Genomic DNA, 72,089 nt, shown 5'->3' with positions numbered 1-72,089 from the left:
TGTTCGAGATGTCTTCTTTTCTTATGCCCACCTCCTGCAGGTAAGGAACTTAAGCTATATCTTGCTTTCAATGATAGAACAAGGAAAAAGATTATCTAGACGGGTGAATCGATTAAACTTAAAACAGGTTCATTACGGCAGTTGTTAGTTTTGTCTCTTTATCACGGTCCCGAGTGACCAGAGGAGCTCCACCAGAATAATACCCCATCCTGGCTTGGGGTCGTGATACACACGCACCCGAAAATCCACTTACGCCAAAAAACAGGATTTTCTCAATTTAAATAAAACGCACGTGCATGCACCATGTAAATGCGATATCAATGCACAAAAGATCAACCAACCATAAATCAATAAAACAAGCAACTCCGTCCTCCATCCATCCGACCCCCGAACTCCTCGGACTCAGTCCGGAATCAGCCAACCAACAACAAATAATTATTGAATGAGAAAAATATATTTAAATCTGAAAGTAGGGTTTGGAAAATACTTACAGCGCTATATGGTATTTTTAGAAAACACGCGGCGGAAGGAAAGTAACGTAACAGTGAAATTTCACTATGGCCGTGGGTTGTAAAATACCCACTTTTGAACGGGGACAAACCAAGATTCGGGATTGATGGGGAAGGGTTTAAGGATGTTTATGAAGCTAATGGAAGTGAAGTTTGGCCGTGGGTGGTGGCGGAAACGACTGTTGAAGGCCGGATTTCCCAAAACGGAAACTAGCTCGTGGAAGCTGTTCCGGTGACTATTAGAGGCCAGAAATGGGTGGGTTAGGACGACAAGGAGTCGGTGATGAAGTGGTGAAGAGGTGGTGGCCGGAGGTGGAGCGATGGCGACAGATCGGAGCAAAAATCCTTGTGGCTTAAAGGGCTATTTCCGGCTAAACGGTGGCACGGCTGGGGCTAGGATTAGGTGGGGTGGTGCGCCGACGGGAGGGGAGTCGACCGGCAGGGGTGGTGTCGACCATGGTGGCCGGACGGTAGTGGGTCAGGGCAGATGGGTCAAACGGTGTGAAGGAGAGGAGAGAGAGAGAGTCGACGCACGGGGGGCTTGGGGGAGAAAGAAAGAAGGGAGAAAAAGAAAGAAGAAAAAAAAAAGAAAAAGAAAGAAAAGAGAAAAAGAGAAAAAAGGAAAAAGGGAAAACAAAAGATGTAGGAAAGAAATGAGGTCCAATCCTCACTCCGGAAAACAAAACAAATCCGCCGAAAACGAGATTAAAAACTGTAAAACGACTAAATAAATAAAACACAACATCAAATAAATAAAAACCAATATAAAATGCAATAATTTAAAATAAATAAACCAATATATTAATTAAATTAAAAACAACCCTTCAGTGAAAAAAAAAACATAAAAGCGGGTCATCACATCCTCCTCCCCTTAAAACAAATTTCGTCCTCGAAATTTGCAAGATCAACCACCAACTTAAAACAAGTCACATAAAATCACATAAATCATCTGTGACCAAGATTAAGAAACGTACCGTCTTTACTCAAACAAGTATAGGTATTGTTCCCTCATGTCCGCTACTCGCTCCCAAGAGAAGTCTTGAGCTAATGGATCTCCCATGCCACCTTAACCAAAGGTATCGTCTTGGACCTCAACTGTTGCTCCTTCCAATCCATGATCTGCGACGGAACAACCTCATAAGTGAGATCCGGTTGCAACTGAATACTCTCTGAGTCGACAAAGCGTGGCTCTTGTTGTCCAAAGCTCTTCTTCAAGGATGATACGTGGAAGACATCATGAATATCTCCAAAATACTCTGGCATAGCAACTCTATAGGCGACAGACCCTACCTTCTCCAGAATCTGAACAGGGCCGACATACCTCGGATCCAGTTTCCTCTTCTTACCAAAACGCTTAACTCCTCTCATGGGAGAGACTTTGAGATAAACCCAATCACCTTCTTCACAAGATAACTCTCTCCTCCTGGTATTAGCGTAGCTTTTCTAGTGACTCTGAGCTGCCGCCATTTTATTCCTGATGATCCAAACTTGGCTTTGCATCTCTTGAATTATTTCGGGTCCAATTATCCTATTCTCCCCGACTTTATCCCAACACAAGGGCTATCTGCACTTCCTCCCGTAAAGAGCTTCATAGGGAGCCATCTGAATGGTCGCATGGAAGCTATTATTATATGCAAACTCTATGAGTGGCAAATGGTTTTCCTAACTCCCTTGAAATTCCATGACACATGCTCGCAACATGTCTTCAAGGGTTTAAATGGTGTGCTCTGATTGGCCGTCTGTCTGCGAGTGATATGCAATACTGAACTTCAACTCAGTACCTAAAGCTGCCTGCAAACTCTTCCAGAACTGCGACGTGAACCTTGGGTCTCGATCCGACACTATACTCTTTGGTATGCCATGCAGCCGCACTATTTCTTTCACATACAAGCGTGTCAACTTACCCAAGGAATCGATGTTATTAACAGGCAAGAAATGATCACTCTTCGTTAACCGGTCAACAATCACCCAAACAGAATTTTTCCCACTAGGCGTTTTCAGCAAACCCACTACAAAATCCATCGTGATGTCATCCCATTTCCACTCAGGAATAGGGAGGGGTTGAAGCATACCAGCGGGTCTTTGATGCTCGGCCTTCACTTGACGACATGTGTGGCATTTTTCAACATACAAGGCAATATCCCTATTCATTCCATCCCACCAATAATTTTTCTTCAAGTCCCGGTACATCTTCGTACTGCCGGGATGAACTGAATAAGGGGCTGCATGAGCTTCTGCCATGATCTGCTCCTTGAATTCTGAATCTTTGGGGACCACTCTGCGATCTCAGAATCGAAGTATTCCATCTTTATCCATACTATAGTGCAACGGCCCTCAAGATTTTTTGACTCTTTTCCTGATATTTAGGAGCTTCGGATCCTTCCTTTGAAGAGTCTTCAATTTCTCAAAATCAGTTACCCGAATGTCAAGAACTGAAGATAGAATCTCTTCTTGCTGTGAACTTTCAATAAGGAGCCTTCTCATCCCACAAAGCAAAGAATCCAATTCTGACGACTCGGCTTCATCTTTCAAGTGCGATTTTCGGCTCAAAGCATCAGCAACTATATTAGCCTTCCCCGGATGATACTTGATCTCACATTGGTAGTCACTGATTAGCTCTAGCCATCGCCTCTGCCTCATGTTCAAATTTTTCTGGGAAAACAAGTGCTTCAAGCTCTTATGATCGGTGTATACCTCACATGCTTCCCCATACAAAAAGTGCCGCCAGATCTTGAGAGTAAGAACAATCGCAGCCAATTCCAAATCGTGCGTCAGATAATTCTTCTCATGGTCCTTTAGCTGACGAGAGGCATAGGCAACAACCCATCCTTCCTGCATAAGGACACAACCCAATCCACATTTAGACGCATCACTGAAGACTACGAATGGCTTGTGCGATTCTGGAAGCGCTAACACTGGTGCCGTCGTCAACCTGCGCTTCAATTCTTGGAAGCTTCTCTCACACTTATCTGACCAAACAAATTCTGCATTCTTCCGAGTCAAAGCTGTGAGAGGTCTGGATAGGCGAGCAAATCCCTCCACAAATCTTCGGTAATATCCGGCAAGTCCCAAGAAACTCCGGATCTCATGCACTGTAGTCGGACACGGCCATGACAAAATGGCTTCCACCTTATTAGGATCAACAACCACTTCGTCTCGGGAAATCACATGCCCAAGAAATCTGACTTTCTCCAACCAGAATTCACACTTGCTGAGCTTGGCGTACAACTGGTGGTCTCTCAATTTCCCAAGTACCAGATGAAGATGATACACATGCTCTTCGACATCTCGGGAATAAATCAGAATATCGTCAATGAATACTACCACAAAGGAATCCAGATAAGGTCGAAATACTCGATTCATTAAATCCATAAAAGCAGCAGGGGCATTAGCTAACCCAAACGGCATCACCTTAAATTCATAATGCCCATATTTCGACCTGAAAGCAGTTTTAGGCACATCCTTGTCTCTGATCCTCAGCTGGTAGTATCCCGACCTCAAATCAATCTTCGAGAACACAGCTGCTCCTTGAAGCTGATCAAATAAATCATCTATCCGCGGGAGAGGATATTTATTTTTGATGGTCACCTTATTTAATTCCTGATAATCGATGCACATACAGAGGGTTCCATCTTTCTTTTTAACGAACAGCACTGGCGCACCCCACGACGAAGTACTAGGTTGAATAAATCCCTTATCTACCAGCTCTTGCAACTGAGTCTTCAACTCTTTTAATTCAGCCATTGCCATGCGATAAGGAGCTTTATGTACAGGAGCCGCTCCAGGTTCCAAGTCTATAACAAACTCCATTTCTCGGATAGGGGGTAGTCCAGGCAAGTCATCCACAAACACATCGGGAAATTCTTCCACAACTGGAATGTCTACCAAAAACTTCTTCTTAGACGACGTAGACACCATCTGAACTAAGAATGCATCTGCTCTCCATGCAATCTCTCTTCTTGCTTGAATTGCCGATATAATTACCGGCTTTTCTTTTAACTTACTCCCCTCAAATTCCAGACAATCACCATCTGGAAGCTGAAAGGTAATTACCCAACTTCTGCAATTAATACTCGCAGAATATCGATATAGCCAATCCATCCCGAGAATGATATCAAAACCCAACAGCTTAAACACCACCAAATTAGCATCCAAGAACCTTTCATCAAAATTTAACGGGCATCCCAAAGCAACTTTGGAACACCACACCATTTCACCATCGGGTAGAGCCACTATCAATGACTTTGGCAAAGGTTTCGTGACCAAATTACACATCCGCGCAAACGTGGAAGATACAAATGACTGTGAAGCACCCGAATCAAACAAAGTGCAAGTATAAAACTCATACAAATGGACTCTCCCTGAACCAAACACATTAACCCATGAAATCCAAAAACAAAGGAGAAATCAAATACACCAAAAATTAAATCCAACATAAAATTAAATTAAATCCATACCTGTAATTACTCCAGCATCATGGGTCGCTGGCGCCTCATCATCCACATCTCCGGGTGTGACAACATAAACCCGAGCTTACACTGCTTGTCTTGGATTTGTTCTTCCTCCGTGTCTACCTCCACGGCTTCCTTGAACTCTGACGGGGCACTCACGAGCAATATGGCCCATTTGGCCCCATCGGTAACACTGGAGTCTGCCACTCAGCCGACACTCGCCCTCATGAGCTCTATTACATGCTCCACAAATTGGCACCCGTCCTCCCATATGAACACCTGAGGACGCTTGAGGTCGAGTTCCAGTTCGCTGAATAAATTTCTGGGGCGAACCTGAGCTGCTTCCTTCACCAGAGAAACTCCGCCTCTTATGACCCGGATGGGAGCCCATATTCAGATTATTCTCTCGCTCCACAAGGGTGGCCACATCCACTAAGTCCTAAAAAGTGGATATCCGGTGACTGACCACCATACGGCGTATATCAGGGCGTAGTCCCTCCTGGAAACGCTCAGCTCGCATCTCCTTTGTGGTGATGAGGTGGGGAGCAAACTGCCCAAGTTCTATAAATCTTTGGGAGTACTGTTCCACTGTCGTGCTCCCTTGAACCAAATTTGAGAACTCTCTTGCCTTCTGCTTCCTTATAGAAGCGGAAAAGAAGCGGTCGTTAAATTCTTTCTTGAAGCGCTGCCAGGTCATAGCGGCGAAAGATCTCAATTCTGCTTCCAGCATCACCCTCTTGGTATCGCACCAATCAGAAGCGGTGCCTTGCAACAAATAGCTGGCGTAGAGTACCTGTTGCGCCTCGGTGCAACCACACACCTTAAAAGTTCTTTCCAAGACCTTAATCCACTTTCCAGCCTGAAGTGGATCCTCTTCTCCAGTGAAGTGTGGAGTCCTATGCGCCAGAAAGTGCTCATAGGTGCATCCGGCTTGCACCATGCTACTAAATCCTCCCGGGTATACCCAAGACCCTTCCTGATGTGGCCAAGGACCTCCTGGTTGCGGCCAAAGTCCTCATTGTTGCGGACAAGGCCCTCCTTGTGGCGGCCAGAGACCCCCTTGTTGTGGCCAAGGTCCTCCTGGTTGTGGCCAAGGCCTTGTCTGCTGTGGCCTAAAATTCTGCTGCATAAACTCCATCATCTGCCGTATTGCTTGGGCTATGGAGTCATCTCTTGATGTATTGTCCCGTGGCTCCTGAGTAGATTTCCTTGGTCTCACCATTCTTTTCTGCCACCACAACCTTTGACCCCCTTTAAGAAAACAAAACAAATAAAACCAACAACAAACAAAAATAAAAACCAAAGACCAACACCACATAACAAGAAACAAAAAGAACCCAGCTTGCAAAAACATAACTAAATAAATAAAAACAAGCAAACAAGTTCAAATAAATAAAACAAATAAAACAAATCAAATAACAACTTTACTTAACATAATTTTTAAAACACAACCTTAAAAACATTCTGGTACTACCTACGGGACATGTGGTTTTACCTAGAGCCAAACTGCTCTGATACCACCTGTGATGCCCCCAAATCCCCATGCACGGACACGGGAAAATCGAGACGTCCGGATGATGACATCACGGGTCATTATCCTATCGACGTGTGCCAAGTGTGTGTATAAGCGACGAATGTGCTCGAGAAATACGTAGCGAAAACCAAGTCAATAACTAAGTACCAGAAATTTTCTTGTTTAATACAAAGTTGTTCAACACATACATAAATAAATATTACAAAACGCAAATATAGTTTTAAACCAAATACGAAACATAACATCAGCATCCTGGCGGAGCCGCATCCTCGGGCTCAGCCTCCTCCTCCTCATCCTCGGTCTCTGCACCAAAATCTACGGTACCAAAAATGGTGCCGCAGGTAAGTAAAAATCCAAACACCACCAGATAAAAAGATATAGAACTCAAACAATATGCATGAAGTGATGTCAATGCGCAAAACCCATAAAATCATATTTTTCCACACACGCCAAAAGTCTCATTTGGCCCAAAAACAAATCCTTTCCAGATATCACGCCAAAAGTCACATTTGGCCCATATCAAACTCAAAACGTTTACCAATTAAACCGTATGCACCATGACCTCCCCTAGGGGTCATTCGCACACCCTGGCTCCAGTGTCACATCGCAGGTAATGACCACGCATATGACACCTAAACGAGCGATGCCCAGTTCCGCGCCCCGCGCGTTCGTAGCCAAGCATCCTCTAGCCCTCGCCAGCAAAGGGCCACGGAGTTGGTGCATAGAGCGATGCCCGGTTTCGCGCCTGGCACATTCGTAGCCAAGCATCCTCTAGCCCCCTCTCCCGTCGTCGTCCAACGACAACTCAGGGGACGTCACTCAGTTTATCACGGTCCCGAGTGACCAGTGGAGCTCCACCGGAATAATACCCCATCCCGGCTTGGGGTCGTGATACACATGCACCCGAAAATCCACTTACGCCGAAAAACAGGATTTTCTCAATTTAAATAAAACGCACGTGCATGCACCATGTAAATGCGATATCAATGCACAAAAGATCAACCAACCATAAATCAATAAAACAAGCAACTCCGTCCTCCATCCATCCGACCCCGGAACTCCTCGAACTCAGTCTGGAATCAGCCAACCAACAACAAATAATTATTGAATGAGAAAAATATATTTAAATCTGAAAGTAGGGTTTGGCAAATACTTACAGCACTTTATGGTATTTTTAGAAAACACGCGGTGTTGCAAATTGCGGAAGGAAAGCAACGTAATAGTGAAATTTCATTGTGGCCGTGGGTTGTAAAATATCCACTTTTGAACGGGGACAAACCAAGGCTCGGGATTGATGGGGAAGGGTCTAAGGATGTTTATGAAGCTAATGGAAGTGAAGTTTGGCCGTGGGTGGTGGCGGAAACGGTTGAAGGCCGGATTTTCCAAAACGGAAACTAGCTCGTGGGAGCTGTTTCAGTGACTATTAGAGGCCAGAAATGGGTGGGTTAGGACGGCAAGGAGTCGGTGATGAAGTGGTGAAGAGGTGGTGGCCGGAGGTGTAGTGACGGCGGCAGATCGGAGTAAAAATCCGTGTGGCTTAAAGGGCTATTTCCGGCTAAACGGCGGCACGGCTGGGGTTGGATTCGGTGGAGTGGTGCACCGGCTGGAGGGGAGTAGACCGGCGGGGGTGGTGTCGACCACGGTGGCCGGACGACAGTGGGTCAGGGCAGATGGGTCGAACGGCGTGAAGGAGAGGAGAGAGAGAGAGTCGACGCACGGGGTGCTCGGGGGAGAAAGAAAGAAGGGAGAAAAAGAAAGAAGGAAAAAAAAAAGAAAAAGAAAGAAAAGAGAAAAAGAGAAAAAAGGGTAAAGGGAAAAGAAAAGATGCAGGAAAGAAATGAGGTCCAATCCTCACTCCAGAAAACAAAACAAATCCGTCGAAAACGAGATTAAAAATCGTAAAACGACTAAATAAATAAAACACAACATCAAATAAATAAAAACCAATTTAAAACGCAATAATTTAAAATAAATAAACCAATATATTAATTAAATTAAAAACAACCCTTCAGTGAAAAAAAAACGTAAAAGCGGGTCATCACAGTTCAATTCTCCAAGTCCAATAAAAAGAATATTTCTACAGGACTAACAAAGAAGGATTTAATTCACCTACTCCAACAATCGCTGAAGGAAGACAGTTCTGACCCAGAATCAGAAGCCTCCTTTGAAGCCTCCTACAGTAACACATTTGGACATGATTCAGAAGACACTCCAAGACTATCTGATGACTGATCCATCATTATTCAGCTGACAGCCAGCTGCCTTGATTCACGGGATTGAAGATACTGTTTAATCACGGGTGACATATTTACTGTACCTCTACTCATGATTGTGTACAATACCATTTACTTTTACGTTCACTGTATCTCTACTTTAATGATTGTATACAGTGCTTCCTTGCTCTATAAAAGGAATGCCTGGCCTCAGCATTAGGCACAACTTCTTTTAGAGCTTCTCCCTCGACTCTAGGTACTAAGCCCAGAGCCTCTCTTCTCCCTCACCTTCCTTCTCTTCTTCTTCATCCCTAACCTATCCAGATATTCTTCTGTAATCTTGTTAAAACTTGTTTATTTTAATAAACTTGTTTATATTCAGTATTTGCTTATTTTTTTTATATTTTTCATTATTTATTTTCTGCAATCATATTCATATTTATTTCCTGCAATCATATTTATATTTTGCAATCATATTTATATTTCAGTACTGCATACATGGATAGGTCGGCTGAGCCGCAACATATTCTTGCTCACGTTTAATTCTTGCCATTTATCTTTGTGCTTATCTTCCTACTCTTTTCTTGATTCTTCTTCTCCTCTTTACTTCCGCTATCTTTGGTATCTGAGCCATCTTTTAGGCTCCTGGTAATTGATAGTTCGTAATTACTTCTTATCATTTCACTTATTTTGTTGTTCTACAAACCAAAGACCGAGCTCCTACTCTGTCTAGTTATTCCCAGACCTGTCAAGAGACCTACTGTCCTGTAAGACCCGTTGCTAGGTGAGCGTAGGGCATTTGGACGCCAGGGTGAGATTAGTTTTGAGATTACCTGAGACTTCTGAGGTGTGAGGCACTGTTTTGTTTAAGAACAAAGTAAGTAAAATGTATAGATCTAATTCAACTATTAGTTCCAGTTCTAGAATTGAACCCCCTGATATCATTAATGAGGAAGATTTCTCAGTTGAAGAAACTGATCCTTCTGTTAATTGGAATCAATGGACGATTCCACGTATTCAACCCAGTTCTATTTACCAAACAAGTTGGTTTAAGTCTAATCTTAGTTTTAATTCAGAATTCAAAGTTAAAACTGTTGAACAAACTTGTGAAGTCTCCAATGTTCAAGAAAAATATCATCTTTTCACTAAGAAATCCATACAGGAATTCTTGTCAAAAGGTTCTAAGTTTCTTCATATTGGATTTGTCCAGATCGCTGTTAAACCATTAACAAGATTAGGAATTAATGCTTCCATTCTTCTATGCTTAAGAGATGCTAGACATAATCAGTTTGAAACTAGCATTCTTGGTATGATTCAATCTTCTTTGTTCAATGGTCCTGTTTACTTTGATTGCTTTCCTGACTTACCACTTGCTTTGAATGATCCAAATATTCTAAAAGCTTTAACTTTAAACATTGCTACCTCTGGTTATGATATGATCAAAGGAAGCAAACCCCTTGGTGTTATTTACCAAATCTATTACAGGGTTTTAAAATCAATTTTAAATCCCAAAACTGTTCTGAAATCTACAGGAGGAAAAACTTTGTTAATCCAAAGTTCTACCCCTGATGCCAACGTAAAGGTTCCAACAATAATTCACTGGAAAGATATTTCTCTTCCTAATGAATGGATCCTAAACCAAGAAGTTCCATCTGCTCCCATCTTAACTGCCAAACCTGATCTTGATTATATTCAACAATATTTAGATGGTACTGTCAAAATTAGCTTTGATCCAACTCTGGCTACAAGTTTTAGAAGAAACTCTTTTGCTGGATCTAGATCTTCTTTTAATCCTGCAGCAGAAGACTGTGAAAGAAGAGATCAAAATCTCAATATCTTTCTTAAGGATTCTACAAAAGCTGCTCAACCTGTTTTAAATAATTCTGATTTAAAAATGAAAGGGGTTTCTACGTCCTCTTAAATTACCTCTGCCTTTTATTAAGCCAAAGATGTTGAAACATCTAAAGGCAAATCCATAAAGGAAGAAGCTAACAAGGATCATGAAGATACTTCAACTTTGTCTCCTACAGCTTCAGATATGGCTGCTTCCATTGCTCCTTTACCTAGTCAGCTTAACGTCATTAACAGAAATTATTTTGAGATAGATTTAATTTCTCTGTTCAAAGATTACAATTCAAAAGAAAACCATGATAAGAGAAAAACTTATCATGCGACTTTTTCTAATCTTGAAAAATCACGTGTTAAACGCAAATGGAAAGAAAAGATGAACACCGAACAAAAACATATTCTTTTCTTTGATTTCCTTGAAAATTACTATGTTTCAAAAAATAGTTTTAATGTTTTAAAAACTGATTTTGTCAAGGAAGAAGGAAGGACTACTGTTAAGTCCAGTCATCCTCCTTCAGAGGCAATTGTTATTTCTCATTTAGGTGTTGATTTAACCGCTTCACCTTTTAAAGCACCAAATACTGAGTCCAATAATCAAGAAATTAACACAGTTTTGTCTGAAACAAAGAAAATTATCCAATAGAATAATTTTTCTAATACTTATCTCCAAACCATAGGACAACAACTGGATAGGATCGAAGAAAAGATGGAAAATCCAATTTTCATCCAATCTTCAACACCTGTTTCCCAGTCTACCAACAAACCTTTGCTTATTTTACCAGAAAAAAGGCCAATCTTGGATCTCAAAACCAAACAAGCCCGAACCCTTGATCAAATTAATCAAATGCTTAAAAATATTAAGATTGAAAAACCCTCCTCTAGTAAACCAGAAAAATCCTCTAATGCTTTGACCAACAAAGAGGAAGAAGATGGTTTTGTTCAAACTACTGATGCAGACTCATCTGAAAGTGAGTCCTCAACTGTTCGAAACATTGATTTACTCGAAAAGAATTTTCACCAAGATGACTTCAAACTTGCTGGTCTTGAATCCAAACCCAATCCAATGAGTTTTATAAGAAACTGGTATTCAAAACTACACCCCCTGATTTACAATTCGAAAAAAAAATCTTTCAATCTCAATTCTCTTATTCAGCTGATAAAACTTACGAATGGAATATTGATGGTATGTCTGAACAAGAAATACTAAATACCATGAGTAAAATGTCTTTAGTTGCAAATGCTTACATTAATAATAATATTAGAGAACTTGATATTGTTGTTATCTTAACCACTGGTTGTACTGGAATGATCCGTAACTAGTGGGATAAACACCTTTTTTTCGGAGACCAGAGAAGCAATCCAATATGCTGTCAAAAAAGATGACAATGGACTCCCTGTTTTTGATCCTGCTATTAACTCTACTCCTTTCGATGGTGTTAATACCTTAATCTATACTATTATTAAGCACTTTATTGGTACTCCTTCTAATATTACAAATCGTGTTCTTGATTATTTAAATAATCTGCGATGTCGTCAAATGTCTGATTACAGATGGTATCAAGATGTTTTTACCTCCAGAGTAATGCTTCGGGACAATAGTCAGAAGCCTTACTGGAAGGAAAAATTCATCGATGGTTTACCTCATCCTTTTGCTCTCAAAGTCAAGGATGAACTCACTGATACCTCGGGGTTTTTTAATTATGATAATTTCACTTATGGTGATATTTTCAGCGTAATTAAGAAGCTGGGTATTAGTATGTGCAATGATCAACGTATGCTTCGTCAACAGTTGAAAAGTAGTAAGAAAGCCAAGTACGAAATGGGAACATTTTGTGAACAGTATGGCCTTCCTCCTATTGCTTCTTCTAGACGAAAGCCCAAGCAGTTTAAACAGTTTTCCAAACCTCGTGGTGGTTACAGGAGAAAACCCCGTGATGATTTTTACAAAAAATCACCTAACAAGAAATCCTTACCTAAAAAGAAGAATTTCCAAAATGCTTCAAAAGGAAAATGTTTTAATTGTGGGAAGAAGGGACATTTTGCTGATAAATGTACCCAAAAACCTAACAAATTCAAAAATAAGATTAATGCGTTGAATATTAGTGTCATTGATCAAGAAGAATTATTCCAACTCATGGAAATGAAAGCAGCTTCTTCCTCTGACATGAGTGAATTCAGTTCTAGTGATTCAGAATATCACTCAGAAACTGAATCTTCTAATTCTCCCATTATTAAGCTTGATTGTAATTGCACTGACCCTTGTTGCAAACCTACAGGAAAAACAATTAATGTTTTATCCAAATGTGAAGAACAAGAAAATCTTTTATTAACTATGATTTCACAAATTCAGAATCCAGAGCTTAAACAAGAATACCTTCTTAAGCTCAAGAAGACACTGACTCATCTTGAGTCAGAGCCTCCTAAACAAAGGATCAATTTTCAAGAAACTTTAAAAAGGTTTCAGAAGAAAAAACCTAAAGAAGTTTCCACCCAAGATTTACAAAATGAAGTAAATCTAATAAAAAAAGAGATTATTGAACTCAAGACTGAGGTCAATAAACTCAAAGATTCAAACTCTGCTTTACAGCAAGAGCTTTTATGTGTTAAAATTGATAAACATTTTGATCATAGCATCCCTTCTGATGATGAGCAGCCTTCTAGTTCTGAGAAAACTGAAGAGAAATCTTCAGAAAATCAGATTGCTTTAATTCACCATTCCATTCCCCCCAAATGGTTTTCACGCGTTAACATTATCATTGCTCATGATTTCAAATTCTCTGTTATTGCTATAATTGATTCCAGATCGGATATGAATTGTATCCAAGAAGGATTAGTTCCTAGTAGATATTATGAAAAATCTACTGAAAAGCTATCTGCGGCAAATGGATCTAAGATGAAGATCAATTATGAGTTAAGCAATGCTCATGTTTGCCAAGATAATGTTTGCTTCAAAATTCCTTCTGTTTTAGTCTGAAATATGTCTGATAAAGTCATATTAGGAATCCCTTTTATCTCTGCTTTATATCCTTTTATTTCTGACAAAGATGGTATCACTACTGATCCTTTTGGACAAAAAGTGAAATTTACTTTCGCTACAAAATTCGAAATCGACATTGACAAAAGCTTGAAATCCTTGCTTTTGGCAAAAACCCAGCATTTGAATTCCCTTCAACAGGAAATCAAATACAAAAAGATCTCTAAACATTTGTCTAATCCTTTGCTCTAATCAAAAATTGCTGATTTTAATCAAAGATTAATCTCTGATGTTTGTTCTGATCTCCCCAATGCTTTTTGGCATAGGAAAAAACATGTTGTTTCCCTTCCTTATGTTAAGGATTTCTCTGAGAAAAACCTTCCCACTAAAGCTCGCCCTATTCAGATGAATAGTAAAACTTTAGAATTCTGTAAACAAGAAATCAAATATTTACTTGCTAAAAACATTATTAGACCTAGTAAGTCTCCATGGTCTTGTGCTGCTTTCTATGTCCAAAAAAATGCAGAAATAGAAATAGGTACTCCTCGTCTAGTTATTAATTACAAACCTTTAAACAAAATCTTAGAGTGGATCAGGTATCCCATCCCCAACAAAAATAACTTAATACGGAGATTAAGTGATGCAGTAGTCTTTTCCAAATTTGACCTTAAGTCAGGATTTTGACAAATCCAGATCTGTGAGTCAGATAGATACAAAACTGCATTCACTACTCCCCTTGGTCACTGTGAGTGGAACGTGATGCCCTTTGGCCTAAAAAATGCCCCTAGTGAATTCCAAAATATCATGAATGACATTTTCAATGCCTTCACCCATTTTACCATTGTTTACATTGATGATGTCCTCATATTCTCCAAATCCATTGATGAACACTGGAAACATTTACAAACGTTTCTTGATATCATCAGAATAAATGGTCTTGTTGTTTCTGCAAAGAAAATCAATTTGTTCCAGACCAAGATTCGTTTCCTTGGTTATGATATTTCAGAAAGCAAAATTAGACCCATCAATCGGGCTATAGAATTTGCTGACAAATTTTCTGATGTCATCACTTATAAAAATCAATTACAAAGATTCCTTGGTTCCCTCAATTATGTTGCTGAATTCTATCAAAACATGAGAAAACAGTGTAAACCATTGTTTGATCGTCTGCATACTAATCCTCCTGTTTGGACAGATATCCATACCAATCTTATTAAGCAGATCAAGGCATATGTCAAAACTCTTCCATGCCTTGGTATTCATACTCCTGATTCCTTCAAAATTGTGGAAACAGATGCCTCAGACATAGGTTATGGCGGCGTTCTGAAACAAAAAGTTTCACCAGACTCTTCTGAGCAAATTGTTCGTTTCCATTCTGGAGTCTGGAACCCTGCACAGCATAATTATAGCACTATTAAGAAAGAAATACTTGCTATAGTATTATGCATATCAAAATTCCAAAGTGATTTATTAAACAAAAAATTCCTATTACGCATTGATTGCATGAGTGCTAAATATGTATTAGAACAAGATGTTCAAAACATTGCATCTAAACATATTTTCGCCAGATGGCAAGCTATTCTAAGTGTTTTTGACTTTGATGTTGAGTATATTAAAGTTTTTGATAATTCTATTCCTGATTTCCTTACTCGTAAATTCTTGCAGTAACCATGAGCAAAAAACAAGATAAAGGAAAACAAATTGTCCCCGCCCCACCACCACCTGTTTCAACCAAACCGGCACCTCCTGTGGAAATTGCCAACCGATTTACTACCTTGGGTAGTATATATCAACCTGCCTCTTTTGCTTCAACTGTTTCAACTCCATATGATCCATATGCCAAACCTATTGCTTCAGCAACAGCAAGGCCTACTCAATTATTCCTCCTTGCTTCAAAAACCCAATACATCAAAAAAATGTATTCTTGGAACCTATTCTACATTGAATCCAATCGATCTATAGATACAGATCCCTATAAGATAGCTACCTGCTATTTTCCCCCCAATTTCCATTGGATCCCAGATAATCCAGCCAAAAGTCTCCAGTTTTATTCCAGTATTCTGATCCACACTGATTCCTTAACCATTAAACCCATTTATGATAAAACAGATGATTCCAAACTGATTTATCATAGTGCTTATATTCTCAGATTCATTACTGAAGAAGATTGGGGTACACACCCCTCTACTTCTAAAAAACTCCGTGATTCAGAAATTACTTACAATTATTATGACTACATTGATGCCTGGTTCAGGTTCATACTTTTCCAGACACCAGATATGTCACATTCGTGGTTTTTTAACTTTGATAAGAATTTCAGAGGAAAAATTTCACTGTGGTTCAATAAATGGTGGCACCAGTTTGGACTCATTCCTGACACTTTCCCCAGAGCAACTCCAACAGGCCTACAAATCCTTTATTCAATCAATCTCTTCAAAGTTGGATGCATATGAGTCTAAATTTCCATACTGCATTCATTTCAGTAAAAGATTCAAACCTCCATGGATCCTAAAATGGTCCTACGAGAAAAATGGTGATATTCTACACAGGTTTGCCTTTGTTAAATGGTGGGACAGATTCCCTCACATGGCAAACATGATCAATACTATTTCTAAAGAGTTTGGTCAGACTACTCTTAATCTGAAAAACTCTGAAGATTTCCCTGCTATTGACCGATCAGCGCCTGAATATCCATTAATCCAGGCACCGACCAGTTCAACCACTTCAAAGAAGAAAGCAACTATTTCCTCCTCCCAGAAGTCTGTTCAATCCTCCAAGTCTAAGAAAAAGAATATTTCTACGGGGACTAACAAAGAAGGATTTAATTCACCTACTCCAACAATCACTGAAGGAAGACAGTTCTGATGCAGAATCAGAAGCCTCATCTGAAGCCTCCTACAGTAACACATTTGGATATGATTCAGAAGACACTCCTAGACTATCTGATGACTGATCCATCATTATTCTGCTGACAGCCAGCTGCCTTGATTCACGGGATTGAATACACTGTTCAATCACGGGTGACATATTTACTGTACCTCTACTCATGATTGTGTACAATACCATTTACTTTTACTTTCACTGTATCTCTACTCTAATGATTATATACAGTGCTTCCTTACTCTATAAAAGGAATGCCTGGCCTCAACATTAGGCACAACTTCTTTTAGAGCTTCTCCCTCGACTCTAGTTACTAAGACCAGAGCCTCTCTTCTCCCTCACCTTCCTTCTCTTCTTCTTCATCCCTAACCTTTCCAGATATTCTTCTGTAATCTTGTTAAAACTTGTTTATTTTAATAAACTTGTTTATATTCAGTATTTGCTTATTTTTTTATATTTTCCATTATTTATTTTCTGCAATCATATTCATATTTATTTCCTGCAATCATATTTATATTCTACAATCATATTTATATTATATATATATATATATATATATATATATTTATTGAAGTGTTATTAGGGACAATATTGAAGAGAACTATTCTGCCTTAAATTAAAAGATCACAAAACGCAGCAGTGCTGAATACATTAAATTAAAAAAGCTTGAGACTATAACTTTAGATCAGTACTCATATGGGGATGGTAGGAGAATATGGGAATTTACAAAGCATGTCTGAAACAACCAGATCATCAGCTTAAAGCTTACAAAAAACAAAATGCATGCGCGCAGTTTGCAAAGGGGTCCTGCCTTTGCTTAATTATTTTGTGGATAATATTGCCAATAAGAGACAACATGACTAAAAACTTAGAGATCACTCAGATAGCTGGGATGGGAGGTGAAAAGTGATCAGTACCCTCGAACAGCACAACCTCTAATTTTCCATCAACAAAATCATAGTATACACCCATCAACTTGAGTGCATTGTTTGCAATCGCCTCTCGGACATATGGATATGTCATTAAGTTCGTAAGGGACAACTTCACTGCCTCCTGCATTAATTATACACATATATAATTGAAACGTACGTGCATGGATTAGGAAAGATCATGAGTTTTTTAGCTGTATAATTGAAATGGAAAAAGATATTTGTAGTCTTAGGGTACTATACAAGTCTCACGTATTTTCTTCAAAAAAAGTAGATAATCTTGAACTCATATAAAAAAATTATTTTTTATTAGTGGACCAAACTTTTTTTTATTCCAAATGAGCATACGGAATTTATACATTCTAAAATTATATATAGCATTACTCAATTGTAATCAACATTTCTTTCATGCTGACGTTGTTGATAAAATTGATTGATTTTTTGAGTAATGATTAGATATAAATAATTAAGCATGATGAAGATAAGCCAACCTTTTCACACTGTTTACATTGTTCGTAAAATGAACAATTGCCCCAATTTGCCTTGACCTTCTTCTTGGCAGGTAAAGCAATTTTGACCCACTCGTCGATGAAATCACTGCACATATTAATCGATCGGATGGATGTATTCAGTAAGTTGGTTATAATTTTATCCACATTCATTAGATTGATTTTCTCGAGAAAGTACTTCAAATATGATTAATAATCCGGGGGGGAATCGAAAGCCTTACAAAGGAGCAGAATTATCCTCGGGATAGGACATAAGCCTTTCTATCCCACCGCATCGACTATGCCCAATCACAAGGATATTTGGTACCTATATTGGAATTTATTTTCTTGTAAGACAATATTGAAATATTCCTAGAAAAAGAAGGTGAAAAGAAAAAGGGAAAATCTGCAGAAACACAGGAGAAAACTCGGATAAATGGACGATATTTCACCTTAAGAACCGATACCGCATATTCAATGGCAGCGCCAGTTCCGGAGTGTTTTAGCTGTGCAAAAACAAAGGATATAAATGAGAGAGAGAGAGAGAGAGAGAGAGAGAGAGAGAGAGAGAGAGAGAGAGAGAGAGAGAGAGAGAGAGAGAGAGAGAGAGAGAGAGAGAGAGAGATGATTGGAGATATTGATAGTGAAGCTAGGGATATAAATTAATGAGAAACCTGATCAAACACAGGAACCAAGTTAGCAATGTTGCGGACCACGAAGGCTTCCCCAGGCTTGAAGTTCAAGATAATAGAGGGGGACACTCGGGAGTCTGAACATGCGAATACCAGAAACTACACCAGAAAATTAATTCAGATAGATCCTTCATGAGTTTGCTGCGTAAATGGTAAATACTATATTCATATATATGCTGGTTTAATTATGAGAATATATAGTAGGAATTAAGTAACCTAGCTAATAGATCGAACAAGCCTATATAAAATTATATATATATGTTTAGTACCTTGGGTTCCTGGCCTTTGGCAAGTTCGTCGTAAAACGGTCTGTTCGGGCTGCAAATTAAAATCCAGCCAAAGAAAACCATAAGGATGAAAATATATACTTGAAATGGTAGGTTTCCAAGTTGGAGTTAGTGGACCAATAGAATTCATGATATATATACAAGAAATATGGCAGATAGCCAGTATGACAAGAAAAACACTTCTGATGTCAAGTTATTTGTTACCAAAACGATTATTTTTAATTAGAATGAGTATATTCTCGTCGTACATAACTCATCACAAATAATCGGGTCTTTTGTAGTGGCGCGTATGCATGCGTGAAGCATGAGCTAGCTCCATGCAAACTGCTTTTCTAATTTTGTACAGGAAAATGTAAGCCAAGTTTGGTTTTAGAAGAAAGAAATAAAAGCACTTTATAAATTAATGACTGGTATATGTTGGCATCCATGGTCATGTCATGCATACTCGAATTCATTCTGCTTGAAGTATTTAAACCCTTTTATAATGGCTTGAACTGGGTCAAAGCATTCCAAGTGATCTTCCGTCTCACTGCATGCAGCAAAGAAATATATAAGCCAGATTTAATCATCCAATGCAAAAACAATGGCACTGCCTCTCTCTTTCTCTCTCGTGAAAAAGGTTGAATTATGCCCGATATGGGATTTAAGGAAGTAGCATAATTAATCAAACCTCTTCACTTCTTCAAGTACTGTTTCCTCCAAAGAAAGACTAGCCATATTTGATGATTCTTCTGCAAGTTGATCAGAAAATATTGAAACGTAAACATAAACTACTGAAACGTCTAAAAAAAGGGCAATTTATATTTGAAATAAAAAGCTCCATTTTTACGACTCAAAATGGATAGCTAGCTTCAAGGAACCAGTAGATAGTGTGTGATGCAAAGGCGTTTAACTAGCAGTGCTACTCTTTTCACAAATATAAAGCTTGCCATGCATGGGACTGAGCATCAAATAATTATTTCCAAGAAAAAATCCACCCGTCGAAGATTATAAAAGAAAAAAAGAGAACCATATATCAAAGACATGGACTTCAAACTTAAGGAAAATGAAGAAATTAACTTGCCTAAATATGGCAATCAAAGCTAAAATTTTACCCAAAATATATACACAGATCAGAAGCTAGCTGGCTAAGACAAAAGTTAAAGGATTCTTACTTCAAACTTTTGGTAGAAGTAGTAGTACGAGTAGATCAGTTGCCGATCGAAGTATATATGTAAAACACGAGAGTACTACTGTGAAATATCTGTGATATTATGCATTTTTTTGCAGTGACTGAATGCCTCTTTTTATAAGCAAATTAGCCTATGCAGCTTCTAGTTTCTTAGCAGCTTCCTCAGAAATATTTCTCAAGAGAAAAAGTTGGTATCTTAATAAACACGTTTGATTTGTCGTGCCGCGTGTCTAGAAAAAATTAATAAATAAAACAAACTAGTCTTTCTCGCGTTAATTATCTTGATGTTACTGCCAGAAAGGGTCAAGTACTATATGATCATATATCTATGAACAAACTCATACGTCTCTCTATATATAGTAATTAATTCAATAAAACGTTCAAGACATGTAATTCTCAGCTAACCTACCGCCCCCACAAAGAAGTTCCCGTTTGGTTATCCAAAATATCTCATTTTATTTCATCATTACAATATTTTATAATAATTACATCTCATCTCATCATTACAATTTTTTAAAAAAATCTCATCTTATCTGTATAACCAAACAGAGTTCTCTTATGAACGTTTTGTTAGTAAAGGTTAAGTCATTTCCTCCTATGGAGGGAGAGGTATGAGTCTCTAACTCTGTTTTAGGCATAGTGTTGTTTCTTAAATGGTTTGTTTGTAGAGAGCTACAACAGCATAGTTAAGACCATACAAATCACAAAAGAATTTGTTTACCGATAGAGCTCCAAACGCAGTAGTTGGCTTGTGATTTGAAAAATTTCATGTATGTATCTAGTCATGGATGTAACTTTTATTTGATGAATGAATGGAGTCAATTTCCTATATAAAAAAGACCTCTTTGTAGAGAGAATCTCTAGCTAGCTACTTCTGTTTCACGTCAACAGATGAAAACAAAAACAAATTATTAGAAAAATAATATCAATTTCTTGGATATGGGTTAATTTTAATTTGTATAGATCGATATCCTATTAATATTCCTAGATAATGATCACTAACTTCATCAAGTCTTCATGATATTAGTGATCATATATAGCTAGGGTTTGCTCCTTCGTTTTTATCTCTCATTTGCAATATCAAATATAATAAAGAAGATTAGATGGAGGAGTAATTACCGAAAGTAATATCCAAGATTCTAGCATCAACACAAAATGTAGAAGATATGAAAAATAGATGGTTAAGCTTATTTTTCTTCATGTCTTTTGTATATGTTTTTATGTTGGAATATCGGACATTGCTTTCAGTTATGACAATGCATGTGTTAGGTGGGTTTGGACCTCTCTTAACTTCAAAAGTTAGTTCAAGAGGTGAGATTTTCTCGCATACTTATAAACTGATTACCAATCCCTTCTACAACTAATGTGGAACAACCTCAACAGTATTTGATATAATGTTCGTTGAAGATGTCAATTAACAACCATGCATGCATACAAGTTAAAATATGGGTGATTTTATATATACTGCAATCATATTGTGGAACAAGCTAGCTAGTATAAATGGATACATCCAGCAAGTATTGATTTACTTTTGATTTTAAAACCCCACCTATTTCTATATATTACATTCTTCATTAATCAATTTTTTTTTTAAAGTCATATTATTTTTATAAATAACTTATTTAACTTAATTAGACAAACTTATTTTACACATTCTCCTTACCTTATATATATAACAGTATTCATCATCATGATGTACGTCTGATGAATGCAAAACGTTTTCTGGGGAACGACTTTGTACATTTTCTCTTGCTCTATTTTTCAACGCTCGTCGTTTTGGCATTGGCCGGGGTCATTTCATAAAGTTGGTTGCGCTGTCACGTCTTCACCTATAACTGTAGAGAATTTTATTTTTATTTTTTTAGAATGACTTTTTACCCCAAATATCACATTTGCTTTTTTCCTTTTTCCACCATAAGATTTATAATTGACTTGTGTAAATGTCAGTCCCTACAAAGATGAAAACTACATCGATCGGTACGTTTAATTATTTGAAAATATAAATGTGGACCACAATATTTGAAAAAAAAAAATCTATTCTTAAATCAGTATATAAAATATTATACGTAATAAAGAATTTATATAATAAAATTTGATTTAAAAAATAAATTTTAAAATTAAAATTTTATAAATAAAATATTATTATTTAAATAATATAAATAATATATTTTATATATCAATTTTGAGAATAGAATAATTCATATTACAAAATGCAATTTTCCATATTTGCAACTCGTGGATGATTACTTGTTGACGTATTCAACGAGCATTCCTGATCCTCTTCACAGTTCACAACTAGTCACCCATTTATGTTAAAAGTATATGAAATTATCTATGAATAATATTATTAAAATAGTAGTGAATAATAATTGATTATTTATAAATAATAATATCTGTTTGTGAATAATAATAAAATAATTCAAAATAATCTCAAAAGCCGAATAGAGGTTTAGGTAGAAGAAGTGTTTCATATCATCTCATCATTATAATTTTTTTAAATTTTTATATAAAATATAATAAATAATTTAACTTTTTCAAATTTTTAAAAAAAATAATATTATAATAATATTTTATTCAATTTTTATCTTTTATCTTAATTTATCTTATTTCAATTTCCTATTCAAACGACAAATGATGTTTCTTAAGTTCGGGAGCACTAACAAAACTAAACGACAGAGATATGCATGTTAGTCTACAAGAGGTTATACAAAAACCCATATATATGACAATTTTTGAATATTGGAAAATACTAGTTTTACAAAATTTTCTATCGAAAATCTCTACCTTTTTTTATTTTTTATTTTCATTTATTTTTACTTAACTATTAAGTAAGTGTTTTTAAATGAATATATGATTTTTTTTACTTTTTAAAAATATTTAAATTGTTTAAAAATATGGTGAAAGAAAAAATGAAAAAAAAAATAAGGCTTTGATTTTTCTCTTGCTCTATTTTTCAACGCTCGTCGTTTTCGCATTGGCCGGGGTCATTTCATAAAGTTGGCTGCGCTGTCACGTCTTGACATTAAATGTAGAGAATTTTATTTGTTTTTTTGTTTTTGTTTTTTTGTTTTATCATTAGATTTCTAATTGACTTGTGAAAATGTCCCTACAAAGTTGAAAACTACATCGATCGGTACGTTTAATAATTTGCAAAAAATAAATGTGGAACACAAACTTTAAAAAAAAAATCTATTATTAAACCGGTATGTAAAGTATTATATCTAGTGAAGAGTTTATATAACATGATAATTTGATTTAAAAGATAGATTTTAAAATTAAAATTTTATAAATAAAATATTATTATTTAAATTATATAAATGATATATTTTAAATACCGATTCGAGAATAGAATAATTTATATTTTAAAATACAATTTTTTATATTTTGTAGCTCGTGGATGATTAATTGGTGACATATTCAACAAGCATTCCTGATCCTCTTCACAGGTAGTCACGCAGTTAGGGTACATTTAGATTTAAAAACTTAAAAATATTTCAAATTATCTGTAAATAATATTATTGAGATAATAGTGAATAATAATATATTATTTATAAATAATAATATCTATCTGTGAATAATAATAAAATAATCTAAAATAATTTCAGAAGCCGAATAGAGATTTAGGTAGAATAAGTGTTTCATATCATCTCATCATTACAATTTTTTTAAATTTTTACACAAAATATAATAAATAATATTTCAACTTTTTCAAATTTTAAAAAAAATAATAATATTAAAAAAAATATTATAATAATATTTTATTCAACTTTTATATTTTATCTTAATTTATCTCATTTTAATTCACTATTCAAACAACAAATGATCTTTCTTAAGTTCGATGCAAAAGATAGATCATGTAATCTATGAGCGCTAACAAAACTAAACGATAGAGATATGCATGTTAGTCTAGAAGAGGCTACACAGAAACCCATATATATGACAATTTTTGTACTTTTTTTATTTTTTATGAAATTGATTCGATAGATGTGTTCAAATCTTATCAAGAATACAAACTTTTGTATTTCATTCACTTGAATTTTACATTGAGACATTGTTTGAATAAATAGATACAAGAATAAGTCTATCTAAGGTAACTAATTGAATATGGTAATTACAAAGTAAATGCTAATTTCCTAAAATCATGTTGTTACAAAAATAGAGAAAATTGTTGCTTGATTTGGAAAGTGATCTGTCAATAAATCTTTTGGCGTTAATTATCATAATATTATTGGAGGATATAAATAAGAGATTTACATCCATTTTAAAAAGAAAAATGGGGTCTACATTACAAGTTGACCGGACCCCACTGCTTGGAAATCCAATTATTTTGTTATTAATTATATTTTTATATTTTCTTAGTAAATTTTATTAAATTTCAGCAATAAAATTTTTGGAAATGTAGGGTGCATGTAATTAAATTGAAGACTTTTGAAACTTGGGGTACTGTAATAATTGGTTTTTTTTTTAATATTTATTTTAAAGATGTGGAAATTTAGATGAAATTTTCCATGTTTTCCAAAGATAGATCTCATGCTTGAAATTACCTAGGACTAACAAAGCTAAAGGACAAGAGATCACATGCATTAATGCATATATATAATAGGGAATTGCTTCTCACAGAAGGTGGTTGCCGGCTGTGGATTTTATTTTAGTTAGTCCTAGGTAAAGAAAAAGAAAATAAACGTTAAAAAACTCATTTGTACTTATATGTATATTTGGTGGGCATATTTAATAGTCACTTTAATATTATCATGTAATAAATAAATCGTATTCGAGTAATTCAAAGACGATGATCTATTAGTAACCCATCTTGTTTATTTAATGAGAAGAAGTATGTTCTTGATCTAACCCAAATGCTTGATATAAATAGATCATAATTTCAAATTTTCAAACTACCGATTGGTTATAATCTATAGCTAGCTAGCTCTTCATGTGGATGTACATAAAGTTAAATTTTAGAGATGAAATTGTTGGAAATATAGGGCAGTAAATTGTGGATTTTTTTTATAGTTTAGGGGGTGTAGTTTGAAAAGAAAAACAAGATGTGACCGGAATTCAATATTTCAAAATGAACTTAATTCTCATTATTACAAAGAAAAACAGCATTCTCGATCGTTCTATGCCTTTGATGATGATTTCTATTATTTTTTCCTTTTCTATCTCCGTTATGATCTATTGACGTTAGACAATAGACATCATGGCTCTCAGCCTCTCATGCACAAACCAAGTTAGTTAATGATCGGACAATTATAATAAATGTAAACGTTTTAAACGCTTTTTTGTTCTCGATTCGATACGTAGGATACATAAATGATAATATTTAGTTTATAATACTTAAATTTTAAAATTTATCTTCAAAATCTTAACACTCATTAAGTTGAGAGTGAGATAAAATGAAAATTTTGTAAATAATAGTAAGATAGTTTGTGAATAATAATGAAATAGTTTGAGTTGAGTAATTTGTTAGTTTTGAGAAAGGAGAGAGAAAATGTTGAATAAGAAATATTATAAAATTAAAATATTGTTATAATATAATTTTTATTTGCTGATTTGAAAATTTTAAATTATTTTTTATTTTTTGTTTGAAAATTTGAGAAAGTTATAATGATTAGTTTGAAAATTTTATATTTGAATTATGTTTAGAAAATAGATGTGATAAGATAAAATCTTATATTTTGAACTAAAATCTATTTCCAAAGAAGTCCTAAGGATATTTTTATCCTTAGGAGGAAGCAAAACTGGTTAGTACCATAGACTAATTGACTTGTAAATAGAGGCACATTGATCATGCAGTGACTGAAGGATATGAACGATATAAGCTATCTAGTACTTTTATAAGACACGGTTTGGTTAGTCAAAACAGATGAAAACATCTTATATAAAGTTGTATGTACAATAATTTTGACTATCCAAACGTAATATTTCAGTTCCTAAATTTTGAAAATATTTACTTAAATAAACAGTAAATAAATAGCAAAAATTGACATGATAAGTATGTAAATAGTATATGAACAATGTTAAATTGACATGAACAGTGTACAATTCAGATACTCTATAAAACAGTATGACCCACCCATTTTTCAAATCTCAAAAATTAAAAATTATTTCATCTCATTTTACTATCTAAAAATATATTTTTTTCATAAATTATTTCATTTTATCTTAACTAAAAAAATTTATTACTATTTAAAATATTTAATCACATCCCATTTCATGGTAATTTTAATTGAATATTCAAACGAGGCCTTACATATTATTTTAGGCAGCTAGCTACATCTTCCATAAGAGTACGGAACTGAGAATCCTTACAAATGGTCTTTTCACATCATTCCTAATAAGTGACACGAAGTTCAAACATCTCTGATCAAACCTGGCTCCTATCTTTTTATCATCTATTAGAGCACTCGCATTCGGTTCTCCATCCCTTCCGCATCCTCATATTTTGGAGATATTTTTAAGGTTTGATCTAAAACCTTCCTCCATCCGGTTCCCCAAAATTGGGATAAAGTTTACGGTTGCTACAGTAGGTCCCCATATATGGGGACCTACTATACATCCCAAAATGTGATTTCGGTTCCCTCTCTCCTTTGACATCCCGCGTCTTCTTCCTTGCGACAGTTAGCTTCTCTTCATTTTTCAGTCCCTTCGGCCTTGAATCTCGCATTCATTGGTATGCCCATTCCAGATTTTAGATTTTACTTTCTACAATCATAGACATAACTTCTTGTTTGTTGCTGTCTTCTTCATCGGTATGCCTATTCCAAATTTTACTGTCTTCTTCTTTCATCCTATATCAAATTTGTGAGAATGAAAGGTTGTTATTTTCCTTGTTTTTGGATAAATTATAGGGATTTCTCAAAGGGTTTTGGGTTAATGGAAAAAAAAAAAAAAAAACCCACAAATGAAGGTCCCTTGGGGTTTTGAATTTGGGGATTCTCTAGAAAATTAGGGGTTGCATTTATTTGGGGCATTTTGAAGTCTTTAACTGTGATTTGATCTATTTACTGAGAACAGAATTGGTGTTTCAATTCGGGTGGGGTTGTGATTATGCTTGGCTATCTTATTTTTCCATTGATTTCGTTTATATTTCTTGTCTCCGTGATTATGCTTGGCTATCTTATTTTTCCATTGATTTCATTTATAATTCTTGTCTCATTTAATATCTTGACTTGTGTATATATTTTGATCATTGTTGAAGATGTTGGCAATTTGCAGATCTTGTAATGAACTGTTAGTTTATGAAATTTAGCCATTTTGAAGTTGGAATCCGAAATTTGCCAGTGTTGTGCATCCTGTTTTGTCATTTCTGTGCATTATATTTTGACAGTATTGTGGTATGTATTGTTTTGATAGTTTTGTGAATTATGTTGGCCATTATGCTTTCCAATTTTTGTGAATTATATATTGTTGAGTTTTGTGGCATGTATTGTTTTGATTTGTGTTGGCTTGGCAAGTTTATGAGCTACAATGTTTCCCTCGCTGTAAGTGAAACTGAGACTCCAGCTTGGTCTTTCCCAAAGCATTCTTCTTGCATCTTCAATCAAAACACTATACTCTATGCAGATTTCTTCTCAACTAGCAGCAACTTTAACTATAACTTGTAATTCTCCTTCTAGAACTAGGTGAGGCAATCCCAATTCTATGCATAGGATCATAGCTCTTCTAAGAGCACATGCTTCAGCAATAATTGGCTATTAAAGCTTGAACATAAAGAAGCTAGAATATCACCTTCTGAATTTCTGATTATTAGTCATATTCCTACCTTATTTTCCTTGTTATCTACAACAGCATCCCAATTGACTTTTAAACATGTTCCACATGGCTTCTTCCATTTTATCTGTTGTCTTACCGCAATACTTGGTTGATGATCAAGCTGCATATAGTTCTTGGCTGATTTGAAGTCTTGTAAATTTTTATAGCAGCCTAGAATAATTGTCTACCTCTGCACTTGACCATTTATTCACTAGACTATTAGTTTTAGACCATACATCTGTTGCTTTAATAGAATTGAAAGTTGGGGTGCCATGTATGGAAAAACCGAGTTCTATTACTCCATTGTATGCTGCTACTCGAGTTTTATTTTTGGTGATGAGAAACTATTTGTAATTATGTTGTTCTAATTATTGGAATTGTTCAAACTGAATGTTGTTCTAAATATTTGTTGTTCTAATGACTGGACATTAAATAAATACGTATGTTCTGTATATATATTTTGATAAGTAAAGAAATACATATATATTGCCTTGTGTTAACCATATTGCCGTGACTATAAATAACATTTTGAGAGTGTTTTAGTTATGTTTATTAGCTGGTTTTGTGATTGGAAATACGTGTGGACAGTAGATACGTGTTTTAATTGCTGCTTATGTCTTCTGGATTATGGTTAGAGAGTTGGGGTGCCACGTATATTGGAGTATACTAGTGAATCAGTGCTATATGTTGTCCCTTTGAAAAGTTCAATAGATTTTCATTACTTGTAATATTATTACAGCTTTTTTTACCAAATGCCTGGGAAAGGGTTTTGTATAAATGAAATGATTATCCTATTGTTTCCCGTGATATTTTATTTTGCCTAAACACAGCCAATAAATTTTAAACTAATGATTATCCTAGTGTATTGTTTATGCATTTATTGCTTGTCTTATGAATACCATTGGTCAAACCTTTTTTATTTTATGTAAGTATCATTGGACCGATCCTTTTTGTATACCTTTTTAAAAGATTTTGATGAGAGGAACTAGCTAGGAAGTGGTGCTACTTGTGTAAATCCATGTTATCATGATTTAATAGAATTTTAATGTATATTTGGTTCGGATTCAATATAGGATCAGAAATGATAATTCTGTAAGTGATGGGATTGAAATGTCCTAATATTTGTTCTGTGTTGTTGGGGTGCAGTGTTTTGTATGTGGCCAGGGAGGGGGTTGTTATTAGGTTGTGATGATGGTGTTATAGTGGGGGTTAATTCACAAGTGTTAATGGGGCCCCATCGATATGGCGGGGTAATCCTCATTCGGATGACTATATTGCAGTTTGTGGTACTTTCCACAAAAGGCAATCGAGGTTCGGGTGGGATTTTGCAGCCATTCGATGTTCGGCGCCTTACTTATACATGTTGAGCATATTTACACCATTCTAAGCCTTTTCTCTTATTAATATATGTTATATATAAATATAAATCGGATGAGGATGCTCTTATATAAATTATTGTGATTTGCATGTTGTTTGGTTGATGTTTTTTATTATATTGTGATAGAGAAATAAATGTATAAACTCAACCCCCTTGGCTGTGATGATGACAACCGCATGTGGGGATACGGGATATAGATTGCCATCTCCTCAATGGCTAGGTAACCCGGACGGCCAACAAATACTGACAACCGGTTGGTCCAGCCATGAGTGGGTGGCAATCTTTTCTTGATGTGCCTATTCGGTTCCTAAGCCCTGATCAAAAACCAAACTTCAAAGTGATACGGGCTTTAACATATAAATGTTTTTTTAGAGATGGATTCACAAGACCCTGGACATATGTACTTCACCAACCTCCTTAGTCAAGATCCTCGACTCAACCCCACTTACGATGGGCAAAGTGAATCTTCTCTGTTGACCCTTGATGACTCTCCACCCCTACCCCCTAACGAGCCTTTCGGCGTTAGGAAATCAGTCAGGGGTGCGAATTTCACCCTTGAAGAAGACAAGTTACTTGTCTCCGCTTGGCTAAATTGTAGCCTTGATGCCGTTCAGGTTAAGGTTAGAGGCGCAGAAAGTAGAGCTCGCATTGAAAGATCAAGATCAGCGCATTATAATGATGGACGTGAGTGCCATGCCTGAAATGCATCGATTATATTTCCAACAACTCCAAAGAGAACTCATGGCGAGACGCAATACTTCTAAAAATTGAACATTGATTGATAATATGTACCATTTCCAGTTGTATTTCTTATTTTGTGTTTTGAACAATGATAGATGTGTAAAAAGTATGTGTAAATATTTTTCAGCATTTGTTGTACTGTCCCTTAATATTTTTGTGCAAGTAATATGTTAGTATAATTTTAAAAATAATTGATCCAAAAATTTTCAAATATAGATTGCACGATTATACTCAAGGACATTAATAAAAGAGTTTTACCATTAACATAGTCACTAATAACATTAAGGAAATACAAATGCAAAGCAAATTAACTCAAATATAAAAGTAAATAACATGATGGAAATACAAATGCAAAGCAAATTAACTCAAACATAAAAGTAAATAACATGAAGGAAATTTCATAGTTTGAATGCGACATGGCTAATGTTGGGAATATAATAGCCATTGATGTTCAATTAGATCTTCTTGGAGCTGATGATGTGCCGAGCTATCTCTAATATGATGATGACGCTGGATGAAGTCCGTAAGCTCAATTGTATGATTGCGTGACAATTCTGGGAGATCATCATCAAGTTGATCATACTTAATGTTTAGACTGTCACTATCATTACGTTCGTCTTCAATGATCATATTATGTAAAATAACACATGCTTTTATTATATTTGTTAGTTCCTTCATTTTGGACATTCGGGAAGATCCACGAATGATAGCAAATCGTTGTTGAAGTACCCTGAATGCACGCTCGACATCTTTTCTTGCAGATTCTTGTGCTTTCACAAAATTTTTCTTCTTGTTCCCTCGTGGTGATGGAATCGTCTTCACAAAAGTTCGCCACTTGGGATAAATACCGTCTGCAAGGTAATACCCCATAGTGTAGTCATTGCCATTGATAGTGTAATTGACTAATGGAGCACGCTCTTGGGCAAGTTCCTTAAAAATAGAATATCTCTCTAGTACATTAATGTCGTTATGTGAACCGGGCATACCACAAAATGTATGCCATATCCAAAGATCATATGAAGCAACTGCTTCTAAAATAATAGTTGGTTCACGAATGTGGCCAGAGTACATACCTTTCCAGGCTGCGGGACAATTTTTCCACTTCCAATGCATGCAATCAATGCTTCCGAGCATTCCTGGGAATCCCTGTCGTTCACCAACCAGCAGCAATCAGGCTATATCATTAGCATTTGGAGACCGCAAATATTCATCTGAAAAAATACTTACTACTGTCTCAGAGAATTTTTTTAGGCTCTCCATTGCGGTGCTTTCACCAATACGTATGTATTCATCCATAAAATCTCCAGTAACACCATACGCCAGTATTCTAAGTGTTGTGGTTATTTTTTGCATAGAAGATAAACCGAGTCTTCCAGCATTATCTCTTCTCTAGACGAAGTACGGCTCGTAAGACTCTACCTCATTTAGAATACGAAGAAATAAGGGACGGCTCATCCAAAATCTCTTTCGAAATAAATTCGAGGGATATACTGGATTCTCTGCGAAATAATCACGAAATAGGCGCTCGTGCCCTTGGGCATGATCACGCCGAATAAACTTACGACGTTGGCTATTGCCACGATGCCTCGATGACTGTCCATTGACCTCCTCAGTATGAAGATCGCTATCATCTTCAGAGGATACGTATGTCAATAATTTGCGAAAGAAGGTACGAGCCATTTGATGAAGGGAGTAGGAGATCAAAGGATAGAATAGAATCTTTGTTCTATAAATGAAATGAGACTTGAGTTTGTGAGAATGTGAAAGTTAGCAATATGCGTATTTATAGAGGAAAAAGTTACCGTTACACCACAAATAAAAAATATTACCGTTTGAGAGAAGACAAAAAAAGTTACCGTTAGAGAAAAGACAAAAAATATTACCGTTGGAGAAAGGACAGAACATATTACCGTTAGAGCCAATTAAAAAAATTATATCATCAATACGTGACTACGGATCCTCATTAGAAAAATTGATAAATAGTACTCTTCTAAAAAAATTTGCATCACGTTAGAAAATGCATTAATTTATTATAAAAATTTACTATTTTTATAATACAAAATTTGGTTTGAAAAAATACTGTATTGGGTAGTCAAAATCATATAAATATTTAGTAGAAAGTGATATTTGAAAAAAAGATAATAAGACAAAAGAGTTAGTAATTAAGATTGTAAATGGAAGAGAGAGAAAAAATAATAAAAACAGAATAGAGAAATACTATTTAATAGAATAGAGATAGGGATGGGGAATGGAATGTAGGAGGTTTTTAGAAGATAAATAAAATTTAAAGATAAATTTGAAGAAATGTGATTTTGAATTAAATTATAGGAATGAGGATGGAGAACCGGATGAGGATGCTCTTACACATGTTGCGTAAGTTTTAGACAAGTTTCTCCATTTTCCTGACATGGACATAATTAATTTCTAAGTTTCAGTGTCTTTGCCCCTGATATATTAGAAATGTTTTATCTACTCACAAATCTTACGTACAAATAGAAAATTATAAATTTTACATGATTTAACATAATATATCATATTTACCTTACAATTATTCTGTGGATACACCTAACACTTCTTCTTATATAAATATAGTTTCTTTTTAAAACTTGGAATAGCTCTTTTTTATTTTTGATTTTTAGTATAAAACAGAATTTTACACCAAAAAAGTTGTGTAGATACTTCATAGCAAAATGGCACAGCTGAAAGAAAACCATTTTACACCTAAGAAATTGTGTAGATACTCCACAGCAAAATGACACAACTGAAAGAAAACATCAACATTTACTTAGTATAGCTAGGGCTTTAATGTCTCAAGAAAATATTCCATTACCTTTTTGGAGTGACTGTGTCCTCACAGTAGCTCATATTATCAATAAGATTCCTACCATTCTTCTTAAAAATTAAACTCCTTATGAAATTCTTTTTAATAAAATACCAAAGCTTGTTCATCTAAAAGAATTTGGTTGTCTTTGCTTTACTTCAACACTTCAACATCACAGACAAAATTTTGATCCTAGAGATGTCAAATGCATAGTTCTTGGGTATCCTTCTAAATGCTACAAAGTAATGGATCTCCATACTAAGAAAATCTTCATTTCCAGGAATGTTACATTCCATAAAAGCATTATTCCTTTTACAGCTGTACCAACTGATCCTCAAAATCACACTTTTCTATTCCCTCAATCTGAAAATCCATACAGCAGTGATTGTTTCCCTAGCAATCTAGTTGCTAATCAACCTGGGTCATCAACCTCACATATTGATGAATATTTGTAACAGCCTACTAGAAATTCAATGGTATAATTTTTATTGGCTTTATGAACCTCGTGAAGACCCCACAAGTTTTCACGAATCAACTAATCCCATAAGTTTTAGTCTGATCACAAAATTAGTGTTATCACTTACTATGGTATCAGAAGTGTAATCTTAATTATTTGAGGTAGTTAGAGCATCCTCACTAGTTTATCCATATCTAAAATATATTGTACCTTTTAACTATTAGATACAAAACTCACTTGCAATGGATTAGCTATTAACAAAATTTGTAGCTTTTAGCTACAGTATTGATAAGGAAAATATCAAATTTGATCTACACTGTACAAAGAGTAAAACTTATTTTATTATTTTTTATAACACTCTCTCTCTCTTCTCTTCATTTACTTCCACAAACTTTCATCAGTTTCTTTTAATTAAATAGTAAAATATGATAAAATAAAATATAATAATGATGGATGATTAAAATATGAGAAAATAAAATAAATTTGTAATTAAAAAAATTAAATATTTTTTAAATTATTAATTACTCATTACTATATAATAAATAAATGGATAATCTAATATGGAGATTTGATATGAAATAGCCAAAGTCAAATTCATCTTATATTATTTTATTGTTATATAATAAAAAAAATAGTTATTCCAATATGGAGACTTATGTAAATGAAATAACTAAAATCTAAATTCATCTTACATTCATCAAAATTATCCTTTACATATGCATAATCTATTAACAATACTCTTAGAAGTGTCAGAATATATTTTAGTCTGTACCATTAGACTCGATGGATTATTTAAGATTTTATGGTACAATAACTCATTTTCATATTTGTGAACGAAATGCATATTCGAAATTGTGCATTTATTTTTAGTGGCACTTTGGGGCTGAATTTTGTTAAACGGTTTTCATTGTAGGTTCATATGAATATTTAGGATTTTTCAGTATTAATTTTATTATGCACTTTTTTGGAGTGAATAGTAACCTCGATAAGCGCACCAAGTGCAACGTTTTCAAAATCACAATGTGGAATGTCTAAATTAAGTTAGAGAAGTTTTATTTAGATACTTGGCAAGATCTTAACCACATATGATGAATAGTATTCGATACTTAGCAACGTGAAGAACGTGTGATGGATTGATGGATTTGAAAGAATTAATGTGTGACAAAAAAAAAAAAAAACTCTACTCCATCCGACCAATCAAATTGTGCCAAATCAAAGAGAAATTATATCCTAGTAAAACCCTATATGGTTGGAATCCGACTGAGAACCCAAAAGCATGGTTAAAACTGAAATCATAAATGGTTTTATCCAAATCCTAAAGTTGACCTCAAAATCCTAACTGAATTGGTTTCTAACATTGTGTTTAATCGCTTGATCAAATTACTTCCACATGTTATTAATCCTTTAAATTTATGCTAGAACATCATGATCCAACCTTTTTAACCTTCAATATTTGATTAGGTTAGGAGAAATTGGATTTGGGCTTGTTAGCAACCAAAACCCTCTTAAAACTTCAAATTGAGGCCCATTCGGTTTAGGCCTACGAAATTGGGCACCTTAACATTGCTTTTTGCCTAGGAATTTCATCCCCCACATGGCTAATTAGATGTCTTCAAGAGGGTCTAGAAGGTTCTAGAAGGGAAAAACTAAAGAGCCAACTCACTCTTCCAAGTCTATATTCCACCATTAGGAAATATCTTGGGTTGATTTTTGTGTATTTTATTGGGTAAGAAAGGCCAACACTCAAGTCTCACTTTAGCCTAATCCTCTTCTGTATCTTGTGCAAAAATATCTCAAGTCCCATCCCCACGAAATTCATATTCATTTACACTTTTCCTTGAAAGAACACCAAACACTCTCTCAAACAACTTTTAGGAGTTCTTTTGCACGCTCATTTTGAAGCTTTTGTAAGTGTTTTATCACAACATTTCCTTCATAAAAGTTATTCATTTTTTAGTCTAGTTTACTTTTATATCTTATTTGTTCTATTTGAAGATCATTTGGTCAATCAAATATTGTTTAAATTCCAGAAAGGTCATTTTGGGCCATAAACTAGAGAGTATGTTATATTTGGAGTTTTTGACCAAGCTAATGGATAGATCTTGGCTCGAAATTTTTATGGAGTATTTTTAACATGTGTATATGATTATTTTTTAAGGATTTGTTGCATGATTAAAAGTTTTGATAAAATATTTTCTTAGATCTAGAAACTTAGAAGTTGGAAGAGGAAAAACAGTTTCTGTTTTGAGAAAGTTTAAATCTTTGATGGTTTAAACATATTTCAGTGGCTTTGATAATTTTATTGGATGATCATAAGCCTCTTATATACATGTTAGAATATTATTTTGAAGACATTTTATGTTAGTTTCAAATATATGAAATTTTATGCAAAGAGATATTTGGATAGGCCAAAGTGTTGATGTTCTTAGCTAAATTTATGTTTTTGTTGATTTTTAACCATGTGATCTTGAATTTTTAGGATACCTTTTCAAACCATGTGAGGTTTTGGTTTGAAGATCACATTTATAAATCATGGATCAAGAGGTTGATCAAAATAAGTTAGAAACAAAAATCAATGAAATAACATATGTGAATTTCGGCCCTATGGAGTTTTTATAGTTGTGGTTAGTTTTAAATTTTTATAAATTGTTATTTGAGTTTAGGATAATATTTACATGAGGCATGTGAATTTTGGTAACTTTTGGAGTTAGCATGCAAAATCCTTAAGTTAGCGGTAAAATGGTCATTTTTCTACATGTAGAGGGTAAAATGGAAATTTTATTCTAAGTTAGTATTTTTTCATATTTCAAATTATTAGTAATTTAGTTATAACTTTTAGAATTACGAATTACAGTTCCTCATGATCACGCTTGAGCTTTCATAAGAAACGCGAAGATTGAGGTAAGTTAACGTTTAATTTACTAGCAGTTTGCTATGTATGAGTGATAAGTAAAGGAACTACAATGTATATATATATGTTATCAAATATGAGTTATCATATATTTATTTGTTATATAGAATTTATTCTATCACCAATTATTCATCTGTTACACAAGATATTCTGTCACGTATTGGTATACATTAAAAGTATGTCATGTCATGTAATATTTATTATTGAAAGTATGTCATATTAAGTATGATATCTGTTACATGTTAGATCATATTAGAAAATATTTTCATCTCAAGTAAGTCATGTTTTTCGAGTTACGTTCAAGTCAGTTATGTCCAGGATACTCGCAATGTAATCATTACGATTGTCCGAGCATCTCCATTTATAATTCACACAAGGTACTTTTGGCGAAATCATTTTGATTGTCAGAATGTAGTTCAAGTTCAATTATGTAGATACTCCTGACGTAATTATTCTGATTATTAAGGTATCTTATTTAAAATACTTGTGATGTAATCATTCTAATTGTTAGAGTATTACTAGGTACTCCTGGTGTAATCATTCTGATTGCTAGGGTACGTGATTTTAAAATACTCGTGATGGAATTATTCTGATTGTCTGAGTATCTCTGATGGAATATATTGGCCGGAATCATTCTGATTGTTCACTATTGCTAACGAAACGACTGGCAGAATCATTTTGATTGTCAGAATTCATGTCCAAGTTCATGTTAAGTAAAGAAGTCAAATCAAGTTTATGCTAAGTTAAGTTTTAGTTCAAGTTCAAGTTCATGTCAAGAAGTTGAGTTTAAGCAGTTAAAGAAGCAAGATTCCAAGTTTATGTTAAGTCAAGTTTCAGATCAAGTGCATGTTAAGTCAAGTTTCATATCAAGTTCATGTTAAGTCAAGTTTCAGATCAAATTCATGTAAAGTCAAGTCTCAAATCAAGTTCATGTCAAGCAAGTCAAGTTCAGTTCACGTTTCAGTTTAAACTATATCAGTTATGCTATATTGTATGTCAAGTTGTGCTATGATTACTTATGAATTTGACAATGCTTTCATGAATTTGACTATGCATGCATCATTTACCTGTGCAAAGGTTTTTTGTTAACTTGCTGAAATTTGTAATCAAATCTCACTGTGATAGTTCCAACTGAGGCGAATGGTAGATTTTGTTACAAGATCTGAAGGAGAGTCAGAAATCGACCAACTGGAAACGGTGGACTGAGCGACGGTGCGAGGTTGATAATAGTATAGTAGTTAACTTAAATTACTACTTGTACTTATGGAGTTGAATTTCTAGTATTCTTTTGATCACAACCGATCTGGACTAGTATTGTGATCTTAGTTATGTAGTATGCCATTATGTATGAAGTATGTTTTAAGTATTTAAGATATTTTCAGTTTCGTGCATAGTATTGCTAAAGAAAAAAAAATTTATCTGCTGCGAATATTGCATAATGCTAGATGCATGTTAGGAACATTGTATCTTATATATCATGAACAGGGGCAGGTAACCTTATGTTACATGTCTCAATGCTTCAAATGTTCGTTCGATCCTAAACGGAATTTGGGGGCGTCACAACATGATGATGAACATCAACATCCTCCTATACCTTAGAACAATCAGATCTCCAATAATCCTCAACAACTCAGAAAATACATTTGACTTAGACAATCACCTCATTTTCTGTAGGACTATTATTGTAGTCAAGTTTCTTCAAATGCAGCTCCTTCAACTTCTTTTGCGATGGTTCTACAAAAGGTAATTCCTACTCCATTTCCCCTTTTCCTTTTTGCAAATAGACTTTCATCATCTCATAAATCTTTCCTTGCTTCTATCACAACTTTATTAGAACCCAAAACATATAAATAGGCTACTCAATTTCCAGAATGGCAAAAAGCTTGTTACATTACCTAAACATAAACAGACCATTGGTTGTAAATGGGTGTTTAGAATCAAATACAAAGCTGATGGAACGATAGAGAGACATAAAGCAAGATTAGTGGAAAGAAGTTATACTTAACAAGAAGGCTTAGATTTTTTTGACACCTTCTCATCTGTTGCTAATATTACTTCTATTAGGCTTTTACTTCTTGTTGTTGCAATTAAGAATCGGCACATTCATCAATTAGATGTAAACAATGCATTTTTACATGGGGAATTACATGAAGAGGTTTACATGGATTTGCCTCCTAAACTGCCAAATCAGAGCAACAAAATTTGTAGACTTTTACAAAGTCTTTATGGTCTCTAAACAGTGGTTTGAAAAATTGTCTACCTCTCTCATCAGCTATGGTTTCTCTCAAGGTAGCTCTGACTGCTCATTATTCATCAAAAAGTCAGCAACATCCCCTATGGCATTGATAGTATATGTCGATGATGCATTATTAGCCAATGATAGTTTACAAGATATTGAACTGTTAAAGAAGTTCCTGGATGATTAGTTTACAATTAAAGACTTGGGGCTATTGAAATATTTTCTTAGACTAGAGGTAGCAAGATCTCAAACTAGGATCTCTATTTGCCAACAAAAATATGCATTGGACATACTACAAGACACTGGCATCATTGGTTCCAAACCTACAGCATTTCCTATGGAATCGAATCTTAAACTAAATATTGATGATTCAGAACAATATGAAGATCCATTAGCATATAGAAGACTAGTTGGCAGATTGTTATACTTAACAATTACCAGACCAGACCTTGCCTATTATGTCCAAGTTTTGAGCCAATTTCTGGCAAAACCAACAGTAAATCACCACAAAGCAGCAGTGAGAGTACTCAGATACTTAAAGGCCACACCTGGACAAGGTTTATTCTTCCCTTCATCCTCAGAACTTCAGTTGAAAGCCTTCTCAGATAGTGACTAGGCAGGCTGCATTGATACCAAGAAAAGCATAACAAGTTTTGCAGTGTTCTTGAAAAATTCTTTGGTCTCATGAAAGTCTAAAAAGTAGACCACCATTAGTCGATCCTCTGCTAAAGCAAAGTACAGAGCCCTTGCAACAATAACTTGTGAAATACAACGGTTAATCTATGCACAACAAAACTTGCAAATTGATCACTCTCAACCAACACTCTTGTATACATATAGAAAATCTGCTATGTCCATTGCCACAAACCCAGTACATCATGAGAGAACTGAGCACATACAAAATGATTGCCATTTAGTTCGAGATAAGTTGCAAGAAAATCTTATCAAATTGTTTTACATTCCCTCTCGGCTACAATTGGCAGATATATTCACAAAGCCACTTGGATCATTGCCTTTTCACCATACGCTATGCGAAATGAACATTCTTAACATTCATGTTCATCTTGAGGGGGGTGTTGGAGTATTGCATCACATATAGATAATATGGAATTAAAGTCCAAAGTAGAAAAGGCTAAGGCTAAAATAGAGAATACAATGTAATTAGTTAATTCTGTTAGTTTACATTTCAGTATAAATATGATGTAATAGTAGACTTTGTACTTCACTTCTTTTCATTTTTCTTTCAATACAATTTAGAATTCATCTTCATTTCCTCTGATTTCAACCTCTCTTTTCATTTCATCGAGTTCTTGACAAAGGCCACTGTTAAGAAACATGTACACATTTCCACAAAAGTTCAAAATTATGACATGCACACCAACATTGCATCTCTTAATTTCTTCTAAAATCAAACAGGGCTTATATTTCTCTGTCCAAACTTAGCAAAGCATGCAATTTGCATGCATGGGGCATTGAAGCCTGTAGATAAAACTGGTTTAATGTTATAAAAAAGTTTGAATACTGACTTTTTTCATTATTGTGGGATCAACTTTAACACACATTGAGGCTTGTAAATAGATTTTTATATCTTAATTCTCTTGCACCGATTAGTTTATTTCTTAATTACTAGTCTCATAATTACTAGACGATCGTTAGATATTCTAATCATCTTAATAGCTAAATATTAGATGCCGTGATTCAAAACATAAATAAACTAAAAATTGTGTGTATCCTTTAAAAAAATCTTAATGATCTTAATATTATGGTATAGTTTTTGGTACACAAGCCTAGGGAAGCCGATGGTATATGGGGAGGAAATAAGATCCTTTGTTGGGCTAGGTGACTCGCCTTAAAAATTGTTTCAAGAGTTACTCCCAAGTATAAGAGTTGTCAAGTAATAATAGGGAAGTCCCTAAGTCATTTTCTCAAGGAACGATTAGTTTAAAGTGCAAATTCGTTCACTATCGAAAATAAAATAAAATTATTAATTCACATTATTTACAATGATATTCACAATGAGAATTAATTATTGGATATTATCAAAAATACCCTCATTTCCTTTTGCATAAGATAGTGAATGAGTGCTAAAAATATGCAAGAAAAGTGAATAAAATGATGTGTCAAACACGAGTGGGGAATAGGAAATATTTAGCTAACATGTAAGAAATTTCCGCTCTAATGCACCTTGACGCTACTTCAATCGCTTCCATACATTAAGTGGGTTCATGAACGTGCATTGATTAAATTATGATTATCCTCGCTTAAGAAGTTAAACCACATTCATGAATTTCATCTAATCCAATGTTTTCAAGCAATAAAAGAAAGTTCATGAAACTTACGTTCTAAGGGACGTTTCATCAAACACCATGTGTGCAAATCAAAAAGCCACTATTTTCCTTTCAATAAAGTTCAATCTAACCCCAACAAATTTACACTACTTAGACTAATCATCACCAATGAAAATAATCCAACACACGTCCAAACAACCCCAAACAACCAACGTAAATCAAGCAAGAATACTGTTGAAGGTAACTAAAAATCACTAAAAGAAGAATTGCACACTACCAAAAATGAACCCAAATACAACAACTACTGAAAGTATTTGGCTGAAACTGAAATAAACTAAGTGAAAACAATTTAAATATAAGTTCAATGTAAACAAAGGCTTGCATTAAACACAAGGCAAGGAAATGTAAAAGCTGGAAACGTAGAAAGGAAAATTCGGTCTTCGGAAGTCGTTCTGAACTCTCTAGCCAAAGCTAATTGATATTCTCCCATCTTTGAGGTAACAAAAGAGTTTCTTTCTATGCACATAGACCAAGAGCCCCCGAAGTTGAGCAAGCGTGATTTTTTCTTCTGCTATGTAACCGTGAATTCCCTCTAGGAGCTACTATGTTGAGAGCCTTTCTACTTTCAGTAATCGTGTGTTCTGGAAAAGCAAAATTGTGCTCTGCTATAGCGTGGAGTGGAATGCGTGAAGTGAAAGGCTGGTTGGATTGTGGAATGCTTTCCGTAAAGCTTGAAGGTGCAGGGGTTGCAACATGAAGAAGTTGAAGGTCTGTGAGGTGCAGTGTGAGTTGCTTTTAACGCAGGCTACTCTAAAATGAAAATGATGCAGCTTCTGTTCGGGTTGAAGGGTTAAGGTCATGGGGTCCACTTGATAGATAAGCATCCATTTTTCGTGATTTAGATGTTGTGCTTTTAGAAAAAGAGTCAAGCGGGATCCACTGAAGATAAGCATGCTTGTAGAGTCAAAAGTTGCCTCCTGCCATATTTTCTGTAAACTTGAAGTGCAGGGCTATAAAGTAAAAAGTTCCATGAGTATGAGTGTGAAATGTCCCCATTGAAAAGTCTTCTTCCTTGTTGCTGCTGTGAGCGAATTGGCTGGGATTTTAAAGAGTGAAAAGTATGCTGAAGGTGCTGGAAAAGAGAGGCTTAGCATGTGCAAAATTAATGCTTTTCACATTGGTGTTGCAAAATTAATACTTTTCATCAATACGAAAGTCATTTCCATGTTGTTGAAGTTGCAACACTTTCTTTTGTGAGTCTACAGGGGTATGGCTGAGTTGCTTCCGTGCGTGAAGTCTTGGAAATTTCCACATGGCTCACTTGCATATTTGCACAATAATTAACATCCTTAATTTCATGTAATAAATTAGAGATTAAGATCATAAAATTAGGCTGTTATCAATTGAGTTAAAATTTATTTATCTAAGCCTAACACATCCAATTACTAGTAAGAAAAGTGTGATTGACTCGAATTTAAGTGCAAAATAATCACAACATTATAACTCAATCACTAGGCCCAATTAAGAGCGATGCTTATATCTCCCTCGAGCTTGGCCAAGCTTGTGCCAAAGCCCAGGACATTGAGTAACAGACTTGACACGTGTGCTGAAAGAAGAATGAGAAGCCTTTGGAGAAGCAACCCAGGGCCCAGGCTTAAGAAGAGACAAATCTAGAGTGACGAGGCACCAACATTCCTGACACTGCCATGCACATGCACATAATGATTGGACCAAGCTTTCAAAAGACTAATGCACACACTAGCAGAGGTCACAGTAAGGCGACCTATCCCTAATAATGTGTGTGACACGACCCCTTGCCACTGGTAGGAGCAAGTTGGCAGTGTCTATTTCTACCAACCTACCGTAAGGACATGACCCAAGAGGGTAATGCCTCGTCAAGAGCAGCAGAGTAATGCCCCATATGAAATATGAAATACGAGTACCTCTAACATGGGATATGGGGGACCACCTCCCCTAGCAAAATAAAAAGTAGCCTTCAGGACAGGACTACTCTCTTGCTCTCTTGTTTACTAAAATTCCCCCAAAAGAATGAGGAACAATGACTTAAGCATCGAAGGTTACTCATAACCCAGAGCCACCACCTTACTTGTGTTGCAGGTTGTTGAGCTCAGTAACTGGTGTGCAAAATACATCATAAACAATGTTGTCGTCTGTGAGATCCTTGATTTAAAATAACATGTCCTTCGTATGCCAGCTACAATGCATTCACAAACATGGAACGAAGGTTTTCAGAAATGGTAGAGCACATGAGGAAAATGACAGAAGAAGTGGAGAGTCTTTGCAAGGAAAACGAACCCTTAAGGAGGAAGAATGCTGAGGTACAAGACGAGGCGGGGCCAAGAAGAAATGAACATGAAGAGTTCCAAAGTACAGACGAGGTAGACTCTAACAAAAAAGAAAGAAAAAAAATGAACCACGAGCTACATGGCCTCTTAAATAAGTATGAGGAGATGACAAAAAGGTTGGAAGCCTTGTCATCGATCGACCAACTGCTCACCAGCACGGACTTGCCCTACAATGCGGAAGTGATGGTCGCCCCACTACCCCCAAAGTTTCGAGTACCATAGATGGAGATGTATGATGGTCCAAAGGCTATTTGGCTAGGTTCAACAAGAACGCATGACAACAAATGACTAGGATGAGAAGATCACTCTAGTGGCACTTCTCAAAAGCATATGGCCCTGAAATTCATTCATGATGGAGTTGGCAAGAAAGACTCCCATTACATTACAGGAATTTATGGACAAAGTGGATGGCTTCATTAACATCAAGGATACTCTCCAGACGTTAATCACCCCAAGAAAAACAAAGATGAAGCAGGGCAACAAGAAGTCCAATGCGTCAGGCTAAATGAAGGCCTCGAAAAAAGTCAAAAGAGGTCAGCAAGAGTTGAGGCAGTACGAAGCAGCACCTCAAGGGGCAAGGCCCACGACATGCATGATCCATGTTGAGCATGTAGGAGAAGGCATGATAAACAACTAGGCGGTCGGCAACTATGAATGGCCAACTGTCGATTTTGCACCTATCATGGAAAGGAGACCCACAACACCAAGGATTGTGTCACCCTCAGAAGGAAGAAAGAGGAGCTAGATTTCCTTGCCAACCAATACCCGATGGATCCGAGCAGGGAGATGATGTAGGGGACATACCTTGTGACTGTGAAGAAGTGAGAGCCCAAAAGATGGTGGGTTGAGCGAGAACCCCACATAATCCCCTAGAAGAACACGTGCTATAGAAACAGTACCCTCAGTGAGATTCAAACTATAAGAGGGGATTTTGTAGGGGCAGGCACACCTCATCTAGTAGAATAGTGCATGCTCGAAGGGAATGCTACAGAAAAGTATATTCAGTGTGCTAAGAAGAAGTATATTTGGCGGAGTGACCCGCCATCAAGCAAAGGAAGTGCCCAACAACGACTATCTTCTGCTTCAGCGAGGATGAAAAAGAAGGAGTCCATTACCCTCATGATGACGCATTGGTGGTGATTATGCTTGTCGCTAACATCACAACTAAAATGATCATGATTGACAACGATGGTTAACATACATCCTCTTCAAGAATGTTTTCACTAAGATGGGAATTGATCCCAACCAATTGCAGCCATCGCCCATGTCACTCAAGGGTTTTCTAGGAGACATGGTTCAGCTTGTGGGAACCATTACCTTGTCAGTCTTGGTCGGAAAGGCCCCTAACACAACCGCAACGATGGCCGACTTCTTGGTGGTGAAGGCATCCTTGTCCTATAATGCTATATTGCGGCGACCGAACCTAAACAACTTGAAGACGATCACCTCGACTTATCATCTAAAGTTGAAATTCTCGATGGAGACTGGCATTGGGGAAGTCTGTGGTTAGCAAGTGCTTGTGTGGGAATGTTATGTATAGGATTTAAAGCTAGAGCGGGGGAGGTTCATAAAGTTGAAAGCCCAGCCAGAGAAGTGGGACCATCACCCACTTCAGAGTTCTTTGACAAAGAGGTAAAAGTGAGAGACAAGTATATTCTCTAGTAGGTCGAGTTGAACGAGCCGCTGGAACTGGTTGTCCTAGATCTAAGATGCCTAAAAGACACGGTCAAGATGGGGACTAGGATGGAGTCCGACATGAGGCAAGAACTGAAGCAGCTCTTAGCCGAACACCAGGATGTGTTTGCATGGAGCCATGAGGACATGCCTGAGATAGACAACGTAATAATTGAGCATCACCTATTTGTGGATCCCAGGGCGAAGAAGGTGAGGCAGAAGTACCAAATTTTTAGTTTAGAGAAATGAATTGCAATAGCCAACAAAGTTGATCAGTTGCTGACCATGAGGTTCATCCCAGAGGCCCATTATCCAGAGTGGTTGTTCAATGCGGTGTTGGTGAAGAAGTCAAGCAGAAAATGGAGGATTTGTGTCGACTTCACGGATTTAAATAAAGCATGCCCTTAGGATAATTTTTCCCTACCGTGTATTGACCTAATTGTGGGTTCAACAGCTGAGCACAAGATGCTGAGCTTCACGGATGTCTACTCAAGGTACAACCAGATTCGCATGAACCCAGACGACAAGTAAAAAATGTTGTTCATCACGAAACAGGGGCCATACCCTTTGGGCTCAAGAATGCAGGGGCCACTTACCAACGATTGGTCAACCGCATGTTCAATAACCAATTAGGGCGCAACATGGAGGTATATGTGAATGAATTGCTCATCAAAAGTAAAATGATTGGACAATATATGGCAGACTTGCATGAAGCTTTTGCAGTATTCCGATAGTACCAGATGAAGCTTAACCCAGCCAAATGTGCATTTGACATCGAGTATGAGAAGTTCTTAGGCTTCGTGGTGTCTGAAAGGGGAATAAAAGCAAACCCTCTAAAAGTAAAGGCCATCATGGACATGTCCCTATCTCGAAATATGAACGAAGTACAGAGACTAGCCGGGCGAGTGGTGGCACTCAATCGGTTTGTCTCCTAGTCAATTGACAAATGCTTGCCATTTTTAAGAGTGTTGCACATAGATTTGGGAGAATGAATGAGTGCGACCAGGCATATGAGAAACTCAAAGAATACCTAACCAGCCCAACCTTCCTTAATCAAGCTAAGCCAAGCCAGGAGACGTTTTGAATGTGTATCTGCCTATCTCCCTACACGTTGTCTCCTCTGCAGGTGAGGGAAGTGAAGGGGTCCCAAAGACCTGTCTACTACACTAGTCAAGCCTTTGGGGAGTAGAGGTGAGATACCCTCGGATGGATATGCTGGCTTTTGTGCTTGTGACCACAACCTGGCAGCTGAGGCAATACTTCCAAGCCTACCCAATCAAAGTCCAAACTAAGGCACTTTTGAAGAAAGTCTGCAGCGTCCAAATGTCTTAGGTCACTTGATGAGCTAGGATGCTGAGTGAGTTTGACATCAACTACCTCCCTTAAACAACAATAAAAGTATAGGTGCTAGACGATTTTGTTTTAGAATTCAATGGCTTCCCTAAAGAGGTCCAAGTTGCACCCACAGGAAAACCCTAGCAAGTCTTCGTCAATGCCGTGTTGGCGGGGGAGTAGGGATGCATATTATTCTAGATACAAGGGAAGAACACCACCACTAGAATATGATGCGTTGCTAGTCAAACTGGTAGTAGCTGAGATGCTGGCAGCAACCAAAGTTAAGATTAGGATGGACTCCAAAGTCATTGTGAACCAAGTCTGGGGAGACATCGCAATAAAGGGTGAGAAACTGAAGAAATACTTGCAATCAGTATGGAAAAAATGCAACCATTTCCGATACTTTTCGTATTCAACAGATACTGAAAGGAGAAAACCAAATGGCCAACAGACTAGCACCAGCAACCTTGGGGCAGGGAGACACCTCCCTCCCAGAACGGACAATAGTCAAAATGGTGGATATGCCTATTGAGACTAGGAGCGCCAGAATGGGCAATAGAGGTGATAAAATACCAAGATGTGAATGAACTCCTTAACAAACAAAGGGAATCACAAAAGGTCAAGTATTGAGTGACTCAATACACGATGGTGGAAGGGATATTGTACCTACGAGGCTATTCGATGCCTCTCTTGAAATGTGTCTCGTTGGAAGAAGCATAATACATACTGGTCGAGATACATGAAGGAATATGAGAAAACCATTCTAGTGGGAGAGTGTTAGACAGGAAGGTGGTAAGGTCGGGGTACTACTAGCCCATACCCTCAAGAATGTGGAAGGATTTGTCTAAAAATGCCTAAAATGCCAGCTATCTGCCCTAATATCGCACTTCCCATCAGAAGAGTCGACGTCAATCGTGTCTCCTTTATCGTATGCTCAATGGGGGTTTGACCTGGTCGAACATCTTCCTCCAAGTAAGGGGTGTGAGGTTCATAGTGGTCATCGTAGATTATTTCACCAAGTGGATTGAGGCAAAAGTATTGGCAACGATCGCAGCAAACAACATTACTCAATTCTTGTGGCAGACTGTAGTTTACAGGTATGGGATTCCCCACAGCATAATCTTAGACAACAAGCGGCAATTTGACTCAACCCATTACCAAGGCTGGTGCAGAGAGTTGGGATGAAGTTCAAATACTCCTCCCCAGGTCATTCCTAGGCTAACTGAAAAGTTGAAGTGACCAACAAGATGCTGCTTGGGATACTGAAGAAAAAGCTCACGGACAAAAAGGGGAATTAGGCAAAGGAACTTCCCCGAGGTTTTGTGGGCATACCGGACCACGCTTAGGACTCCAACTAGGGAGACCCATTTCACCCTCATCTATGGAAGCTAGGCAGTAGTACCCTTGCAAGTGGGAATGCTGACCTATAGGGTCCAGCATTTCAATCAAAACTCCAAGAATGAAAAGTTGGAAAAACAAATAGATCTGCAAGAAAAGAAAAGACAGGAAATCGAGATGAGGACAATGATTGACAAAGGGAAGGTTGAGCACTACTTCAACAGGTGAGTCCGACCGAGATCCTTCAAAATGGGTGATTTGGTGCAAAGGCAAACATGAACAACCACCCAGGAAGAAGGAAAGCTAGAACTGTAATGCGAATGCTCATATGTTGTCGTAGTTGACAATAGATAAGGCTCCTATCGCCTTCAAGGCCTTGAAGGAAACAATATACCACACCCTTAGAACACGGAGCACTGCACTTAAATATGTTAGGAATGTGTGTGTTTAGCCTTGTAGGGTATTTCATAAAATCAAGTCCACAGGCAAGAAATGAGACGGGAGACAAGTCATCAGACTGCCCGACCTCCCTCAAGATGAGTCCACAGGTGAGAAAAGTCTTTAGACTGCCCAACCCTACCCAAACCTCACCGAGAAACGAGAGGCGAGACAAGTCATATGACTGCTCGACCTCCCTTGAGACGAGTCCACAAGTTGGACCAGTCTTCAGATTGCCCTATGTTACTCAAACTTCGTCGAGAAATGAGAGGCGGGACAAGTAATTAGGCTGTCTAATCTACTATTTGCATTTTAAGTACTATGTAATCTCATATTGGGTAGAACTCCTAGCAAAGACTCCCTTGCCCTAATGTTAATATCCGTAGGTAACCTTGTGCAGGGAGTTGAGATTTGCAAAATCTGTTGAACAGTAGTCAAATTTGGCTACTTAGACGGCAATTTCCACTACAAATACATTGTGCCAAAACCAATGCAACCCACCACTCGAACTCATATCAAACGCTGCAGCCCAATCTCCAGATATAAGCTTACAGGCTGTTTCTCTCATACTGTGACCACCACCGCTCTAAGGACCTGCTCTTTTCAAGTATGAGAGGATTGTTTTTATATGCTGAGGATTTGAGTGTGGTAATTATTTAAACAACTTGTGTTATCTGCTCAATATTTACAACATCAACTTTGGTTTAATTATTTTTATTATGGTTGTGATCATCTGGATCAAGAACAAGTCTAAGACCCATTGAAACTATCATGCATTATGGGATGTTGTGTAAATATGCTATAATGTGAGCTAATGATATAAATGTATATCGCATGAATGTATATGCTCAGTGAATGTATATGCTTTTATAGCATGTTGGATATAAATGTATATCTGAATGATTTTGCTTACTGAGGATGTAAATTTATATGTGAAATGTATATGCATTGAAGGAAAGAGACAAGAACTTATTTTTCTAATAAAACGGGGGCTGAACTTGAGGGAGAAAAGGTAGATGCTGACGATGCATTAGAATGGGATTCGAAATAATAGCTAAATAGGAAAACTTGAGGGCACTAATTTGACTCCTTCAAAAATAGACTAGATCTAAAAGCCTACAGCCCAAAACATATTTAATTCTATCACGTTTCAAATTCATAAAGAAACTTTCATGCAATTTGTAAAAGTCTTCATTTTTTGTGCTTATGCACTCATGTATTAGAAGTTTGAAAAACATCATGAGCCAAAAATAGAAAAGAAAAGAAAAGGAGAAACAACATGAGGTGCAAAGAAAGTGTAAAATATATTTACATGTTGGTTGATATGCTTTTCCACACCATTAATGGAAAAATGGCTTAGTACTTCTGCTACCTTATGTGATTTTTCAAGATATCATAGACATTACATTAATGTAGAGAAATTGGTCTAACAGTGATATCCACTTTAAGCAAATCAATATTCATAATAAAATGAGACAACACACGTACACACATCTTAAATTGGAGGAACAAAGCAAAATAATATTTACACCACCTACAAATTTTGAAGCGTGAAAAAAAAAAATACAGGCTCTTCAATTTTAACAGAGGAAATGACTTGCAAGACCAGTTTGATATGAGGAAAAAAACTAATGACAATAATCAGAACTAGAGTGAATCCCTCATGAAGAAGAAAATAAGAGCTAAAAAGTATCTGATAGCTACATAAAATGATCACACAAAGTTATATGCCCAATGTTGATGAAAAAATTCTTTTTATTCTAACCCTTACAAAATTTGCTTGATATGTTACTAACTATTCCAAAAACTGTTTAGACCATAACTAATCAAAATAAGGAAGGAGAAAAATACAATTTAGTCAAACCTCATCATTAGTTTTTTGATAAGCAATAAGATTTTCCTTGAGCGCAAAAGAAAAATCTAGGTATCATGAGATGTGTAAAAGACAGTTGCCTAGCTAGAAATAGAAAAAGAAAAAAGATAGAAGAAAATTTCTTAACTAAGCCCATTAAAATCTATGGAAGTTGTCCAAAGGAGGAGAGTGTTGTGAAAGAAAGTATTCAAGTCCTCCATCGTCCATTCACACTTCACAATCCCCAAAATTTTTATCATTCTTTTCTTAACAATTACACCAACTAGCATGTAGGAACCACTTTCCACACAATTGAGATTTTTTGGCTACTACCTAATCCTCTTCAGATGTGAAAAGGATCCACTATGCCTCTTCAGTAATGGTTGTGGAACAGTTCAAAAATTAATTGTGTGCCAATAGCTTTCTTTTTAATATATTCCTGTTTAAAGGAAATGACACAGGTTTTCTCCAAAATGTTTCTAGTGTGTTTGCAAACCATGATCCTATAGGACCATACACTACATCTACATTCAGACTGTAAATAATATTTGATATAAAAGCTTAATTAAGGAAAAGATATTATCTCATACAAGGGAAATCATTTGAAAGAGGAACAATTGTAAACATGTTGACAATACTATCACATACAAGCAGGAGAAATTAATTTCACAGATAAATAATTGTAGACACCTCACCTTTGTTGTTACATTCGGATTTCCATCTCTATCACCCTCAATTCAAGACCCTAACTTACTTGGTGTGCAAGCTAATATCGGCCTTCTGGTATGCTGTGAGAGAAGAGGCCTTCCAATAGCATTCAAAATGTCTTCACATGTCTGAAATACAGCCAACTCTATCTAAATGTTTAAAAAACTCCAGTTATCGGCTACAATTGGCTTTGACATCCTCCTCCAATTTCTCAGCCTAGTCAAAATCGAACCTTGAAAGTTACCATACTGATGCCATCTTTACTAGTGTCATAATCTTGCTTGATATCTTCAACTTGAAAAGATTGTAACTGTAAACACCAAGCAAGAGATCATTACACAAACATTATCCAAAAGATTGCCTATTGTTCTAAAGTTCCGCGAGTAATTGCCTACTATATTTTACTACATTTTTATTTATTTCCATTGTGATTTTTGTAGTGTCAATTCCTTTTTTTATTTTTTTAATTTATATCTCCATTAACTAAGCATCCTATTATGCCCTTTGGTTGTTTCTGTTGTTGTAGCTTTACTCGTTACGCTCCTCCCATAGACATCATCCATATCATAAGGTATGAACAATTTGAATGCACATTCATTGCCTTAAAAATTTATTTCACCTTAAAAGTTTAGTTCAAAATTATGATGTTCAATACATTCAATATTTTGCATTTGTTGTTATGTTGCTATTTGTGTTTTTCATATATCCATTAGAGCTATCTATTTGTAGAAATTTGGGGCTGCCATTATACATTTTTTGCAAACAATTACTTCATTTGCCATATTATTAATTTCTTAGCTATTCTACATGGAAGATTAAGAAAAAACAGTTCGAGATCGTGAAATTTGGGGCGATGGGATGGAGGAGAAATTTATTGACATGCTATACCAGGACTCCCTTAACGATTGATTAAGGACTGGAAAGGCCATGACTAGTGAGCATTTAGAATATGCTCAGCGGCTCACCGCTGTTGGTGGGAAGGTGTTTGACTCGAACCAAATTCGGGGCAAAATCCAGCGGTTGAAGGGCATACAATGTCTGCATATCGATCTCATGAGGAGTTGTGCACCATATTTGATGCTTCTGTTATATATGGTACTTTACAACACGCGTCAACACAACTGCTCTCAGATAGTGAAGAGGAGCGGTGACTTGAGGAAGATATGCGAGCTCGGCACCTTCTCAATATTTCCAATCAATAGGGATCACGCATAAAGATTGATGACATAAATGAGTCGACGGGGATGGGGATGGGATCATGTGGTGTATTGACACACTCATCATGTAGGCATAACCAGCGAAAAGTAAATCAGATTGATGCAGACATCTCTTCGACCCTCAAAGAGGTGAAACACACTTAGATCGTGCAACGTAAGTGGTATGAGGAGGGCATTGGTATGAGCTCAGGGAAGCGTAACAAAGGATCAGTCGTGAATAAGGCCAACATTGGGGGTTACAATCCACTGAGTCATTCTATCACATTGTTGGGCGAGATTTCCTAGAAATTGGAGGGGCCACTATGGTTTCGAACAATGTGATTGTTAATTGAGCCTGCTTATCAGCAAGCCTTCTTGGTGATGGATGAAAAAGGGAGGGAACTTTGGGCCCGCAATTGCTTAGGATGATTTGTCATATATTTATTTAATTATTTGATAGCTACTTTATTTGTTGCTTGAAACAATTATCTATGATAGATACTTTGGAAGTATATTTATTTAATGTGATTATATAGATAGCTACTTTAATATAATTATGCTTGCAATATTAAAATATAATGCTGGAATTATATATGATTTAATTTTTAACGTAGTTCTTGTTACAATGTAGTATTCCATTGTAGAGCATGGATGATCAGAATTGGTCAACAGGAACTTTGACGATAGATGTGAATCTTGATACACCTCACAACTTCTTTGATGCGGGTGCGAGTGATAGTAGTGGTGATGAATTTGCAAAAGAAACAGTTGAGATAATGAGCTTGATTAGGGATATCCAACGTCGACAGAGACTGAATCTTAGACAGCTACAACATAATATCGGTCTACGAGGACATCAATATATTTTAAAAGTTTTGAATGGAAATCCGACAAATTGTTGGGAGTTATTCAGAATGGAGGTTGACGCATTCCACACATTATGTGACATGTTAAGAATCAATGCTTCTTTTAGGGATACTAGAAAATGGGTGACCATTGAGGAACAAGTTGGCATATTCTGTTTGGTAGTGACGCATGGAGAATTACTTAGAATAGTGGGCCAGTGTTTTCAACATTCAATAGAAACTATTAGCCGACATGTAAGGAAAGTCTTACGAGCCTTGTGCGTGCTTGGCACACATATTATTGCCCCAACACACTACCGGGGTGCATCCGACAATCTCAAGTAACCTGCAAAGATATTATTGGTTTGTGGTAAGTACTTCAATTATTTACACAAAAGTATCAATATTTGAATTATATATTGTCCTAGTAATTATTTCTTTCAAGTTATGCCCACAATGATCTACCTACTTATTCGTTTGCAGCAATGCATTGGTGCGATTGATGGGACCATGATTGACGCTGTTATTCCTGCAAAAGTATGTGAGGTATATAGCAATTGGCATGGACACGTTGCCTAAAATGTCTTGTGTGTATGTGACTTAGACATGCAGTTCACATTTCTATACATTGGGTGGGAGGGAATAGCTTATGATGCTTGGATATTCATCGATGCATTGCGTCAAGTCTGAAATCAATTTCCATGGCTTGAGGATGGTAATTATCAAATATTATTTAATTAGTTGTATTAAAATTAATTTTGTTTATTTTTGTAACTGGTTGGTAAGTAATTGATTTTTTTTGTTAAAGTAGGTTAACAGATTATTATTATCTTGTCGATTCAGCATTTCCATGTCCTCGGGGATTTATGCCTCCATATCCCTGATAAAGATTTCATTCGGAGTGACTGTCAAGGTCAATGAGGATTTAGGGGGTATAAGGATTATTTTAATATTTGCCATTCATCAATTTGTAATGTGATAGAATGCACATTTGGTGTCTTGAAATCACGGTTTAGAATTTTAAGACCCATGCCTTCGTATTCAATTAGGCGGCAAGGGCTACTGATCACTGCATGTTGTACATTACACAATTTTATTAGAAGGACGACACCGAACAACTTCTTGTTCGAGGATTGGAGAAAAAAAGTGCTCAGTCCTCATGGTCGTGCATTTGATGACGCCTCAACTTTATCGCGTCATCCTAACATGACTTTGAAATCATCCCTAGCTATGGCTGCAATTAGGGATGACATTGCCATTTCTATGTAGGCAGATAGAAATGGTGATTGAATGGCAGCATGACATGTATGTGATAAAAAGAGTGGGTGTAAGGGTAGTTTCATTATTCATATTATTAATTTTATCGCAAGTACATTTATTGTCTATTGAATTTTATGTAATATTTATTGCCTAATTTTGGTGATATACTTAACCCTTTGAATTTTATTTTAGTCTGGGTGTAAGGGTGTAATTTATTATATAATTATTTGGTGTAGCATTCATAATTTGCTTGAAAATTATAAGTAAAGATATTTTCTTTTGGGTTGGTAATTTATTAATTACCAAGTACATTTAAAAATGAAATAAAATAATTATTTACAACATTAAATAATTATTTGCTAAATATATAATAAACATGTTTATATTTGCATACGTCCAAACAAATGGTCTCCTAGTGCCCGTCCCGTGGACTCTTACAGGTTGTTTGGAAGTCCCAGTATTTTATAAATATATAATTATTTTTGTAATTATTTTCTTGCCAAAAAATAAACAAATTTTTAAATATATTAAATTAATATATTTTTTTATTATAAAAATATTGTCATCTTATAATATTATTATGAAATATATTATAAAAAATAAAAATTGGATAGGTAATTTATAAATTATTATTACTTATTTATAATTAAAAGAAAATCATTACAAATACTATGCAATCATTTGTGGGACTCACATCTATCTTTTTTCTGAAAAATTAAAACCATCTCATCTCACTTCCAATCCAAACACATACAATTTTTAAAAATCATCTTAACTTATCTCATCTCCAAATCCAAACGAGGCCTTATACAACCTGTTTTAACAACCCTTTACACAATTCTGTTTTGAATAAAGAGCATTTTTGTAAAATAACTTATAAAAGTAACAACATTTTATCAAAATATATCTCAATTTAAAACATGGTTATAAAAATGATTGTACATGTATCATTACTCTTAGATTAACTAAGCCATGAGATTTGGAATGATCTAATTTGTAGGCCTTTTTCTATATATGTAATTTCTAGCAGAGAAATATTTATATATTGAAGTGTTATTAGGTACATTGAAGAGCTCAACTAGGTTTGGGTACTGAAAGTACCTTAGGTATTCTTAGAATACTCAACTACTTTTCATTATTTTATTATTACTTTCCACCTACTTTTTATTATCATTTATTACTCTTCACTACCATTCAATATTCTGTTATTAAGTTTTCATTATTTTTCACTACTATCACAACACTTCTCACAACTCAAATCCAAATCCAACAAATGTAGCAATGCTGAATATATATATTAAATTAAAAAAGCTTGAGACTATAACTTGATATCAGTACTCATATGGGGATGATGGGAGAATATGGGAATTTATAAAGCATGTCTGAAACAACCAGCTTAAAGCTTACAAAAACGAAATGCATACATTTTATTGTTTGCAAATGGATAATATTGCCAATAAGAGACAACATGACTTCAAACTTGGAGATCACTCAGATGGCTGGGATGGGAGGTGAAAAGTGAGTCTCGAACAGCACAACCTCAAATGTTCCATCCACAAAATCATAGTATCCACCCATCAACTTGAGTGCATTGTTTGCAATTGCCTTTCGGACATATGGATATGTCAATAAGTTCGTCAGGGACAACTTCACTGCCTCCTACGTACATTTATACATATATATTTGAAACATGCATGGATTAGGAAAACATCATGAGTTTTTTAGCTGTATAATTGAAATGAAAAAGGATATTTGCAATCCTACGGTACTGTACAAGTCCCATGCATTTCCTTCTAAAAAAAGTAAATAAATCTGAAACTCAAATAAAAAAATTATTTTTTAGTACTAGTGGACCTAATTTTTTTTTTTTAAATGAGTATACGGAACTTACACACTCTAAAATTGTGTCTAGCATTACTTAATTGAAATCAACATTTCTTTTATGCCGACACTGTTGATAGAATTGGTTGAGTTTTTGAGTAATTAGATATAAAGAATTAAGTATGATGAAGATAAGCCAACCTTTTCACACTGTTCACATTGTTCGTAAAATGAACAATTGCCCGAATTTGCCTTGACCTTCTCCTTTGCAGGTAAACCAATTTTGACCCACTCGTCAATGAAATCACTGCACATATTAATGGATCGGATGGATGAATTCAGTAAGTTGGTTATAATTTTATCCACTTTCATTAGATTGATAATTTTTCTCAAGAAAGTACTTCAAATTTGAACAAGAAATTAAGTAATCCGGGGGGGAATCGAAAGCCTTACCAAGGAGCAGAATCATCCTCGGGATAGGACATAAGCCTTTTTATCCCACCGCAGCTACTATGCCCAATAACAAGGATATTTGGTATCTATATTGGAATTTATTTTCTTGTAAGACACTGAAATATTCCTAGAAAAAAAAGGTGAAAAGAAAAAGGGAAAATCTGCAGAAACACAGGAGAAAACTCGGATAAATGGACGATATTTCACCTTAAGAACCGATATCGCATATTCAATGGCAGCGCCAGTTCCAGAGTATTTTAGCTGTGCAAAACCAAAGGTAAATTAATTAATGTTAATTAACACGAATAAGAAAATTAAGATATGTTGGATATATATGTGTGTGTGTGTGTGTGTGTGTGTGTGTGTGTTGTGTGTGTATAGAGAGAGAGAGAGAGATATAAATTGATGAGAAACCTGATCAAACACAGGAACCAAGTTAGCAATGTTGCGGACCATGAAAGCTTCCCCAGGCTTGAAGTTCAAGATGATAGAGGGGGACACTCGGGAGTCTGAACATGCGAATACCAGAAACTACACCAGAAAATCAATTCAGATAGATCCTTCATGAGTTTGCTGCTTAAATGGTAAATATTATAATTCATATATGTGCTTGTTTAATTATGAGAATATATAGTAGGAATTAAGTAACCTAGCTAATAGATCGAACAAGCCTATATAATATTATATATATATATATATATATGTTTAGTACCTTGGGTTCCTGGCCTTTGGCAAGTTCGTCGTAAAACGGTCTGTTCGGGCTGCAAATTAAAATCCAGCCAAAGAAAACCATAAAGATGAAAATATATACTTGAAATTGTAGGTTTCCAAGTGGGAGTTAGGAACCGATAGAATTCATATATATACAAGAAATATGGCAGATAGCTAGCATGACAAGAAAAACGCTTTGTCAAGTTATTTGTTACGAAAACGCTAATTTCTTACTAAAATGAGTACACTCTCATCGCAAATAACTCGTAACAAATAATTGTTATTTTGGTAATGGTGCGTATGCATGCATGAGGCATGAGACCATGCAAACTGCTTTTCTAATTTTGTACAGGAAAATCTAAGCCAAGTTTGGTTTAAGAAGAAAGAAATAAAAGCACTTCATAAATTAATGACTAGTATATATATATTGGCATACTCAAATTCATTCTGCTTGAAGTATTTAAACCCTTGTATAATGGCTTGAACTGGGTCAAAGCTGGAGGGGATCAGATTTGCAGACTTCTCCTGATCATTTTCCAAGTGATCTCCCTTCTCACTGCATGCAGCCAAGAAATATATATATATAAACCAAAGTTAATCATCCCATGCAAAAACAGTGGCCAGCCCGAACTTAATTTGGATGAAATTAATTACGATTTTTCTGTATTTTGTTTTGAAGTTCTAAAATTTGCTCATAATCAAACCTGTTCAACCTCCTCACTTCTTCATAAACTGGTTCCTCCGAATGAAAAAGACTAGCCATATCTGATGATTCTTCTGCAAGTTGATCAGAAAATGTAATGTAAACATCCATTACTGAAACGTCTAAAAAAATGGTAATGTATATTTTAAATAAAAAGCTCCATTTTACGACTCAAAATGGTTAGCTTCAAGGAACCAGAACTACTGTCTGTCATGTAGATGGTATGTAATGTAAAAGCCTTCAACTAGCAGTAATACTCTTTCCACTCGTCGAAATTAAAGAAAGAAAAGATCGAGAACTATATATCAAAGACAATGGACTTGAAACTTAAGGAAAATGAAGAAATTAACTTGCCTAAATATATATTGCAATCAAAGCTAAAATTTTACCGAAAATATATATACACAGACAAGCTAGCTAACTAAGACCAAAAGGATTCTTACTTCAAACTTTTGGTAGAAGTGGTAGAGTTGCCTAAATATATAATGTAAAACACGATCGAGAGTAGCACTACTAGACTGTGAATCTGTGATATTATGCATTTTTTTGCAGTGACTGAAGGCCTCTATTTATAAGCAAATAATTAGCCTATGCTTCTAGTTTCTTAGCTTCCTCAGAAATATTTTTCAAGAGAAAAAGTAAGTACCTTAATTAACCCTTTAATTTGTCGATCGTACGCTCGTGTCTATAGAAAAAAACTTAAGAAATAAAATAAACTTGTCTTTCTTGCGCATATGCGTTAATTATGTCGTTGTCACTCCAGAAGGGGTCAACTATATCTATCAACAAACTCATATATATATATATATATAAAAGAATGATATGTTATCTACTGTTATTTTTATATATTTTTTATATATTTTATTAATATAATTAATAAAAATAATTTTTTTATATTAAAAAAATAACATAACTAACCAATTAAATAATTATTATTAAAATATATAAAAAATAAGTAAAAATGATTATATATAAAATTTTTATATATTTAATTTAATAAAACGTTCAATAGATTAGTAATAATGTTGTCCGATTCTCATCTAACCTGTTTGTGGAGAGAATCTCTAGCTGGCAAGCTAGCTCATGTTTCAGTACGTCAACCGATGAAAACAAAAACTAATTAATAATAATTATTAGAAAAATAATATTAATTTCTTCAATATGGGTTAATTTTAATTTGTATAGATCGATAGTACCCTATGGCCTATTAATATTCCTAGATAATGATCACTACCTTCATCAAGTCTTCATCAGTTAGTGATCATAGCTAGGGTTTGCTCCTTTGGTTTCATATTCTTTCATTCGCGATATCAAATATACATAATAAAGAAGATTAGATGGAAGTGTGATTATAGAAAGTAATATCCAAGATTCGGCCAGCAGCAACACAAAATGCATAAGATATGAAAATTGGACGGTGAATCTTATTTTAATTTTCTGCATATGATCTTCCTTATCTTCTGTATTTGTTTTGATGCTGGAATCTCGGATATTACTTTCAATTATGACAATGTGGATATAATGTTTCAACGAAGATGTCAATCGACAAGCATGCATGCATACCAGTTAAAATATGGGTGATTTTATATATATTGCAATCTTCTTGGGAAAACAAGCTGTATAAATGGATACATCCAATTAACAAGTATTGGTTTTTACTTTTGACTTTAAAACCCCACATTTTCTCCCTTTTTTCTTTTAATTTTTCTTTTATTCAATCAAAATTTGAAATTCAATACAATTTTAGAAAATATAAATCTCGCACATTAATCTGTTTAAAAAATATAGGATCCCCAATTAAATGACGAATGCAAAACTTTTTCTGGGGAACGAATTCTGTATATTTCTCTTGCTCTATTTTTCAACGCTACGTATTTTGGGCATTGGGATCATCTTCATAAATAATAATAAAGTAATATGAAATTATCTCAAGAGCCGAATAGATCAATAACTCGTTTACTGTTATAAAGTTTTTTCTTTATATCATTTTATTTAATTATTATAATTTTTATATAAAATAAATTAAATACAAATTCAATTTTTTTAATTTTTAAAATAAAAATAATATTAAAAAATATATTTTAATAATATTTTATTTAATTTTTAAATAAAATATTAACTCTTCTCACCTAATCTGCAATTTGAGGGGACGGGTTATTTGGATCGATGCAAACGATAGATCTAGATCATGAAAATTGAAACCTATGAGTACTAACAAAACTAAACGGCAAGAGATATGCATGTTGGTCTGGAAGAGGCTACACAAAAACTCATAAATTATATATAACAATATGGCAGCATTATCGATGGTTTTATTATTTTAATTGTAACTTTTTTTTTAATGAAATTGATTCCATAGATGTCTGAATCTTTTGGCGTTCATTTTCATGATTTTACTTGAGGATATAAATAAGAGATTTACATCCATTTAAAAAAGAAAAATGGGGTCGATACTACAAGCTGGACCCCACTCCATGGAAATCCAATTTTTTTTTATTAATTTATATTTTATAGTTTTTTAGTAGTTTTTATTAAATTTCAGCACTAAAATTTTTGGAAATGTAGGCTGCATGAATGTAAATCGAAGACTTGAGAAAGTTGGGGATACTGTAATTGTTTATTTAAAAAAAAAAAAAAAAGATAAATAAAAGATGTGGAAATTTAATTGCAAGCTAGCTAGATGAAATTTCCCATATTTTCCTTCATGTAGACCATTAATTCGCATTTTGACATCGTCAACGCACTAAAGGTAGATCTCATGCTTGAAATTACCTAGGAGTAACAAAAGTAATGAATGTTATGTAAAAAAAAGGCCTACCATATCAAGACAATTTGGATTATAAATATTAGAGACATGAGACATTTAGTCAAGAAATGCAAAATATTATAAGGGCTGTTTTATGTTATTTAGGCAGGCAGCTCCTCCTAACAAGAGTTTAAATATATGAGATCAGCCTTAGTACAAACTGTCTTAAGTTCACATGTTTGGTCTAAATTCCCGGTTTGAATATAAAAGCCATTTTAATTTATCTCAACTCGTTTTATTTAATCATTACAATTTTTTAAAAAAATTTTCACATAAAATATAATAAATAATTCAACTTTTTTAAATCTGAAAACAATAATAATATTAAAAAATAATATTCTAACAATATTTTATTTAACTTTTAACTTTTATCTCAACTCATCTTGTTAGGGGGATTTTCCTTAAAAGTACAAGCCCAACCCAATTTATGGGGACACTGTCTAGGATTAGGTCGAAGCCCGTTTGACCCCTCAGCAGCCCACTCGGGGAGGCCTCAATCTAGTATATCATGGACCAAGCTGACGGGTTGAGTCAGCCAACATTCAGAGGACACTGGACCTCCCATTTCTCAAACATGGAGGAAAGAACACGCCATCATAATGGGACTCTACATTTAGGCACCCCCCACCATGGTGGCCATATTGCATTAATTATCTGTGACAGGGAGCCACGTAGCATTAAATGAGCCCTATTTAGGGATGTTTTCCCGCTCAACCACAGGACATGGGTCACTAACCCCAAGTGTAGGTATAAAAGCAGCCTTTCAAGTGCAAAGTCACATGTTGGAACTCATTAGAGTCTCCAGAAAATATTCCCCTTCTAAAATCTCTAGCTAACTTAAGTATCGGAGGCCCCATTTGGCAACCCCTCGGTTGCCCAACCTTTGAGTGTTTCCCTGTGTGCAGGAACAGGTTGAAGACCCTAGTTGTCGAGGACCTGGCCCACAAGCATACGAAACATGTTGTTAACAGTTGGTGCCATCTGGGGGATTCGAAGAATTAAAAACTCAAACATGTCTTTCATACACTCGCAAGAGCCCATCCTTAGAGGGCTTGAAGGGCGGGTAGAACACTGAAGCTAGTAAGCGCCAAGGGAACCACCATGGAAGAGAGACAATAGGAAAGGGAGGCGACAATGCAGGGTGAAACGGGCGACCAACAGGAGAACACTGGAGGGGTAGTTCGAGCCACGCCGCCAGGAAGGGAGGCACTCCCAGATCCCCCACCAGTTCCAAAATGCATCCTTGTAGAAAGCAAAATGAAAGATGAATGTACATTGAAGAAGGTGGAGGTGAACGAGCCTTTGGAACTGATCCAACTAGATTATAGCCGAACAAAAGCAATCGCTAGGATCAGCACAGGAATGATTGCCGACATGAAAGAAGTGCTACAACAACTACTTATAGAGCACTGAGACATCTTTGCATGGAGTCACGAGGATATGCCAGGGATAGATCTAGGTATCATGCAGCATCACTTAAGTTTAGAACCCCGAGCCAAGGGGGTAAGGCAGAAGCGAGGAGAAAAATGTTGTCGTCAAGACAGAAGTTGATCGCCTACTTGCAGTAGGATTCATACAAGAAGCACGCTACCCAGAGTGGTTGTCCAACGTGGTATTGGTGAAAAAGCCCAACGGTAAGTGAAGAATGTGTGTGAACTTCATGGATCTAAACAAAGAATGCCCCAAGGACAGCTTCCTGGTCCCCCACATTGACCTCATCGTGGATTCAACGGCAAGCCATCGTATGCTAACCTTTATGGATGCCTACTAGAGGTATAATCAGATTCATATGAATTCCAGTGATGAGGAGAAGACATCATTCATCATCGATCGGAGGCTATACTGTTATTCTGCCATCCCATTTGGTCTGAAGAACGTAGGGGCCACCTACCAATGACTGTTCAATCAAATGTTCAAAGTCCAGATCAAGATGAATATAGAGGTATACGTTGACGATTTGCTACTCAAGAGTAAGGGTCCAGTGCAACACTTGAGCAACCTCTGAAAAGCCTTCGCAGTCTTGAGACAGTACAAAATGAAACTGAATCCAGCCAAAGGTGCTTTTGGGGTGGGGTCAGGAAAATTTCTTAGGTTTGTGGTATCAAAGAGAGGAATCGAGACCAACCCTAAGGAAGTGCATGCTTTCTTGGACATGTCTCCTCCCCAGAGCATTAACGATGTGTAGAAACTAGCCAGCCAACTAGCGAGCCTCAACAGGTTCATGTCACAATCAACGGACAAGTGTTTGCCTTTATTTAGAGTGCTACGGAATGCTCAAGACTAGAATGAAGAGTGTGATGCCATGTTTGCGTTGCTTAAGCAATATTTGACCAATCATCTGTTGCTCAATAAGCCTCGGTGTGGAGAAATGTTAATCATGTATCTATATGTTTCCTTGCAGGCAATTTCTTCAGCCTTGGTGCAAGACAACGACCAAATCTAGAGACTCTTCTACTATGTCAGCCGAGCATATAAGGGAGCGGAAGTCGGGTACCCCCGTATTGAGCAGCTCACTTATGCACTTAATAATAACCACCCGCAAGCTCTGACCGTATTTCCAGGAGCACCCGATTAGGGTCATTACAGAAGCACCCTAAGGAAAGCCCTACAATTCCCAGATGCCTCAGGCCGCCTCACTGATTGGGCCATGGAATTGAACGAGTTCGACATCGAGTATGCCCCGCGCACCTCCCTAAAAGGACAGGTCCTGGCCGATTTTGTCGCAGAATTCACTTGTAAAGGATATGCACCACATGTGAAGCCCTAGCAAGGTTTTGTTGATGGCTCTTCTTGCCAGGCTGGAGGGCGAGTGTCACGGACAAGGGCGAAGAGCATGACTGCACTATCAAGCTGACGTTCAAGACCGCGAACAACGAGGCAGAGTATGAGGCGCTCTTCCTCGACATGACTATAGCAAAGTCCCTGGGCGTTGAGGAAGTGGAGGTCAAAGCAGGTTCCCAAGTAGTAGTCAACCAGGTGCGAGGAGAGTTCACAGTGAAGAGCGAAAAATTGAAAAGTGTCTAGCATTGATATAGACTGAACGCACCCGCTTTCTACACTTCAAGATACAGCAAATTTCAAGAGTCAAGAATGATAAGCCAGACGAATTGGCGAGGACAGCATCTGGGCAGGAAGCCGCAACAATACCAAAATTAGCCGTCCTTAGGATCGTCGAGCTTTCGACCATAGGGATCAAGCTGCTGGAAGTAGGATTGGGGCGTGCCCGAGTGGGCGGAGGATATCTTACGGTATTTAAACAACAGTGAAGTTCCTGACAATAGGAAGGGGTGAGGAAAGTGAGAAATTAATTGGTAAGGTACACCGTGGTTGACGGAGTGCTAGACTGCAGAGGATACAGTGCGCCCCTATTAAGATGTATCTCAAGTGAGCAGGCCCGACAAGTGCTGGTTGAAATACACATGGGGATATGCAGTGACCATGCTGGGGAAAGGATACTAGTAGGAAAGGCAATGCAAGTTGGTTACTACTGGCCACATGCTCTAAAAAATGCTGAGAAGTATGTGCAAAAGTGTAGGAAATGCCAGGAGCATGCGGGAATCATAAATCGCCCATCGGGGGAGTTAGTACCAATAACCTCCCCCTGACCCTTCGCCGAGTGGGGGCCAACTTAATGGGTCCCCTCCCTCAAGGAAAAGATGGGGTAAATTTTGTAGTGGTGGTAGCGGACTACTTTACCAAGTGGGTTGAAGCCGAAGCGTTGGTGACAATTACGACTAGTAACATTACTCGCTTCCTATGGAAGTACGTCATCTGTAGGTTTGGAGTGCCCCGTAACGTTGTGTTAGATAACAGGAGGTAGTTTGACTCCGACCATTACTGAGATTGGTGCAAGGACATGGAAATCAAGTTTCAATACTCCTCCCTGGATCACACCCAGTCAAATGGTCAAGTGGAAGCAACCAACAAGACCTTGCTATGAATACTGAAAAAGAGGGTGAGCGATCAGAAAGGAGCTTGGGAAAAAGAACTTCCGGCTGTTCTGTGGGTGTATAGGACAACCATGAGGAATCCGACAGGGAAAACACTGTTCACTCTGGCGTATGGTCATGAGGCCATCGCACTAGTTGAGGTTGATATCCCGACTTATCGAGTACATCACTATGAGCAGCGCTCCAACGACTGATGCCTCGAATAGCAGCTCAACCTGATAGGAGAAATCTTAGAAGAGGCAAAACTAACAATGGCAACATATAGGAAGAGGGTAGAGTGTTGTTTCAATTGAAGGTTGTGTCCAAGGTCGTTCAAAGCCGAGGACCTCATGCTAAAGCAAACGGGGCCCACCACAAGGGATAAGGTTAAGCGCGGGCCACAGTGAGAAGGCCCCTCCATGGTAGTCACCAACAACCATCCCAGGACTTACTGGCTACACGACTCTCATGGGAATGAACTATAACATCCATGGAACGCTGAACACCTGTGAATGTTTTATCAATAAATGCCCCTTGATGCACATGTTTTATTATTATTATTGTCGTTATCAACCTTGCGGTTGCGTGTATAATTACTATTAATGAGAAAAATGTGACTGTTTCAAGGACTGGTACGTTCAAGAACGAGATTCCTGTTCTAGCATCACTTACCCTTCCCATGATATTAACGGGTGGGAGTGGGTACAATCACAAACTTTCCAAACAAACTACATCCACGTGTGGGTCAACAGGTGGGAATAGCCCTAGGCTATCCCAACCTCCCCCATAGAGGAGAGCGGGTCCAGCCGGGAAGCTACTAGAACATGACCCCATCCCCATCTCAGCAAAGAAGCAGATAGCCCCACCGACTTACCTTCATCTTGGGCGTCGACAAGCGGGAGTGGGTCCAATTAGGGATTGCCAGAATAGATGACCTCCCCTTGGTGTGCCAAAGGGTGGGATAAGCCAGAGACCATCTCGACCCTCCCAAGGGAGAGAGTGAGACCGGCCTTGAGGTTGCTTGAATATACCCTATTCCAACATGACGAAGAGTGGACGCAGCGCCTGCCCAGTCTTCACTTACCTTTCCTGCGATGTCAATGGGTGGGAGAGGATACAGTTACAAACGACCCAAATAGACTACCCCCACGTATGGGTCAATAGGTGGGAATAGCCCCGGGCTATCCCAACCTCCCCCACGCAGGAGAGTTGGTCCAATCCAGAGGCAACTCATATTTTACCCCGTCCCCATAGCAGCGAAGAGCGAGTGGCCTCTTGGATGGGTATTATTACCTCCCAGTGGGGCACCAAATGGATGGGTATAATACCAAAAGGTTCCTTAGTCCCTCACGCAGCGAAGAACGAATCTATCCTCTGCAGTCGACACACATTACCTTTGTCGTGGACATTGACCAATGGGAGTGGGTCCAGTCAAGGACTACCAGAACGGATGACCTCCCATTGGGGTACCAAAGGGCGGGATGAGACAAAAGCCATCTTAACCCTCATGTGGGGGAGAGCAGTTCCAGCCTTGAGGTTGCTCAAACATACATCATCTCGCTATGACCAAGAGTGAGCACAGCACCAGCCTAGCCCTCACTCCCCTTTCCTGCAATGTCAATGAATGGGAGCGAGTCCAGTCGGACACACTGCCCAAATAGACTATCTCCACATATGGGTCAATAGGTGGAATTAACCCCAGGTTAGGCCAACCTCCCCTGCGGAGGAAAACAGGACCATCCAGGAGGCTGCCAAAAGTTGACCCCATCCCGTCGCGACAAAGGGATGACATCCTCTCTAAGGAGCTAAAAGGGGAGGGTGTAACCTAAGGTGCCCCTACCCCTCCCTCGGTGGAGTGCGGGATAGTCCCAAGACTACCCATATCAACCGCAAAAGATGTCACATTCCTTAAAGGTGAGCAAAGACCCCGAAATCTCACCACGTTGAACTGGCGAGGCAGGTTGGTAATTGTCAAATAAAGTATACATATATCTGGACTTTGACTTTGTAACATGTCCATAAAGAATCTGGGCGAATGCGGGTTTACATGCCACTCGCCCCCTTTCACCGAGCACGAGGGTCAATGAGGCGTGCTCAGTCTTACCTACCATGCGACCTCCACAAAGAATCTAGGAGATTTCTACAAAGGCCTCACTTATGCAGCATAGAGCCTTAGCGGGAATTAAGACGAGCAAAACATCGCATAAAAGAAATCTAAGTGGGTGCGGGCTTACACGCCACCCACACTCTCTTGCCGACCATGAGGGCCAATGAGGTGCCCCCGATCTTATGTACTGCACAACCTCCACAAAGGATCTGAGCCAGTGCAAGCTTACGCACAGCTCACCCCCTCTCGCCATACAAGAGGGTCAATAAGGCGCTTCCGATCTTACATACTGCGTGACCTCCACAAGGAAATCCAGGAGACTTCCGCAAATGCCTCGCTTATGCAAAACATCACGCAAAGGAACTCAAATAAGTATTCAATCCTCACAAAGACGACGTGGGTCAAGAAGCAATTATGCTTGGCGGGATGCAGCTTGAAAGGTTATTAATTTGTCAAGATGGAAAGAAAAGCATCAAGTCTAACAAGTAATGAACCTAATATCCAAGGGGATGCAAAAAGTACAGGAAAATAATATGGAAAATGAAAAAACTAGAAAGCATAAATGGAAGAATGTTTTTTATTCATCAATTGTCATAACATCTATAAAATGAGAAAGTGCAGCCCGCTCAGTAAATGGGAGAAATCAAAGAAAGCCAAAAGTGGAGCCATGATCAACGGAATATGCCACAGTGCGATTAGCAACTGGGAATCAAAATTGTCGAAGCACCTGGGAGACCATGCCCCACGGGCATGGCATCATCACTCTCACAACCACCCCAGGCACAGAGAAGACCAAGCGATCCCTCCTTCATGGTGACTCCTATTCGATACAGGAGAGGGTCCACTAGCAAACACCACCCATTACACCCATTGGGTCAAAATTTCATGAGAAAACAGGCGTCGTGGGGCAGGCGCTAAGATAAAAAAGCCCCTCAAATGGAGTTGCTACACAGCTCGACTCGCAACAACCCAGAAGAAAATCGAAATAGGGAAATCTAGCCAGGTCGAGCAAACTCATCCGTGAGGGGAGAAGAAAGTGGACCCTGGGCAAAGAAAGGAGGCAAGGATGGAGAATCCAATAAATGAAGGGCCCCTTTATATAGTCATCTCTCCTGTCACGTCCCATCACCTATCACGTCCAAAGCGACGCATCCCGCCTGCTCATTCTTGACCTATAACGTAAGTCAGAACAGCAAAAGTGCCCGAAGCAGTAGCAATGATTTGACAAGCAAGGGGACCCCATGGTACGAAAACAAGGGATACACTCATCAGGAAAATGTGAAATACAAGCTAGGGCACAGAGGTACAGTAACACGTAAAGGTAAATAAATCTATTAAGATAGTGTCCATACAATCAAACTGAGGCGAAGAGTGAAAGCTTCATACGAAAACATATAGAAAAACAACAACTAGAACACAGGGCCCCCCCAGATCATTCATGGGCTCTCTTCCCTAGACTAGGCAGGGTCCACCTTCAGAGGGGTCAGGACCTCCGGCGTTGCCAAGAATGCACCAGAAGTCAAGTCCACCCCTATTCGAGCCCCCGCCTCCAAGGTTGCGGAACTGGGGGCCATGGATCCTAGGTCTAGTGAAGGCAGGTCACACCTGTGGTTCGACAACAAGAAATTTCTTAGGGCTCCCTACCAAAGAAGAAGTCGTGGTGCCACACCTCATTCCGGACTTGCCACACATGTGACAGTTCATGTCGCAGGTGCTAGGAAGTGGACCTCAGCTCCTCTCGATCAGCCCTCACAGCCTTAAGAGATTTCCATCTCATTGAGAGGCTCTCGCAAACATGGGGAACCTACCCTCCGCAAACCAATGAAAGGACACTGCAGAATTGCACCTCCTACTTAGTGAGGTATGTGTGGTTTGGAGCCTCTCAAGCTCCTTCGATCGGCGATCTGACATCTCCTAGAGAGTCTCCCACCCCATAAGGAAAAAACGCAAATCGGATTTGTCCAGTCCTAGGACCTCCGCAAATCGGATTCCTCATGGCGCAGGTATTCACACAAGTCATGCTCAGCAAGAGTCGGCAAATGGTCTGCAACATCTACCATGGGAGGCTTGGTCACTCAATGCCTAACAACGGCCACTCCAGATGGTCCCTCTCTGCCCCAGGGCACCCAAGAAGAAAGACCCTAGGAAACACAAGAGAATAAGGATGCTAAGCACCAACCCCCAGGAGAAAGCATGGGGAAACTTTTAACTACAGGGGGAGCTGCGAGAGGAACATGCAGTGTAACGGGTGAAGTTCCCAAGCTTGTTGAGGAAAGAGTGTGGCAAGATAGGGAAAAGGAAGTCAGCCTCTTTCCTTTCTCCCTACCGATGGACTGACGGATCATTTGCGTGCCAGGTGACCAATGGACTCCAGCAGAATCAAGGACACCGCTCGACGTGATGACGAATGGGCAGGAAGATATCGCAACTAACTATCAGTGCTCAACAACACATTCGACCAAGACTCTTCTAGATGAGAAGCAACCCAGCCCCATACAACCCCGATGCAGCGAAGCTCGTTCGACGTCTCTAGTGACTTCACAAGCTCCTCATTGGCCATGACTCCCCAATTCTCTTAAACTGGAAATTTTTTTCCCAACGACTGCCCCAGGGAATACTCTGACCCAACATTGGATATGAAGAAGAAATGCTTGGACCAAAGGGCTCTCCTGTCGTACTACTACTCCAGGTAGACAAATGGCTGAGCAGGAGCGAAGCTGTAGGTATTTTCTCTCATCTTCAGGATCTGGTGAGTAAGGAAGAACTCTCAGCCAATGAGATAAGGCTAGGCATCCTGATTCTCTTCCAGGGCTGGCTGCTAAATCACATAGCACCCCACAAGGATCTTCAAAGCATTGGGGAGGAGTTGAACAAGCGCCACACTAGCCATGTCCAATAGGTCATGAACCGAATGACAAAATGGTAACTGAAGACCACTAAAAAACATTGAGGGAAAAAGTGTGACATTGTAGGCGAATCCCTCGGGTTCCACGGCCCCTTCATCCGACTGTGGGACTTCGAAGACTATGCGCTCTGGCACGTCATACCTCTACCTTAAAGCACGTAGGTCCGAGGGGGTCACCAATGAGCGCCACGAGGATTCCGTGTACCCTTGTCCCTCAATAAGAACTTCAAAGGGCCTTGTCCTCATGGGCAGGTTGGAGGGGCTAGAGGACCTCGTGGTCCTAAGAGTCTCTGAACTCTTTGATACTCATCAAATGGATTTCTTGGGAGCCATTGAATAGAAATGACGACGGTAGCAAGTACTCTGAGCAGGAATAGGTTGGGCAGAATGCCAAGTCTCCAAGCGGGAAACGTCCCATCCGTCTCTCTGTAGCTATATATAGGCCCCGGAGGGATGGTTCACATTTTGGGATTACAGAAGCTCTCTTGCAGCATTGGCATGATGAATTATAAGCGACTGGGGAAAATGTGAAAGGGGTCATCTAGAATTACCCATGTGCACTGAACAAAGTGGGCATCATTAGGCACGAGAAAAGAACCATCTAAACGTGCCATTACTGGGGGTAGGGAAACCGTTAGGCCACTCTCTCAGGATCCAATAAGGAAAAAACGCATGAAGCAACTGCCCAAGGACTCATTAATAGTAGGAGAGTGGAAACAACTTCTATCAGTTGTATCGGAAGCCAGGGAATGGGAATCTATGGGAATTCCCACCGAATCCCTTCAGTAAGAATTAGCAAGGTAACTGTTGTGGGAATTTTTTTCGAAAGTACAAGCCCAAACCAATTTATGGCGACACTGTCCAGGATTAGGCCAAAGCCTGTTTGACCCCTCAACAGTCCACCTGGGGAGCCCTCGGTCTGGTATAGCATGGGCCAAGCTAACAGGTTAGGTCGGCCAACATTCGGAGGACCAGACCTCCCCTTTCCTAGATATGGAGGAAAGAATACGCCACCTTGATAGAACTCTACATTCAAGCACCCTACCACGGTGGCTATATTGTGTTAAGTATCCGTGCCAGGGAATCACATCGTATTAAATATGCTCTGTCAAGAGGTGTTTCCCTGCTTAGTTGCAGGGCATGGGTCACTAACCCCAGGTGTAGGTATAAAAACGACCTTCCAAGTGCCGAGTTGCAAGTTGGAACTCATTAGACTCCTTCTAAAATCTCTAGCTAACTTAAGCATCAGAGGCTCCATCCAGCCACCCCTCCCCCCCAGTCGCTGGTTCCTAGAGTGTTTCTCTGTGTGCAAGAATAGGTTGAAAACCCGAGTCGTCGAGGACCTGGCCTATAGGCGTACGAAATACATCGTTAATACGTTTTATCTCAACTCATTATCTAAACGCTATCGTGATTAAATTCTATTAACAAGTTAATTCGGCTCTTGTGGATGTAAATAAAGTTAAATCTTAGAGATGAAATTGTTGGAAATATAGGGAGTAAAAAATTAATAATTCATGATCGGAATTGAATATTACAAAATGAACTTAATTCCCATTATATATATTTGAAAAATTTTATTTATTATTTTCACACAGCATGTTATACATAAATTTCTATTTTTTATTTTTTTTTTCTATTAAATGTAAAGTATATAAATGAGAAGTAAAAAAATTTAATTAGTTAAAAAGGAATAATATAAAAAATAAATTAAATTAAATATCATGTGTGATATATACGATGATGAGTATCTAAAACACTTTATATTTTAATACTTGTGGATAAGTAAGTAAGTTGTTGATCCCATCTTCATCGAACATAATTAATATTGATCCTGATCATGAATTATTAATTATTAATTTTTTTAAATTAGATGCAAAAGATAGACCTCATGATGAAACCTGGGGACTAACAAAACTACATGCTTGAGTACGATAGGACACATGCATTAATGATTATAATATGTTAGTCTTGATTAGGTTGCAATTAAGAAAATTATCCTTATCATGACAGATAATATATAATTTGGGCAGCATTCTTGATCGTTCTACGCCTTTGATGATGGTTTCTGTTATTTTTTCTTTTTCTATCTCTATTCTGATCTGTAGACGTCAGACAATAGAGAGTAGGGCTCTCATGCACAAACAAATAGATAAGTAATAATTGGATAAATATAATAAATGTAAACGTTTTAAACGATTTTTATCCTCGAGTAGGTGGATAGGATACATAAATGATAATACTTAATTTATAATATTTAAATTTTAAATTTCACTTTAAAATCTAATACGCACTAAGGATATTTTATTCTTATGAGGAAGCGAATTAATTATATTATATTATTATTTTAAAATATAAAAAAATAAATTAAAATTTAAAAAAATTAAATTATTTATTATATTTTGTATAAAAATGAAAGAAATTTATAATGACGAGATAAAATGAGATAGAAATTTTGTATTTAATCTTAGTTACCAATCCTAACTAATTGGCTTGTAAAATATAGAGGCACATTGATCATGTAGTGACTAAAGGATATGCAATATCACTACAAGGATTTTGACCTTTTGCGACGCTCAAAAATATTGCAAATACTACATAAAAATGCTGCAATATCTCAATTGTAGCGTTTTTATGTTCCTTGCATGTTCGACGCTATAATTCTTTCTTTTTTGATCAATTGCAACGATATCAAAAAAACGTTGCAATTGATATCAATTGCAGCATTTTATTTTCGTTGCAAAGTATAAAATAGAACGCTGGAAATATGTTATGAAATGCTTATTAAGATCGCTGCTTTTGAACAATTCTAGCGATTTTAATCCTTGCAAAAGCTCTCAATAGCGCTGCAAATACCCCATATCAAAAGCAGCGCTATTGAGAACTTTTGCAAGGATTAAAATCGTTGAAATTGCTTAAAAGCAGTGATCTTAATAAGATTTAGGGATAGAGAGAGAGAGAGAGAGAGAGAGAGAGAGAGAGAGGTGAGGCCAGATTTGAGAAAAATGAGATTTCCGGCATGGGGTTTGGGGGAGGAGGGGGCTGACGTCGAGGTGAGGTGGCTGTGACGTGATGGGGC

At 37.0% G+C, this 72,089-nt stretch overlaps 2 protein-coding genes and 1 long non-coding RNA gene across 3 annotated transcripts; all 3 read right to left on the bottom strand.

The window, feature by feature from the left end:
* Positions 1-17,065: 17,065 nt before the first annotated feature.
* LOC122289066 (carbonic anhydrase 2-like) lies at positions 17,066-20,125 on the bottom strand. Its single transcript, XM_043095980.1, has 9 exons — positions 19,960-20,125; positions 19,476-19,536; positions 19,251-19,334; positions 18,788-18,836; positions 18,501-18,617; positions 18,279-18,332; positions 18,069-18,154; positions 17,830-17,935; positions 17,066-17,462 (listed from the first exon to the last, which is right to left on the bottom strand). Exons 2-9 carry the CDS (start codon positions 19,520-19,522, stop codon positions 17,289-17,291), a joined length of 717 nt encoding a protein of 238 aa, XP_042951914.1. The 5' UTR covers positions 19,523-19,536; positions 19,960-20,125; the 3' UTR covers positions 17,066-17,288.
* A 34,799-nt stretch (positions 20,126-54,924) lies between these two features.
* LOC122290234 lies at positions 54,925-55,682 on the bottom strand. The gene is made up of 2 exons (XR_006236332.1): positions 55,598-55,682; positions 54,925-55,234 (listed from the first exon to the last, which is right to left on the bottom strand). It is a non-coding gene; the product is annotated as an uncharacterized LOC122290234 (long non-coding RNA).
* A 163-nt stretch (positions 55,683-55,845) lies between these two features.
* On the bottom strand, positions 55,846-57,374 carry LOC122289302 (carbonic anhydrase, chloroplastic-like). The gene is made up of 6 exons (XM_043096289.1): positions 57,265-57,374; positions 56,997-57,116; positions 56,562-56,610; positions 56,264-56,380; positions 56,057-56,110; positions 55,846-55,935 (listed from the first exon to the last, which is right to left on the bottom strand). The coding sequence occupies exons 1-6, from the start codon at positions 57,372-57,374 to the stop codon at positions 55,846-55,848; spliced, it is 540 nt and encodes a 179-aa protein (XP_042952223.1).
* Between the last annotated feature and the right edge of the window lie 14,715 nt (positions 57,375-72,089).

Source organism: Carya illinoinensis, chromosome 12 (assembly GCF_018687715.1).
Source record: "Carya illinoinensis cultivar Pawnee chromosome 12, C.illinoinensisPawnee_v1, whole genome shotgun sequence".
In the NCBI taxonomy this organism is placed as follows: Eukaryota; Viridiplantae; Streptophyta; class Magnoliopsida; order Fagales; family Juglandaceae; genus Carya; species Carya illinoinensis.
Note: the sequence above shows the minus strand (reverse complement) of the source record. Positions and strands in the feature narration are given on the sequence as shown.

What these genes read in the sequence shown, in the direction of transcription:
- LOC122289066 (XM_043095980.1), bottom strand. Translation starts at nt 19,522, where the DNA reads ATGGCTAGTCTTTCTTTGGAGGAAACAGTACTTGAAGAAGTGAAGAG. An exon ending in GTACTTGAAGAAGTGAAGAG is followed by an intron (nt 19,335 to 19,475) that starts GTTTGATTAATT and finishes TGCTGCATGCAG; the next exon opens with TGAGACGGAAGATCACTTGG. An exon ending in AATGTAAACAGTGTGAAAAG is followed by an intron (nt 17,463 to 17,829) that starts GTTGGCTTATCT and finishes TAATTAATGCAG; the next exon opens with GAGGCAGTGAAGTTGTCCCT.
- LOC122289302 (XM_043096289.1), bottom strand. Translation starts at nt 57,374, where the DNA reads ATGGATGTTTACATTACATTTTCTGATCAACTTGCAGAAGAATCATCA. An exon ending in GAAGTGAGGAGGTTGAACAG is followed by an intron (nt 57,117 to 57,264) that starts GTTTGATTATGA and finishes GGCTGCATGCAG; the next exon opens with TGAGAAGGGAGATCACTTGG. An exon ending in CCAAAGGCCAGGAACCCAAG is followed by an intron (nt 56,381 to 56,561) that starts GTACTAAACATA and finishes TTTCTGGTGTAG; the next exon opens with TTTCTGGTATTCGCATGTTC.